General features: G+C 42.9%; 1 long non-coding RNA gene across 1 annotated transcript; it reads right to left on the bottom strand.

The window, feature by feature from the left end:
• Nucleotides 1-4,258: 4,258 nt before the first annotated feature.
• On the bottom strand, nucleotides 4,259-48,924 carry LOC308477008. The gene is made up of 3 exons (XR_013986338.1): nucleotides 48,865-48,924; nucleotides 18,760-18,795; nucleotides 4,259-4,325 (listed from the first exon to the last, which is right to left on the bottom strand). It is a non-coding gene; the product is annotated as an uncharacterized lncRNA (long non-coding RNA).
• Between the last annotated feature and the right edge of the window lie 12,024 nt (nucleotides 48,925-60,948).

The following is a 60,948-nucleotide window of genomic DNA, read 5'->3' as shown; positions in this document are numbered from 1 at the left end:
AATTGATGATAATAATAAAAAAAAATTTTAAAATCTCTGTGCACTCTTACTGGAATTGCCGTCTTTCACTGTTTTGTTTCCTGTGTGTTTTAATGGAGCAAACATTAAGCTGGTGAAGTTCTTTCTGGCCTGGAGATGCAGTATCTCTGATTAACTTCTAAGGGTATAAGAATTGGTCCAAGGTGAGGGGGAAATGGCAATCTTATCCCCTGTGTACATTTCCCTATAGCTGGGAATAGACTTCTTATGACATTTGAGGAGGAAAGGGGCGTCAACTCAGCTCAAATAGCATAGCACTATTGTTCAAGGTGATAAATCACTGCAGCTAAAAGCCAACAATCAATCTGTGCTTGTGACTTTTGCAAACCTGAGACAGCAAAGGCTTACTAGCAGAACAGACTGATGCCAAGGAGATAACACTTGACACACCTGACCCATGTAAACAAAACTTATTGTAAAAACACATTAATAGGGCTTCTCACTCACTTGCCAGCCACCCTTTCCCTGCCCTTCATTCATTGTCACAGCCCTGATGTAGAAATAAGGGTGTGTCCTTAAATGCCATGTTATCAGCTGGGAGTCAGATTCTTGGAAAAGAGAACTGGGATTGTGTGGCAGAGTCTAAAACCAGTTGCTGCATCATGGGAGATGAAGTAGATAAGTGGCAGATAGTATCATGTAGGACAATTCAGGTGTGGCTGAAGAAGAAAAGGACCTCCTTAGTAGCAATGCTCATGATCTTTCTGTTTCGTGGTTATGAATCAGTGATATCACTAGGACTTTCAATTTTAGACAAAAGTTGTGCATGTGATGTGCCTGAGACAAATACTCACTAAGCCACCAACTATTCACTTGGCTGTTGTTTTCGCAAGTATCTTCTCCAAGTAACATTTTCCTCTTCGTCCTTCCTGTCCCCAGCCACATTTCCCCACACTGCTAGTTTTCTAGAAAAAGAGGTGCCAGAACTCACCAGGAGCAGCTCCCTTGTTCTCTTAGAATGGCAATGGTGCCCACCTGAGAGGTGCCAAAACCCAACTGAGAGGTGCCAGAACTGAGTTCCGGCTGAAAAAAAGCCCTGCTGCTACTTAATCTTATTGGCCATGGCAAATTGTGACTTAATTATGAGCATCTGTGATGGCACCACATGGCATAGTAGCATCAGTAACCCTGAGAACAGTGAGGGCTACCCAGCATAGAGAACATCCTGTTTTGCAGAATGAAAGAGAAGAGTAGGCATGTATTGAGGAGGCTGTTCCCATGCCATGTACTTATATAGAGTACGCATAAGGCATGATGGGATAGCTTTTATAGCCTTCTCAGTGGTGGTGCCTCAACTATGAAGTGCTCTCCCTAAGGAGATTCATCTGGCATCTGCTTTGGGGTTATTTCAGCACCAGGTCCTTTTGCCTTCCCAGGCTTTTAAATCTGTTCTGCTTTATCTCTGCTCATTGATTTTCTGTTGCTTTCTTTCGGTTTTATTTCTAATAACTTTTCCTTGTTTAGATTTAATTTGCTTTTATTATTGCAATTTTGATTATTTTTTTAATCCACTTTGGGAATGCATTGAATGACAGAATATACCTCTCTAAAATGAATGAATAAATTGATATTCATTTAGGCTGCAGATACCTCAGAGTTAAAGCTTTTGCAAACTGATCACTGCTTTAAGAGCTAAACCCACGATACCACTGCTTGTGGTTTGGCCAGTTCTATGTCCTTTCCCATTCATAAGTAGCTGGTGGTGACTCTCAGAGGCACAATTGCCATGTGTAGTAAATTACGTATGAAGATTGCCCAATGCACCTCTCCTGTGATATAGTTTACATTAAATTGTTAATCACGAACACAGTCCTTCTCAGCATGTAATTGAATACTGAGCCAAGAGAGAAGCATTTAAATGAAACCTCCCACAAAGCTTCAGATATCTTGGGGAGTTCAAAAGAAAAGAAGTTGTGCTATTAAAACAGAAGTTTGCAATTAAAAAAGCCAAACACCTGTTCCAAGTTACAGCTGACATTAATTTGTTCTCCAGAATTATTATCGGCAAACCTGGACATCAAATGTTGTGATGATGTTCTTAAATACTTGCCAAATAGTCATTGAATAACACACACACACACATCAATGTTATTTGATTCCAACATTTCCAGTTTTGACAATTTATAGTTGACATGCAATGGCATTCTTTGTTTGACTGTAATAGCAGACATGCAGTAGAATGCAGCATTTGAATGCTTTTGAGATTTAATATTTGATGCCTCCTAGACATTCAACACTTAACTCTAGTTTGTTTGTTTGTTTGTTTGTTTGTTTGTTTGAAAAAACTCATTAGTTAAAGAATCTGTAACAATCCATTATCTACCTTTAATTGATGGGTAGCCCTAAATAAAAAGTTCTAGAAATGCACACACACCCTCAAAGGAGGGGAGATGTAACTATCAGGATTTTTTTCCTTTTCTTTCAATTAATGTGCATGTTGCGGAGGGGATTGGAAAGACACGGTTAATTGTTTGTTCTCATGATTTTTCCAATCCTTCCTTTCCCTTTTATTAATTCTGTCTGAATTTTACATGGCTCTCCAGAGACTGGCACTCGGGCTTCACCCTGCCTTCTCAATCAGCCTCTTCTTTTTGCCCAGGGAGTGCTGCCTGATATGCATCTCTACAGGATCAGTGAGCTGAGTTTTAAAACCATGAAGCCAGTCCTCTGGTTCATTGCACAGCACATGTTTCCCAGCACCACTGCCCTGCTTCTACTTTTGCTTTTTAATTATTTAAGGCCATTGAACAACTTTGCTTGTTTCCTTTTGAGAGGCCTGTTTAGTATGCCATTCTTAATCTGCTTTGTTTCAGTCACATGGATTTCTTGTTTTACTGCATTGAAGGCACCAGCTGCATTCATAACCATGCTGAATACTCTATGTTCTTATTGGGTGGGGGGGTCACAATATGCCAAGAATTCAAGACACCTCTCTAAACTGAATTTAATATCCTAGCTTCCTTTGGTCCACTAGTTCAGCTCCCCCCCCCCCTTTTGGTTTAGCTTCATGACCTCCATCCCTACATTACCTAGAATGCATTGCAATAGCCTTGCATTGCTTACAACCAAAACTACTTTTAATATCAAGCTGCTCCCCTTAGGCTTAATGTGTGATCCAGGTTCTGTGAGTGATTGTCAAGAGCGAGCCAGCAGTAAATCACACTGTGCAAGTTGGAGTCAACTCTTTATTAGCAAAAACAAAATCAACACAGGAGTGTCAGGCCTAATGAGCACAGCAACTCATCTCTGATAGGTCTTGCCCCCATGAAGCAGTTGCTGAGACTGAATGTCCCCACCTCCCCACAGCTGTCTGAATTCCCACTTCTCCAGGGGTTCCCCACCCCTCCAGGCAATTGGAGACTGTGTCTGTGTATCACCAATCTCTCCTCCACCCTTTTCATGCCTCTACTGGTTCTGGGAGACAAGTGAGGAGAGGAGCTTGTAACAGTAGGAGGGGGAGACACCTGTGACTCTTCACCAGCCGGACTCATCTTGGTCTCTCTTCTCCCACCCTCCTGCTTCAGCTTCTGCCTCTGATTCTGGACTTCTCTCTGCCACAGGCTCCCCCAGCTCACTAAGCCCTTACCTCCTCAGCTTCTGACACCTCTTCATTCCAGTCTTTTCCCTCTGACCACTCATTGTTGTCCCACCACCACTCCCCAGGCTCTGAGCCTTCTTCTCTTGGTGGTTCCCCAGCTGGTTCTTCCCACTATTCCTCTGCATCCATGACAGCGATGTATCCATGATAGCCCATCTATTTTGTGGTCTGAGTCAAAAAGGGGTGGGCAGGCTTTAGATGTAAACACAACACTATTCCGATGCTTCTCTCCCCTTCTCTCTCTCTCTCTCTCTCTCTCTCTCTCTGTATGTGTCTCCTCCTCCCAGCCCCCAGTCATGTGTAGAATCACTTACGTTATCAACCTAAGAAATGTTTATGTTTGAAGTATAGCCCAGCTGGTACCTCACACTCTCTTGGTACCAACACTTTCAAAAAGTCTTGCTGCATCTTTCAGATGCCAGTTCCTGCATCCAGATATTCCACCCTTGTTCCATGATGCCACCTGGATCAGGTAACTTCTATCTTCCTTGCTCCTGCTGCTGGGCAGTGACAATGTTATTTTCCATCAACTGTTTCTCAGCCAACTAGAGTTAATGCATGGGGTGGGTGGTATCTTTTTATGCCATCATACCATCCAAGCTGCAAGGTGCTGAACGTTATGATGCTATAGACCACCCATTTTCAGCTTCACAGAAACGCCAACACTATGATAATTGTTTCAGGTCAGCTGCAGGTAGGAGAAGGAAGGCAAAATATCTGTATCAGACTTGCGCAGGACTTTTTAAAGCAGCACCCAAAATAGAAATGCAGACATTGTCAGCAGCCTGAAAGAGCACGCTGTCCTCATTCACTGAAGTTGTGGGTGTTCCATTCTGTTGTCGCAGATGCTCCTGCTACACACAATACAAATGAGATGTGGAAGAATAACAAAGCCTCATAATGAAAGAAGAAAAGAACCCCATCCTCTCACAGCCATGGCAAACAAAAACACAAAATGGCTAGGAGAGCCTGCGAGTCATCAATACCCACCCATCTGCTACCTTTTTCTTTTTTTAGAGAGAAGCCATGAATATGTAGTTTTAGAGAATAGTAAAGGTGCAACAAAACTGAACATTTAAGCTACAGTCCTACTCCCACTTACCTAGGAGGAAGCCCCGTTGTATTCAATACCAGTTGCTAGGAATCACAGTTGAGAGTGCTGTTACACTCAGGTTCCACTTTGGGGCTTCCCGTAGGCATCTGGTTGGCCACTGTGAAAACAGGATGCTGAACTGGATAAGATGATGGCCTGGTCCAAAGGACTCTTCTTATGCTCTTAATAGGACTTTTTTCTGAATAGTTGTGGTTAGCAAGGCTGGCACTTCCATGAGGTGAGGTGAAGCAATTTGCCTCAGGCAGCAGATTCCCTTCCCTACCGTTGCACCACTGGTAGTTCCACCCTGGCTTTGCCTGTGCAACCACACTGCAGAGCCCTTGCCCTCACTGCTCACACTGCACCCTTGCTGTTGCATTGTGGGGATAGTGTGAGCGCAGACACAGACAAGGTGGCAGCATGGGCAAAATAGCAGGGAAGGGAGGGGCTTATAACTAGGGGGTGGAGTCTGGGGGATTTTGCCTACAGTGGCAAAACATCCTGGGTCACCCTTGGTGGTTAGGCTGCACTGTTAGGCTGCAATCCTGTACTCACTTCCTTGGGGGTAAGCCCCACTGGATGCCATGTATAGGACTAACCACACCTGGCCCTGCTTAAATTCTGCTTTCACATAATGCCTGAATCATAGTTCCATCTCTGTGGTATATGCAGTGACTCATTTGAATAAATGCATTCTGGCAGCAGTGATTAGAATTCTGAAAAGCCAGCATAAATATTTTGCAAACATGTTGCTTTAAAATATTTATTTATAGGCCATCATACCTTCTGGCAGAAAAAAATTTAAACAGGTTTATTTTTAAATCTGCCAGACCAAGAATCAAAAAGTATTTGATATATACAAGTTCATTGCGTGGTGGCTGGGGGGGGGGGTGTCCCCCACCCCAAAATCTTACTATTACAATGCTTGCCAGCTATATCATATTACAGTGGTACCTCTGGTTATGAACTTAATTTGTTCCAGAGGTCCATTCGTAATCTGAAACTGTTCTTAACCTGAGGTACCACTTTAGCTGGTTGGGACGCGGGTGGCGCTGTGGGTAAAACCTCAGTGCCTAGGACTTGCCGATCGTATGGCCTGTGGTTCGAATCCCCACGGTGGGGTGAGCTCCCGTCGTTCGGTCCCAGCTCCTGCCCACCTAGCAGTTCGAAAGCACTCTTAAGTGCAAGTAGATAAATAGGGACCGCTTTATAGCGGGAAGGTAAACGGCGTTTCCGTGTGCTGCGCTGGTGCTGGCTCGCCAGCTGCAGCTTCGTCACGCTGGCCACGTGACCCGGAAGTGTTTTCGGACGGCGCCGGTTCACGGCCTCTAGAGCGAGATGAGCACGCAACCCCAGAGTCGGACACGACTGGCCCATACGGGCAGGAGTACCTTTACCTTTACCACTTTAGCTAATGGGGCCTCCTGCTGCCGCCAAGCCGCCACCGCGCGATTTCTGTTCTCATCCTGAGGTAAAGTTCTTAACCCGAGGTTAGCGGAGTCTGTAACCCAAAGTGTTTGTACCGCTGTATATCTTTGATAAAAATAGAATAAGTGTGAACAATGGGTGCAAATGGAGAATGTAGACATAGAGGGCACCCCATTAAGTGTTCTTCCTCTTTGGAAGCACAAGTTCCATTCCAGCATTGGTTGGAGAACACATTTTCCCTAGGAATGTTTAGAATTTAGATTAAGTGGGTGGTGCACTTAGCATCAGAGATGTCCTTTATACCACTGCAGTACAGCCTGCTATTCAGAAATAAGTCCTATAAAATAGCCACATGGAGATCTTGCCAATAATATTCTTTGATGGACTGTTTGAAAGTTGGTAAACCCTTGGGTATAGATGACATTGAGATATGTTTAGATACTGAACAACTTCCATGGTTTTTAGGATGCTAGTTGAGATCCCTTCTATTTGGAACACAGTAAAAAAAAAAGGCTGCTACTAGACAGCTGACTTTGTTGGAGGAAATAATCAAGGGACAATAACACATACAATGGGCTCAGTTTCTCTGCTACACAAAGTTTTAATCAATATCGCATTTGGCTCCATCCAGAGAGACACTGGTGGGAATTCAATCGCAACACTCCCCTCGCAGAAGAGGAATGGAAGGGGATATGGCCCCAGACACATTGTAGATCACAGTCAGCCCAGAGAAAATAGCTCTCATTGAAAGTGGTCCATGGCTGAACATGATGACAGCTTTCAATTATACAGCCATGCAGTTCACCCATATGCTGGAGGGGCTGCCAGTGGTAGGCACCTAAAGGGACATGTGGTGGAACAGTGCTAAAGTCTCAGAATTCTGGACTAAGGTGTTTAGCACTGTGCTAACACTGCTATGGAGAGTAGGAATCTCTCTCCCAAACCTTTCTCTCTGACAAAATAGGCACACAATTTAGGAATTTCTGGCTTAATTAACTGGCAGTTGAAGAACACTAAAAGAAGATAAGGTTTCCCTTAAATTATAGCCACGTTACCTCTAATTGACTGAGTTTATGGTTAAACAAATCCTGTGGCAGTCTGTCAAGGGGGAGCATTAATCTTGGAGCCCCTGAGGCAGATCTCCTCCTGCATTAACAATATTTCCGTGGCTTCCCACTCTGAATGGTAGCTGAGCAAGGTAGCTTAATTTTATTGGTTTATGGAAATGCAGGATTTCTTAAGAACATTGCTGAGCACACTTGAGAGAGTTATTCCCTCTGTGGGATTCAGCCTTATATTAACCCACAGTCTGAAATTGACTTTCAGGAATTGTAACATTAATTTTGCCCTGCTTCATTATTCTTAGAGTGAGTGGCTGGGAAAACTGTTTTTTTCCTTTAGTGCCTTCATAAATGTCTTTCCACAATGTTAGCAAAGAATCATGTCGGTCTCTTAATATGCATACCACACTGTCACTGCTTACTGAGGTATTCCTTCTTGTGATATCCAGCTCCGTAAATTCATAGTTAATTCCTGAAAGCCTGGACTTCCTTGCAGCAATAATGCCATTAAGTATATGTTCTTTGTTAATCATCCAGAAATCCTCCTTGTATTTTGTATGCATAAATGGAGCATTACGATATAAACCCCAGCAGCATTTGAAATGCTAAAGTAGCCTTAACTTCAGTAAAGCATTTCAAATGTTATACATGCTGTAAATAAAGAGCTTGGTGCTCTATTATGGGTGGGGAAAACAATAATTAGATCCTGCTCCATTGGTATAGGAATGGCACCAGATCCAGAGGTGAAAAATGAGCAATTTAAATAGTAGCAAAAATAAATGTGTTATTGTTGCCAGCATTGCATGGTGGTGGGACCCAAATATTTAGTTTGACTTTTTCATCTTCAGTACAGTGGTACCTCAGGTTACAGATGCTTCAGGTTACAGACGCTTCAGGTTACAGACTCCACTAACCCAGATATAGTACCTCAGGTTAAGAACTTTGCTTCAGGATGAGAAATTGTGGGGTGGCAGCGGGAGGCCCCATTAGCTAAAGTGGTACCTCAGGTTAAGAACAGTTTCAGATTAAGAACGGACCTCCAGAACGAATTAAGTTCTTAACCCGAGGTACCACTGTATATTTAATCATGTTTTATTAGAGAATACTCCTCAGGCATGGTTTCAGCATATAGCAGCTTTCTTGTTTTGGGGAAGTTTGGGAAGATTTAATACACGTGCTGCTTTCCAGCTAATAATCATTCACTATAAGCAATCTTCTATATGTCTGTGGTGACTCCTTTCATGGAATGCTCTCCCCAGGGAGGCTCGCCAGGCACCTTAGTTACATATCTTTAGGTATCAGGCAAAAGCCAGTGTGGTGTAGTGGTTAAGAGCGGTAGTCTCGTAATCTGGGAAACCGGGTTCGCGTCTCCGCTCCTCCACATGCAGCTGCTGGGTGACCTTGGGCCAGTCATACTTCTTTGAAGTCTCTCAGCCCTTCCTCCCCCACAACAAACACTCTCCACTCACCTCACAGAGTGTTTGTTGTGGGGGAGGAAGGGAAAGGAGATTGTTAGCCACTTTGAGACTCCTTAAAGGGAGTGAAAGGCGGGATATCAAATCCAAACTCTTCTTCTTCTCTTCTTCTTCTATACCCAGGCCTTGGACTGATCAATTAATCTATGGCCTTTCAAATTTGTTTGTGGTGTTATTTGTTTCTGTTATGCATTTTGTGTTCTTTTTTGCGTGAGCTGCCCTATAGTCTTTCGATGAAAGGCAGTATTTAATAATAATAATAATAATAATAATAATAATAATAATGGCTAAGGCTCAGTGGAAGAGCACATTTGGCATGTAGAAAGTCCCAAGGTTATATCCTGGCATTGCCAGATAGGGCTTAGAAACCTTGGGGAGCTGCAACTGAGCTGTGTCTCTTTAAGTCTAATCTTTTTACACACGAGTTGGCAGTTTATAAATACCCAAATAAATAAATATATAAGCAAGCGAAAGAAGTCTGGGTCTGGTCTGTGCCAGCACGGGTGACCTGGGAACCACAACTGTGGGAAATATATGTAATAATGTAAATAGATTTCTGTATTCATTTCATCCTCTGTTACTGATTTTAATCTATTTTAGATTACATGTTTGTTTTATTTGCATGCCTTCATTTAAATGGTTCTAGATCTTAATTTTGTAAACTGTCCAGAGAATTTCCAGAGGGTAGAAATATGGCATGCAAACAAAACAACAACAACAAAAAAGCTATTAGAGATTTTAGCAGAGTTATTGACCAGACCCGGAGAAGGGCTTCTTTCATATGATGGTAGACACTCCACATAAATATATTTATTTATTTACTCAGTTACTGACTAAATCTAAAGAACCCTTCATCACAGCTCATCTCGTGGCAGGGTAAAATACTATTACAAAGCCCCACAAAACCATGATTAATGTTATAACAATCGCACAGCAGATATCCATTACCCACGAGAGCCAGTAAAAAATAACCGTAATTAAAACCACAAATCCTTAAAAGCTTCAAAGTGGGCTACATACTTTCAGCAATACCAGGTTAAGAAGGCTTGAGCAAACAAAGGAAGTTTTTGCTTGGTGCCAAAATGAAACAACAGTTTGTGCCAAACTTTCTGTACTTGTAAGAGGAGGGTGCTCACATAAGCAAGGTACATGCCACAAAGGTGGGGATGACCTGGGCTGGTGCAGGGTTTAAAGAGCAAATTGGCAGTTGGGCCTGAGAGCAAAAAGTGGGAGCCAGGAGAAATGGAGCAATGCCAGAGCGATGTTCTGTTTGGACCCAATTGGTTGGGAGGTGAGTGTCAGCATTCTGCAGCAGCTGAAACACTGGGTGTCTTTAGGAGCATCTCCATGCAAGGTGTATTGCAGTAGCCAAAGCAATGTTTTATCACATCATGGAAGCATGGCATTAACCTGAAGAGTTTCTGAGATGAACTGCAAAGGAAAGCAACCCTGAAGCCCCGAGTCCTCATCAAAATAATTCAGGTTCATAGCCTTGCAACGGGTTCTCAATCACCTATGGTATGGATTAAAACACAAAGAAAGATTTCACAGCACATAGTTGTCTTGAGGCTCCTTGTGCTGGTCTCATGGGTTATCCATGAGGTGAGGTCTGAGTCCAGTCTGAGGTTGAGGGTGCAGTATGGAGGCAGCCCGTCAAAGCTGAAGCAGGGTCCAAGGCAGGGAGTCGGGTGAGGTCAGGAGCTCCGGCAGGACATGGTGCAGGCAGGAACTGGCTATCAACAATGTTGCTCCCGCAACTTGGGACTGGGGCTGGCTGGCTTTTATCTGCCCCGAAGCATAGGGCAGCCCCAGTCCACAGGTGACTCGCCTCTCCTGGCCTGGAGGCGAGCACTCCTTCTGCAGGAACTTAGTTCCCTCCGCCTCTCTGCCCTGAGCCTCTGCAGCTCAGGAGAGGCTGGAGGGTTACCGGACCCAGAGGCAACCTCAGCTTCCCCTGACGGGGCTGAGAGTGGAGCACCTGCAGGCAATGGGTCCATCACCTCAGGAGCCAGAGCAGACTCAGCTGGTGCCTGTACCTGAGGATCCAGCACAGGTGAGGACCCTTCAGGCTCAAGCCCCAGCCCCGGCTCAGCTGGTTCTGGAGGCGGGGAATCCTGTGCAGGCTGAGATTCCTCAGGTTCAGCCTCCGAGTCCGAATCCCAGACCATCACACTCCTGCCAGTCTTGGTAACCCCCATTTGGATCCAGAAGATCATTTGCAGAGGTAGCCAATGTAGTGCTTTCTAGGGGCTGTTGGAGTGCAGCTCCCAACATCCCCAGCAGCCACCATGCTATCTGGGGCTGATGGGGGGGGGGGTTGGCCACATTTGGAGGAACACACATTGGCTTCCATTGCAGTAAGGGGATCTGTCACGATGACAACAGAAGCTGGGAATCACTTGCTGATCTTAGGTTTGCAAGTCCCACATCACTGACTTGGTGTCACTCCTGAAGCTTTTATCGAGATAACGAGAGTGATTCAATGCCTTTTCTGAAGATGAAGAAAACTAAGCCCTTCGGCATCTAATTTCTTTTATACTGGCTTAAGCCTCTCTTCCTATTGAACTATCAATCTGTCTCTTCAATCCAAAATACAGGAAGCATTTGACATCTCAGTAGGACTGCAAAGTTCCTGGGTGGAATTGAGCATAGATGGCAGGGTGGGGGATGAAGTCCTTTGAAATAGATGTGGACATGCCATGCAATGACAATCACTTTTTGGCAACAATGAGAAAAATAACAGGAATTCACACTCAGTGTACAAGGGGAAAGATCTCTATACAAATCTAACAATATATTCTCAGTGCCAAATAAAATAACATTGCTGCCAGTTTTTCTTCTTTTAATAGCACGATCAACCCTAGTTCAAATTAAACCATAGACATACTATTCTAAGTTCTGCTGTGATAACAGTATAGCTGGCAAATGCCGAGGCAATTCTTGCTGCTTTCACCTTCTAATTTTTGTTTCTTTTGAAGACTAATCATCTTTCCACTTTAAGATAAAAGCACTTTTTTTTTTAGTTTAAAAGCTAACGAACTTAATAAAACAAATATAGTTATACAATACAAACATCTGAAAAGAATCACAACAAATACGAAGAGCCATCCTTCTGAAGGAGCAGAAGGTGAGCAGGCAAAAAATAAGGCCTGATTTGGTGCAAATGTTTTCCAATAACAGGAAGCAAGGGAGGCCTTACCACCTCTTGATCTGAAGAACAGTAGAGCAGATAATGAGAAGGAAATGGAGCAGTAATTAGTAATTCATTCAGACTGCACAAGCTACTCCAGCATGTAACAGAACAGAAAATGAGCTGTTGCAAACCTATCAAAATGCTGTTTCCCAACATTCCATGGCACTCTGTGACCAAAAAAGGGAACCCAGGTCTTTGCAGGTAAGAGGAGGCTTGATTTTGAGTGATGGGGGTCACCAGGGAATGATGTCTAATGATGTCACAGAATTCCAATGAAAACAAAAGCAGAAGTTGCCAATCCCGTGTCTGAAACAAATCAATCCAGCTGTTTCCCACCACCGCTAATCTATGAATGATATGTAACTGATTACTCCAAAGGCCAATTAAAAATGCATTTCCTTTTTACTGAAATGGATGGTCTTTGCATTGAAATGAATGGTGGTGTGGAAATAATTATGCCATTAATCATGTTAAATTCATAATCTATGCAACCTAGGTAAATAATTATGTAAATGATGTTAGATAGCGAACAGCAAGATGAATAATGTTGTATTTGGTGGAAACCAAACTACAGTAGAATGGGAACAGCACTGATTGTTGTGAAGACAGGCTAGAAAGGAAATTGCTGCCTTTTTATATCCCTGTCAGGCATAGATTAAGTTTTCCCTCAGATGGTTTTCCCCCATATTTACTCCTTTAGCGAGTGTGGTGTAGTGGTTAAGAGCGGTAGACTCGTAATCTGGTGAACCGGGTTCGCGTCTCCGCTCCTCCACATGCAGCTGCTGGGTGACCTTGGGCTAGTCACACTTCTCTGAAGTCTCTCAGCCTCACTCACCTCACAGAGTGTTTGTTGTGGGGGAGGAAGGGAAAGGAGAATGTTAGCCGCTTTGAGACTCCTTCGGGTAGTGATAAAGCGGGATATCAAATCCAAACTCTTCTTCTTCTTCTATGGGACACTGTTGCAGTAAAGGTAAAACGTGCCCTGAGGACTTCCGGGTTAGCGCCTCTGGACTTCCGGGTTAGCGCCTCCGGCAATGGCGGAATTCCTCTGACCGGGAGGAATCCGCTCCGTGGAAATCAGGGTCTGGCCGCCACGTCAAAGGCAGAGACCCACTAAAAACCACAGGCGGGAGAAGCTTGTGGACGTGGGATTCGGCTGGCACCTTTTGCGCCTCCCCTACTCGCGGGGAAACCCGGTTTCGGGGATCCGGAGCGACGTGGGGTAAGTGGCGCGGTGCTTCGAATCAATTGCTTCTTTCACGGAGTGAAGCCGCATTGCTGTTGCAGGAGAGCGCTGACTTTTTCCTGTGGACAATTTGATCTTAAAACAACTACCCGTGAGTAGAACGGAAAATTGGATTTTTAAACGTCTTAATTTGGCACCGAAATGGGGAAGTTTCAAACAGGAAGTCTGCCTTCCCCTTTTGTAAATAGATTGAAGCAAAGAGGCTGCAAGCTAAAGCCTTGGAAAGTCTCTCATAAAGGATTAAACTTCCATCATCAAACCCCCCTTGGAAGCAGGAGAAGAGGGGAAATTTAAGATCGCGTAAGCCTGCAGAAGGGAGTGAAGAAAGTCAAATTACCACCGCTCTGAACCTGGAAACGGGCTGCTAGTAAGATTGAAGTTTTGGATATGCTCATTGACTGTGAATAGATCGTCTGCTGACAGTAAGTTAAAGAAGAGAAATACATTGTTTCCATTGTCTCCTTCTGCGTTTAAAAAGGAGTAAAAGTAACTGAAAATTGAAACTAACTTTATTGTTTGAAATTGTTTCCCCCTAGAGGAAGCCTTTGAAATTGTTACAAGAGCTGAGCTGGGGGAATTTCCACCTGCAAGATAAAACTGTGAGAATCTGGGATTGACCTTGAACTGTTAAGAATGTTGACAGAAGAAGCCTTAGTGGTTGCATTTTGTAAGATTAATGATTCACTGGAACAGCTTCATAAGAAGACGGATGTGAGGACTATAAAAATTGATAACTTGGAACAAAAAGTGACTAATTTGGCACAAAAAGTCAATATTAATACAGAAATTATTCAGGAATCAATACAGGGATCTATTTTGACATGGCAAATTGAGGAGAAGGCGGGGGAGAAAGTTTTTGCTGTGGAACCTAAAGTGGCACAAGTGGAGAGGGAGAGAGCCCCAGCCTTACAGTTGCAATTTGAAGATTATAAGTTGATGCCTTTCAAGACTGAATTTAGAGAAAGTCAGACTTTTAGGATTGGAGCCCCGCTTGGACTGGAGAAAGAAAGTTGGATAGATCCCCTCATGCAGGGGTTTATTGACCTTTGGGACCTGGACTTGGGTCAGGAGGAGACTGGAGTTGTGGGGACTGCCAGACTTGGAGGAACTTTGAAACATGACTGGAAATACCTTTGAATTTCAGTTCTAACTATGGAGATTTGGCTGACTTGTCAAGAAGGAATAAAAACATTGCTAGATGGGAATTTCCCGGAGATCTACTTTTCAGCATCAAAGGAAGGAAAATAAGAACAAGATCAGGAGAAGACAAAGTAAAGTCCATGTATAAACATGAAGAAGACTTGCAGAAGGGACCTGGAAAAGAGTTAAGAGCCTCGGACAGAAGATCACCAGGTTGATGGGCTATATGGAATTGACGGAAATGACTGGCAGAACTGATACCAGGGAGAAGAGACGGTGGAAGAATATTGGAAAAAGTTTTAAAGCTCTATATGGAAATAATGTAAAATTAATGAGTGTTAGAAAAATGTTGGAAGGGAATTATATGGCTTTAGCAGAAATATTTTAAGGAATTAAGTATAAATAAATATTATAGTATTAATGGAAAATAAGGTTAAAATATGTTAAGATAATTACATGACAGAAAATAGAGAAAGATGGAAAGGATTTGCTGAAACAATTAACAGAAATGGAATACAAAAAGGGAGGTGAGAGGAGGTCGATGAAACAAGGGAATGAAAGAGAGGATACTGAGATGGTATGATGTGTGTTTTTTGAATTGTTTTTGCTTTTGTTTTGTTTATTGTGTTAATGTTAATGTTGTGTTCTGTATTGTTTATATATTGTATTGTATTGTTTTCTCTTTTGCTTTTCTTCTTCTTTTCTTTTTTCTTTTCTTTTCTTCTTTTTGTAAGGTTTAAAAGCAATAAATATTATTTTAAAAAAAAACAAAAACGTGCCCTGAAACTGATTGGTCTACCTTGCGCTATCCAAGGGTAAGCTGTAGGTGACAGTGGGGAGATCTGGTCCTCGCAACATGCATCACCGCCTCCACTCTTATCTCTGGCAATGGAGAGCATCTTGCTGGCATATCCTTTGCAAGCCATCTTTTACATCTTTCACTGATAGCAGTGTTTTAACCTCCGTTGTCGTTGCTTAATACAACATAGGTCCTGACTGATCCGCCCTACAATCAATTGATCAATTATGAAATCTATATGTAGAGGCTCTCTTTGTAACAAAATGCCTTTGCAGAGCTACAGATGGGCAATTTAAGAACGGCTTACGTGCATTTATAAACTCATAAACTTTGTGCCAAGAAGTTAGAGCAGAACAGGATGTTACCCAACCCACAGAAATGGAGTGGATCCTTAAAGCAGCAGGCCCCTAATCTGCCCTTGTACTAATAAACCATCCGACATGACATCATCACATGGTGTGTTTCCAGACTACCCTCCCTCCACGCCATTGGCTGCTGCAAGATGGGGTGGGGGAACACATGGTAGGACAATATCATGGGGAACAGGAGAGGGAACAAGATCATGAGATGCTCTTTTCAATGGCAACTTGTAGTGGGCGATAAACCTTCTTTTCTAGAAATGTGATGCTTTGATAGAATCTCAGCACTTAGGTATGCAAAAAGCACATACCGCATCAATGGACTTTTATCAGGTGATAAGGAAAAGCAAGATAAAGGGGGTAACCATGGAGCACAAGCAAGACAAACAGTACTGTTTGGACATAAGGCACCAAAAAAAATGCAGAGAAAAAGCGCAGCCTTGAAAAGGGATTTGCTGCTAAGGTACATGAAAGCCTGCATGTCTTCATGCAATTATTGAGGGCAGGAAGTTAAGCATCTCCCAGGGCACAAACTCAGAAAAGCATTTCTCCCAGGATTTCTGTGCAAAGACATAAACCATTTCTCCCCTGTGTTGATTGTTTTGTTGGTGTGCTAAAATCTGCAAGAACCTCCCTTCCCTTGTGGTGTTGTGTCCTCAGACATGTGTGTGACCCCTTTTAAAGTAGTAACCTCTTAATGTTGAATGAGTAGACCACATCTATCTCCCTATTAATATGTAGAGTGGGTTTGTGAGACAGACAGACAGAGACAGACGGAGGGAGGGGAGAGAGAGACGGAGAGAGAGAGAGATAGGTTGGGTTGCATAAGAAACCAGAACAAATCTGAGAGGGAGCAAGTGCTTGGATCTCCCAAGACTGTCCTCCATATTCTGTTGGACTAAAAAATCCAATTATGGTATATAAACGGTATGGGCTATTAATAATTATTATAATCCCTTACCATTGCCGATACCGATGTGAGTTAGAGTTTGGAAGGCACTACATTGGCTACATCTCTTAAGGACTTGTATACAGTACATAAACTTAGCAGAAGTGCATGCTGTGTTATCAGAGCAGTGTTAGATATGATTGATGTACAACTGATAAGCAAGTGCCACTGCTGTCCCACCAGCAGTGATAACTGAAGGCATTCATTGGGTTCATGGATTAACAATGTAGTATAGCCCATTGATAATCATCTGAATTTTTCTCTTTCTCTAGCTCTCTCCCCCTAGTATATATGAACCCTTCTAGTTATAGGCAGTGCCGGATTTACATATAAGCTAAACAAGCTATAGCCTAGGGCCCTACTCTCTTGGGCCCCTCAAAAAAAATTAAAGGGAAAAAAACTGGATGTACATTTCCAAAATATAAGATAAAAAACAAATAAAATAAAACCTACATACAGCAACAGTGTTTTGTGTTGTGTATGGCCCTATTAGGTCCATAAATTACCATATAGTATATATTCAACACAAAAAACAGTGACAATTTGTTGTTGACAAAGGACAGCTGGACATATAAAGGGCCTCATCAAACCTAAATCTGGCCCTGGTTATAGGTACAATCCCCTACACATGCAGTGGTAGTTATGATAACTGAGCAGGGGAAGTTGGAGAAAAGGGTTATTTCTGAACTCTGTCTTCAGGAGAGTTTGCCACTTCATGTCTGAGACTGAAGATGTAGGTCCTACATCCGAATTCAAACAAGTGCTGCCTTTTGGTTGCAAAGGAGGAACCCTATTTTCCTTTAGCCATGAATGTACCTGAAATATACTTGGAGTCGAGTGTGAATTTCATGCTCTTTATTCAACTCGTAGTAGCAATGAATGAAACTTTCCCCAAAACGTCTAGCTATATATACATTATTTACACAATGGACCCTGTGTGATTGGCTAATTCCAGGATGCTCCTGCAGGCCAATCAGGTTGCTGATTCACTTCCACCTGGAGCTGGATTGGGTGGCTCATGCGGACCAATCAAACTGCTGCATTCTGGATCCTATTGTTCTAGGATTCAGCTCCGTACGTAACAGCATCCATGCCCAATGTCCTATATGAAACCAGGTCCAGGAAAGATGCATTTGGTTAGCTCAAAAATGACCTGGTGGTCATTTTTCAGCCCATAGGCCAGAAATATCCCACCACTGATATAGAATAACCCTGGCGATGAGTCTGCTCAGAAGAGCAGAGAAAGTAGCCCAAATATAAAGAGGCTAGAGACCCTGCCACACGCTGAAGAAACAAACAGATGTTGAATACTAGTGAAAACTCCTTCATACATGTTACCTCGAGCTCTTTGGAGGAAAGATGGGATATAAATGTTGGTTGGTTGGCATCCATCTGTCTCAAGAGACAATGGAGCATGGCTTCGGGGGTGAAGTAGCAGCACCCAAGTGGCCTCCCTGGGGCACAAGCCTGGGGAGTGTGTGTGGAGGTCCTGGGCTGACCAGATGAGATAAAATAAATAGGTTAGGAGTCTATGTGATATCATGGAAATTCTGCATTCTGAGTGCAGGGGACCAGTCTGTGTAATTGATTTCTCTTGCTATATTTAGATATATATTTTTGCCTCTTTCACAGACAGCCCTCTCACAGTGACTGCTTTATTTTTGGTTGGCAAATGCATTGCGTTGACTGGAAGCGCTTGTTATAGAGGACTACTACATGGCGCTCTGTTGTGGGGAGACATTAGCAGCGTTAGAAAGAGGATAATTAAGGGTTGTATTTAAAGAGAAGGCTATTGAGCACCACCTCCTTGCGGTGTTTCAGGACAAGGGAGGAGGAGGCTCCCTAGGACTGATATAGCTAGTCACCTTATGCACGTGGAGAAAGGTGGAAAGATGTATCTCAGCGAAACACGTCGACAAGAGAATGAAATATTACGACAACCAATAGAACTATGTACATTGCTTTATGTCATAATCCAAGAGGGATGTGTGGAATCAAGTTTCTGTTATTAATTTTTGTTTGTTGCTTAGTTTCTTAATGAGGGTTTACTTTTCCAAACAAAACAACAACAACATAAAATAAAAAATACAGCTCCCACTGCCAAAAAGGTATAGCTTTATAATTGTTCTTCTAAGGAATTTTCCCACCTTGTACAAAAGTTTTTTTTTTTAAAAAAAATATCTCTCCAACCATTTCCAACGTTACCTCATCAGCATATCATACTGCATACAACATTTAAACTCACTAAACAGCTGTTCCCTCTTCCCTGGATGCTCCTGTAATTGTAGGTCAGTGAGGAAGAAAAAGGATGTAGATGACCGTCGCAGTCCCTTGCAACGCTGCAGTTCTATAATTCTACAGTAATTCTCAGCTCCTCACCAGACTACAGCTCCCAGAATTCTTTGAATGTAGCTGCTGCAGTTAAAATGACATAAACCACAAAGTTTGACATAAACAAGGTTTTATGGCCCTAGATTCTTCATCTATGCTTTTTTATTATTATTTCTGTAAGTTTGCCAGCTTCAACCGCTGTACAGTTCCTCCCCCTTCCAAGAAGGAAGATACACACATACAATTAATGTAATTGATCTGGTCGGAAGGCAAGAGATTCAGTATGGTTTAAAGTCCCACTCCTCACCCCCTGTATATAGTCAAGATTAAACTGTAAACAGCCACAAAACCTGACAGCATTTATTGTAGCTACTTTTTATGTCCTGGCATTTGTTATTCTAGTATAATGAATTGTTATAATTCATTGTCAGGAACTGAGTATTATCATAATACTGTTTAATAGACGACATAATTTGGAACATTGCATTTATATCTGCTGTGGATCCATATTGGATACTGTAATTGCTGAAAAGAGGTACATGAATCTCATCTGACTTGACATATCTCTCAATAACTATGATGTTGGGTTGTATTCAACTATAAGCCATAGTAGGCCCATTGATTTTAGTGGGTCTTCTAGTGTGGCTTAGATGGATACAACCAAATGACATCAGCACAAGGTGAAAAGTCCGCCTCCCACCATGACCAAAGCAAAGGAATTTGTGCTTTTGGCAGTTATTGCATACCTAGTATATAAGGCTATTTGTTTATAACAACAGACTGATGCAGAACAAATGCATATGTGCAAAAAGCAGGTGCTCCTGAAGAATAACCACATGTAATATGAAACCACATAGAAACCCCAGATATACCCTCGCCCTTAAAAAAGAGAGAGAGAGAGAAAAGAAAAATGAATCCATTTACCAGGCCCTCCAAGTGTCCCTATTTTCCAGGGACAGGCCCTGATTTACAGTTTCTGATTCCCAGTTTCTGATTTGATCCCAGAATATCCTGGTTTTCCTTAGGATGTCCCTATTTTCATCAGAGAAATGTTGGAGGGATGGAGTTATGCAACCCCCGAGCCAAGGAGATAAGTAACTATACAACCTTTAAAACACATCTGAAGGCAGCCCTGTATAGGGAAGTTTTTAAATGTTTTATTATGTCATTATATATGTTGGAAGCCACCCAGAGTAGCTGGGATTATTATTATTATTATTATTATTATTATTATTTTATTATTGAGTAGGACCTCCCTATTTCCATTGGAGAAATGTTGGACTGTATGCTTTTTCTCAGTGGAGATATGAGAATAGTACCAAGTTTAGGACAGCCCTGTATACTAATTTCTATCATTTGTAGATAAAGCATGTGTTTCAAAACAAGGTTGCTGTGATTAAATAAATAAATAAATAAATAAATAATAAATAAATTAACTGCAGAAGTTTATGCTACTGTATCCTCCCCACCCCCCAGCTCCAGAAATGCTGCGTTACAATTTCAAAGAGGATTTCACATTGTTGACATAATCTATTACCTCTTGGGTTTCATTGATCAAGGGAGATGTAGGGTTGGGTTATCCATTATGCTAAATCCACTGTTGAGAGTAGGCTATAGACCTGTTTCAGCAAGGCCATGGGTCTGTAGGGAAGAGACTCACCTTCAGCAGGAGCAATCCATCATAGGATGGGACAATACAAAGCACACTGCCCTAAATAAATACAGGATTCTCAATGTGGTGGATAAATCAATACATTAAGCTCTTGGGAGTCTCAAAGTCCCGAGAATAGGGCTGGTGGTAGCACAGCCACAGTGTTATGAGTACTGGAACCCCAATCATTTTACAGCGTGAAACATTCAGGTAGGGGAGGCTCAGGTTGGCATTTTCCTCTTAGATTCAGCCACCCACAAAGAGCATCATTTAGCTGAAGAATAAACTTCAAAGAAAAAAGAGCTATGATGCTGCTCCAACACAGTTAACTGCCTGCTTCACTACTTCAGAAGGAGAAAGGCTGCTTTCATGTTTTATTTCCTACTTGAAACCACCAAACTGGGAACAAGTCCCAATTTAGCTTTGTAAAGTGAAAATAAAACTTCAGAGGACCATTTGCCTCCGAAACACTGCCTAACTCAGTGGGGGGGCTAGAAGGAAGCCTACAATGAGGAGAGAAACATACCCAGCAGAGACTTCAAGCTCCTTTTGTTGCTAAATTCTACAGTGCGCGTTTATAGGTGGTTAGATTCACTTCCTTTTTTTATTGACGAAGCAATGCATTATTTCAATCTGAAGCAAGAGAATGGTCAAAGAATATAGGCTAAAATTTCAAAGGTTTAGCGCTTTAATCCTAAAGTTAATCAGAAGACCTCAAAGAACTTCCATGGGGAGAGAATGCCATGGATTTCAGTGGGGCTAACGTAGAATATAGGTGGTTTGTTGACATTCTAGTCACTTGACCTGGTGTGGGCAGAAGGCAGAACAGGTTCTATAGGGAGATCTCTGGCTGATTTGCATTCAGCGGGCAACTGTTTCTAATTTAATCATTTAAAAAACAGCAAGAGAAACGCCCCCCTTTCCCAATTAAATTAGGCAGCTGGAATGAGGGAAACATGAGAGAGGGATCATATGTTTGTGAAAGGACTGTGAGATCAATAATGGTACTGAAAACAAAATCCTGGGCGAACATATGCTCAGAGGCAACCTGCTATTTAATTCTGTGCCCACCCCCTAGGGGCATACTATTGCATTTGGTGGATCCTAGGTTCTAGTAAAGTAGATCCCACAAGCCTGAGAGAGGGCAGCAAGAACTAGTAACATATTCTTATCCCTGAAACATGGATAGGAGATTGACAATGTTATGTCTGTACCAAGCCTTTACAGCTGCATACTTGGTGGGAAGGAGTCTACTAAACAGGATTGGCTTTGGAGTAAACATGCTTAGGGTTGTATCCAATGTAGTGCCATGTAAATGTTCCATCAACGAAAGGGGTACTACTTGTACAATGGGAATTTGGGGAGGGGGAGGAGAGGAGAGGGGAAAGCCCCATTGCGCAAGCAGAAATCCTTGTGCTGATGGGACGTGTTTGTTGAATACCATCCTTAGGATCAGGCTGCATACAACCACATATAGTGGTACCTCGGGTTAAGTACTTAATTGGTTCCGGAGGTCCGTTCTTAACCTGAAACTGTTCTTAACCTGAAGCACCACTTTAGCTAATGGGGCCTCCAGCTGCCACCATGCCACCAGAGCATGATTTCTGTCCTCATCCTGAAGCAAAGTTCTTAACCCGAGGTACTATTTCTGGGTTAATGGAGTCTGTAACCTGAAGCATCTGTAACCTGAAGCATATGTAACTCGAGGTACCACTGTATTAATAAATTCTCCGGGCATCAAAATGGTCTCTTTTGAGGCTTCAACTTTGCTTTTACATAGTTACACACACACACACACACACACACACACACACACAGAGAGAGAGAGAGAATTTAGCTACTGAATAATTTTGTCTAGTTTTTGAGAAGGTAAAATTGGTCTGAAAGGAGTAGTCAAAGAGGAAATAGGTTATTTTGAAATATTAAAAGACTATGAATGGCAAAACAGGTTTAAAAACCAGTGCCAATGTAGTTTTGTTAAATCTGAAAAGGAGTAGCCCTGGTATTGTGGATTGATTCTTGTTCAGTGGCGAGCCTAATTATTAGGCGGAGGAAACCTCTTATATCAAATTATTCTTTCTTTTGTAACTTACTCTTCAACATTCCTCTTGGTAAATATTCCCTCCCCTCATGTTACATATGTAATGTATTTATTTATTTATTTATTTATGGCTAGCTTTACTGCACCAGAAACATGTTTGCAACTTATTTCCAGTTGGTTGCTTTTCAAGAAACAGCATTCTGAACAGGTATTCCTTCTTCCCACTAACCCTAGAAGCTTGTTGTATGCTAGCATCTTGTGGGGGACAAAACTGCTGCATCCAGCGTAAGCCCTCTGTCCACCGTGTAGCTATTAATGCAGGGGATTCAGGGATGGGGAAAGTAGTGGGAAAGAGTACCAATAATATTCCTAGTGCATGAACAGCCTTTTCACCACTGAGGGAGCTGCTTGCATTTTGGTTCCTTTCCAGGAGGGAAATTAAGTAATGAACTTGTTATAAGTGACAGTCACTTGGAAAGAGATGAGGCAGCAACAGCGCTCTCTCTCTCTCTCTCTCTCTCTCTCTCTCTCTCTCTCTCTCTCTCTCTCTCCCTCTCGTGTGTGTGTGTGTGTGTGTGTGTGTGTGTGTAGGGGCAAGACAATTCTTTGAGAAAAATGCTTCTCATCAGCAGTAGTCTAGTGGAGGGGGGCATTTGGAGGAGTTCATCTCTGGGACTTTTTTTCCAGAGCAGAAGCTACAATGTCATCGGCTGGAGCACCAAATTAATGGGCAGATCATCCTGGCAAGTGAAAGAGGTGATAATGAGGCTTTCAAGTTTTGCTACGGTTTGTGACATATATGCACACAGGAAGTCAAGAATGCAGCCATCTTACTCTGCTATGACTGTCATCTGATCCTGATATATTGAGCATAACCAGTGCTTTTTCCTGGTGATACACAATACCAGCACCTTTCCTCTCCTCACCCCAAATCTTGTGATGCCAGCAACAAGGCAAGGCTTCGGAGGCCTCCACGGTGCAGGTGCCTCAGTGTTGCACGTGTTCACTGCCTTCCCATCCTTTAGTCAGTGGGCGGGGAAGGAGGGGGAAAGAAGGAGCCTGGGGCACAGGGAGAGGTGGATGCGACCTTCACGAGCCTGCGTGTGTGTGGCCTGGTAGCAGTGCAGGCACAGTGTGGCCAGGCAAATGTGAGAGGACAGGACAGGGTGGGTGCCTGTCTGCCTGGCTTGCTGGGCAGCAGACATTTTGAGTGGTCCCACGATGCGCATCCTGTGAAAAGGGCGGCAGATCATCATGAACCTGGTGTGTACAGGCACATTTTTTCCTAGAAAAAAGACACTTGGTATAATGCTATGTGCTGGTGTGTGTGTGTGTGTGAGAGAGAGAGAGAGAGAGAGAGAGACAGACAGACAGACAGACAGACAGACAGATGGGCGCCTGAGCTCCTTCAGTATCTTCCCTGTGTAGGGAAATGCCTGGAACGCAGTCTGTGTTGTTAACCACCAGGGACCAGAAGCGGTTGTCATACTTATCATTTTCCCTTTTACAATTGTACTATTATCATAATCATACCTTTAACTGTAAGTTGCTTTAGCTGAAAGGTGAATAAGATATTTTAAATGTAATAAATAAATAGAAACACTTCTTTTAAAAATTAAATGCGCCCATTTTCAAATTGCCGAACTATTTGCTAGAAACCAGCATCCGCACCAAAGCAATAAGTTTACAGTCGTATGAAATAAGCACAGCCTTGGAATAGAAAAGGAAAAAGAATGTGACACATTAAATTAAATGCCTCACTGACGATTCAGGTGTGGGGTTTTTTGGTTTGTTTTTTTAGCAAAGCAACAATATTTTCATCATCATCTTACAGCCCTGATATCATTTTATTTCCTCCTTGAGGGCACTTTATGATCACTTACTTAGCTACTGTGTACAAAAGAATTCAATGTATGCAGGTTTCGGTTGCATGCATTTTCACATTTATTCCAGGAAATAGATACATCTTTGCTGGCCAGGAGGGGGGCAGTGGTGATGGAAGAAACACCTCTCTTCATCCAAGGAAAAATAAACCGCTTAAATACTCATTTTAACATTCATGTCAGCAATCAAAAGGGGGAACGGCATGAAGCAGAGCACCTGGAGAATTGTGTGGAAAACAGAAGCATTCAGTAGGAGCAAAGCTCTTGTGTTTATTTTATTGATCATTTATTGCTTGATTTAAAAAAGATGCATAAACCACTCACCTTATAAGAGAGCCGTGTACACAAACTAAAAAATAAGTATAAAATCTACACCAAGAAAAAAAACAGTTAAAATAGGAGTACACTAGAAGTCAATCAATAGGCGGTAGTTTTAAAATGCCAATCAGAAAGCCTTGGGTGAATACAAAGGTCTTAAGCATGCACCTGAAAGAATAGGTGGTTGGAGCATGCTTTATCTCAAATGGTAATAAATTCTACATTAAAGGGCAGAATTATCAAATGCATTGTGTCCTTTGAATTTCTATTAGACCATAATATATGTACATTTGGTGGATTTTTAAGTCTTAGTATATATTTACTAATAAGAGGTGTTTTGGTCAATGCTTGAACGACCATTTACATTTTGTCAAGTCTTCATTGGTGCATTTATGATGAAATGTTACATTTTGTTTTGTACATTTTTCAGATGCCATGAGCTGCTTTGAGCAGGGTGTCCCATGGAAAAGTGGCATCCGAAAAACCTGGTAATGCTAATGGTAATGGGATCATTTTTTCAGATCCTTGAAGCTTTACTCTAAATCAGGCACCCCCAAACTCAGCCTTCCAGATGTTTTGGGACTACAGTTCCCATCATCCCTGACCACTGATCCTGTTAGCTAGGGATGATGGTAGTCCCAAAACATCTGGAGGACCGAGTTTAGGGATGCCTGCTCTAAATAATCATTGTGTGTGTGATCAGGGTCAGGACCATGGCATGCAAGGAGTGGATGCTTAACCCTTTCTTCCTATGACACACTCCTGGTAAAAAAAATCCCCCCTCTTCAGAGCTGCTATTTGGTTCTGGGGGGAAGTTGTGATGGCAAGAATGAGAGCAGCCCTTCTGAGCCAAATAGTAGCTTTAGGGAGGGCTTTGTTGTTATTGTTGAGACCATATTGTGGGAGGGAAAGACTTTAAAGTGAATCTCTTCACAAGTGTGCTATGATGGTCCTGATCCTGCTTCTCTAATTAGGGTAAGTCAAAAGCTACACATACAACGCAACATCAAGTAATGTGCTTAGTAATGCCCTTTTGCAAGCAACTATGCACCTCTCCCAGAAATTACCAAATTCCCAGATTTTTGTGTGTTTGTGTGAGAGAGCGCTAGACAGATAAAGAAGTGATGGGGTGGTACAGAGAAAGAAGGAGCTATTTAATCCTGCAGTGCCAGGAACTCTGCCCACTTTTGGCTCTAGACCCATCAATCCTTGCTCAACTAGGGATGTGAAAAGGTATTGTTTTCTGTTCTGCTCTGTTTTTCTCGCATGCAGCGCTGTCTCCATTCTGCTACAGTACACCTTCCGCCAAACGCTACATTGCTTGCCTTATCATCCACTGTGGTGAAATCGCATAACCTATGTAACTTACATAATTATGTTGTCATTATTGCACTCCGTTCATTTCTAAGCAATGCCGATGTGTGGGGGGGGGGGCACAGGTAAACACAATCAATTACATATCATTTGCAGACTAAAAGCAACAGAAGCAGCCAATATTGATTGCATCCGCTGGATTGATTTCCGTTCTGGGCATGGGATGGATAAGCAAGCATGGACAATTTCCATTCCTGTTTCCGTTTTCATCAGGATTCCCCCCCCCCCCCATGGTCCACCCACCATCAGTGGTGCCCCCCATGACTTTCCCCATGGCTCAACAGCCCTTCCTAGGAAAAAGATTCCCTGACCCCTTCTTTTTGCAGAACAAGTTGCCCACCAGAATGATGCCCATTACACAAGCGTCCCAACGTACACACCCAGACATTCTCCTGATTAATCCCACTGTTGAACTCTTTGCTCTCTTAACTATCACCCTTTATACTTTCAGTGGCTATATTGTATTAGTCTGGAGGCTTTGGGTGTTAATGAATCAGCTGGTAATCGTACCCCAAAGGAAGGATGAGAAAGCACCAGCTCATTCAAACAGGGTTCAGTGCAGTTTACGTAGTGAATGGCTTTCTGCCAGCCAGCATAATACAGCAGCACTGCAGTTATTAACCTAGAAATCTTTCCTTCAGAGTCTAAAATATCACCCAATCAGGGGCCGCAGGGGAATGCCATGCGGTGTTATAAATGGCAAAGCTGCTTTCCAACTTAAAGGATAGTGTGGAAGCATTGCTTTAGCTTTGATATTTACCAATGTGGAAGGGAACATGTTTCTGAACACGTAGCTGGCCCTTAAGCAAGCAATTTCTCTCACTCCCCCTCCCCCCCCAGATTAGATGCTGCTTAGCTTGTGCTAGTGTAGTTAGAGAAAATCCTGGCATTCTTTGCATTTTGCTTCCAAATGATGTGAGTCTCCCCACCCCACCCGGCTCTCAGTTTTAGATATAATACGATGCTTTTAAAGATTAGCAAGTAAGCGTGGGGTTTCCTTTTCCTGCCACAGATCATAATCTGTCGAGTAAATGTGCACAAATGAATTGCTGGCTTTGGAAGCAGTAGCTGGTCTCTTTAAAGAACTGGTAGTTTGTAAGTAGGCCATGGAAGGGGAAGAATATATTTTTGGATAGATTTTTCTTTTTTTAAAAAAATGATCATATAGCATTTTCAGATTGAGACAGACAAGCACAGTGCCAAAAGGTGCCGTGTATCAGAGCAACACTCACTTAGCTTCAGCACTACCAAATTGTCTGTCGTTCCCAGACTATTCATTGGGTTCTCTCATAGTCTATGCTAGATGTGTCTCTCCCTTCCCATTCATTCCTCTGTGGCCTTCCCTACCACCAACATTCAGATTGTAAATTCCTCAAAGAAGGGGGTCCAGGTTTGCCATCAGAGGTCCATTCCTTCTTGGAGGTTTTTAAGCAGAGGTTAGATGGCCACCCGTCATGTATGATCTAACTGAAATTCATTGCATTGCAGGGGGTTGGACTAGATGACCCTCAGGGTCCCTTCCAACATTACGATTCTGTGATTCTGAGAGGGAGGTTGCTCTAAGGTAGGGATGGAGGAATCTGTCAGTTTCAGTTACCCTGATTTTCTCATTTTTCCCCATCTTAAGTTTCGTTCTCCGCATTTCCACTTCAGTTTGCATTTTAAAAAAAAGAGTGTCCTCGTGAAAAATCCAGCAGTGTTTTAGTGCAAATTTCACCATGAGGTCCCTTCTAACTCTACAATGCAGGAACCTTTTGCCTAATGTGGGGTTTGAACCCAGAAACCTGAGATTTAAGAGTCTCATGCTTTACATACACACACACACACACATACACACCACAATTTTTGCTTAATATACACATTTTTTACAATGCAAATTTTCCCTAATATGGTACATTTCTGTATGTTATTTTCACTAATATATGCATTTTTATTCACACTTCATCCATGTGGGGTAAAGCAGGCCTCTGAAGAGAGTAGGATTGAACTCTCCTCTTGTCAGCTGGTGAGCAGAGAGTTCAGTCCTGCAGGGTGCGGCTTTGCCAGTGCATTCCCTGTAGGGAATACTGATTCTCCCTCCCCCCCCAATCCCACGGGGCAGCTTTGATAGGTTGGCAAGACTGCCCACCTATCAGCCACATAGAGCCATCATGATGCAGGGCCTAGAAAGTAGACAACAGCAAACACAGTGGAACTTACCTCTGAATAAATGTGAGCATTGGTTCATGCTACATGGTGCATGCATTTATCACGCACCACGAGGAAGTGCTTTTGAAAATGTTCCCTTGTCTTTCCCACTGAAATCCTCCCCAATATTATATTACTATATCTGGACCGACACAGGTCAACATTTGAAAAATAAGGAGCTATGGAATTTGGATGCTTGAAGTAAGGAACATCTATTACACTCCACAGAAGTGAGACACTGAGAAATAAAGTGCATCCACTTTATCTTATATAAAGGACAACCAGTTGCAAGATGCCATTCTGTGAAATAAGTCCTTTCTCATAACTTTAGGTCGATAAATATCAAGCTAGATGGGAGAGTGCCACCTACTGACTCGCTTGCTCATCTTCCTTTCAAAATCTTGAGTTGCCAGTTCTGACATTGCTGTCCTTATTCTGAATGCTGCTTACTTCTGAGTAGGTATGCATAGGGTTGTACTGTAAGGGAAGGGTAAACGGTGCACCAGGAGATCAAAGATGGATCCCAGTTTCCATACTTCCCCTGCCACAGGTGGAAAAGAAGTGGATATTAGCGGCAGGTAAAGGTAAAGGGACCCCTGACAGTTAAGTCCAGTCGCGAACGACTCTGGGGTTGCGGTGCTCATCTCACTTTACAGGCCGAGGGAGCTAGCGTTTTGTCTGCAGACAGTTTTTCCGGGTCATGTGGCCAGCACGACTAAGCTGCTTCTGTCGAACCAGAGCAGTGCACGGAAACACCATTTACCTTCCCGCTGGAGCGGTACCTATTTATCTACTTGCACTTTGACGTGCTTTTGAACTGCTAGGTTGGCAGGAGCAGGGAGCGAGCAACGGGAGATCGCCTCATTGCGGGGATTCGAACTGCCGACCTTCTGATTGGCAAGCCCTAGGTTCTGTTGTTTAACCCACAGCAACCCCCTTGTCTCATCATTAGCAGCAGGAGGGGATCATAAAAACAACCTGCAGCGGGAATAATAATAATAATAATAATAATAATAATAATAATAATGCAAAGCACTCCCAAAGTGTCATTGCTGTGATCAGATCTGCAGCCTCCGAAGCCTCAATTTCCCTTTAAAACAAAACACCAGCACTGAAAGATCACAGTCCTCCCAGGGCACATGTAGCTTAGCTCTGAATTAAGTAATGTTTGCTCATTATTTTAGTAGCTGTGCTCTAGTGCCTTAAACACTGGCCTGGCAGACAGAAATCAAACAGGCAAAGCTGTTTGTCGGCACTGTGATTAATGAATCGGGAAAAGTTTCAGTCACTATTTTTTTTCTTCCAAGACAGACGGGTTGATATTAGAAGCACAGAAGCAGTGGCAGTGATAGCTGTCAGCCCTGAATATATCATTTTTAAAGAAGCTCAGCAGACACACTGTAGTCCTCTGCATTGTCCTGGTCTCTCCTCTCTGCCCCAACCCCATCACACATTTTTTTTTAAAAAAAACTTTTGTTGAAAAAGAATACATTGTCTTGTAAAAAGAATCTAAATGGCCACAAAAACATTTCCTATGGCCTGGATGCCTCTGGTAGTATATGATACTTAAGCAAAAAGAAAAAGTACTGAATAATTTATTTGGTGAAATTGAATTGTCATATATGCAGATATTATAGTAATATTAATGCCTGCCTTTAATGTACTGTTGTCATTTTATGTTCTAGGAGCTCTAGGCAAATTTTGCATTTTAAATCCATCCTCACAACTCATTTATCAACAGGGAGGGTTCCTAAAGATATGAGTTTTCTGTGCCCTCAATCTGCACTGAGATTCCCTTGCTGGACCAGGAGACATGCACACAGACTAGATGTGTTTGCATATCTGCATGCAGTTCACATTCAGAAAGGAAACATTGCAGCCCTCATTTGTGGCCCCTCATTTGCACTACAAATGGCTGTGCTCGTTTCCATCTATATACCCATCTCCTGCCTTGGACTACATGTATGGCGTGGTGGTTCTCTAATGGGCTCCCTCTGGCTTCTCTAGCAGTGACAGTCAGCTTCCAAGGTGGCAGTGGCAGTCAGCTAGGCTCAGGAGTGGCCATAATTTCAAATATTGCCTCTAATGCATAATTATAATTATAATTAATTATAATTATAATTTATTATTTATACCCCGCCCATCTGGCTGGGTTTCCCCAGCCATTCTGGGCAGCTTCCAACAAAATATTAAAATATAATAGTCTATTAAACATTAAAAGCTTCCCTAAACAGGGGTGCCTTCAGCTTTGATATCTGGTGGGAGGGCGTTCCTCAGGGCGGGTGACACTACCGAGAAGGCCCTCTGCACTGGACCTCAGTGTCCAGGCAGAACGATGGGGGTGGAGACGCATACCCTCCATCATACTGGGGACCAAAATCGGGACAATCCTTTGTTAGTCCTGAGCTCTCACACCTATGTGTGAGAACACAAGACCAAAAATGAGTAGCTTTCATGCGCCCTGGGATAACCTGGCTGACTTGCACCAGACCAAAAAACAGGACATTCCGGGGTCCAATCAGAAGCTGAGATTGGCTTTTGTAATTCCAGGATGTCTCGCTTAACATAGGGTGGTTGAGTGGTATGCTGATGTAGCATTTCCCCCAGGGGATTGTGGGAAATCTAAGCAGTTGCTTCCTGACCACTTTTTTAAAAAGGGGGTTATGACAGGCATCAGCAGTGTGTCTTTCTGGAGTACTGTGCTAAAGCCCTGGCTGTTGCTCAAGGACGCTGCATGCTGACACCAGGTTTGGTTGTTGTGTGCTGTGATACTTGTATGGGAACCTAAACTGCACTCCCCAGGCTACAGAATCCTGAGCAGTTTCCCTGAAATGCACACACAAACATCCAAGTGACTACGCCAAGAGCACTTGCAGTAAAAGGGTTGCCAGGTTGCCAGTTAAAAATTCCTGGCACTAGCCAGTGTCATTTAATCTTTGCAAAGATTAATATATTTCTGGCTGGTGCTTTGTGTCTTCCGCAAGCAACGCTCTCCTTATTGCTTTCAATGTAGCTTGGAGTTTCTTGCATGTTTTCTTTTGCTACTAAGGTCAATTTCCACTGTAACTGATGTGCGTGTTTACTTAGCTCCCTTGGGTGACTTGAACAGCAAATAGAGCCAGCAAAATGCTGTAGTTTCAGATGCTGCCATACAGGTTCCTGCAAAGAACACTGTAGATTAGAGTGGGGTGGGGGAATCATTTTGTAAGGTGCTGAATAAGGAGAAAGTCACAGCATCAGCCATAGCCTTCGTTTCCGCTACTGTTCTTATCCTGTTTCTTGAATTGATTCCTTGAGGGGCTGAAGCCCAATCAACAAGACTTAATCTGAGCCTATTAGTGTTCAGACACTTATTGTTTCCATGCATTACCTGCATTAAGGATTCTCTGGGGCTTGGCACGTTTTTAGTGGTTGGAAAAATGTGAAATAATAAAGGATCGCCTGCATTTGAGTACATGCAGAATGTTTGCCTCCTCAATACTGTGTCACCACACACACACACACTTGCAGATTCAGCAGCAGGGCTGGTTCAAGACATTTTGCTGCCCAAGGCAGAACATCAAATTGTGCCGCTCCCATCCCTGCTAGTCAATGTGGAATGAGGGTCCAGTTTGAAGAGCAAAATGGGCACATGAATGAAGAGTCCAATTCTCTTCTTACCACCTAACTTCCTTCAGCTCCTCCCCCAAAGACTTTTCTCTCAGATGGGCACATGGTATCAGAACATGGTTGAAGGGAAATCAGCCTTGCGGGATGGAATGAGGAGCTAAGCTGGGGGGCGGGTATGTGAGAGAGAGTTCTGGATTCCTCACCTTCCTGTTCTTTTTCACTCTCAAACCTCAGTGCCACACCTGCATTCTGTGTGATTGCCCCAATCAGAGTTTTAATTAATTAAGCATCTACCCAGTCTTGGTTCCTGTCCTGTTCAATATATACAAAAGTGGTATTGTTGCCCCCCCCTTTTTATTGCCAAATTATGCCTCCAAGCCGGGCACAAAAAAGTGCTACTGCTTCCTCGTGTTCCAAACAATGCTGTAATTCTATCCCAGGTGAGGTAGACCAGGTTGAGAGACCGTGACTGGCTCAAGGGCACCCAGTGACCTTCATGGCTAAACAGGGATTCGAACCCGTGTCTCCGAGGGACTACTAGCCCAACACTCTAACCACTGCACTGCACTGCACTGGCTCTTACATACTGATTGGCTGCCACATCTAGTGTGGTCCCAGGAGCAGGTTTGCAAATCAGCTTATTTGAGGAAGCATCCTTCATTCCACGCCATCCACAAATATTTATGTGCAAGGAAAAGGAAATAACCATCCTTGTCTTTGTTAAGTTCTTTGAAAATATCTTTCGCTAGAGCAGCCCTAATGAATTATTTATCCGTTTTTGGTGTGTGTTCACAGCAGTTTTAATTTGAAGAGATCAGCAGTTTTATTCAAGTTATTTATTCAAGATGTTAAATGTAAATACGACATCTTTGCATCCGGTGCGAACCATTTGCATTAGAGTTCTAAATAGCAGTTAATAAATTTCAAGGATTTTGCTTGGGGGGTGGGGAACGCGTACATTTCCCTTTTTAGAAAAAGAGAGAGAGAGAAAGAACACGCTGAGATGATGAGTTAAATAAATCAAGGTTGCCACCATGTTTATGAATAGAGGCGCTGTGAACTGCTGCATTACAGGCAGAAATCAGCAGGTGAAGTGTTTCCCCTTTAAAATAGCCTTGCTCAAGCACTGTTCCCAAACAGGATACATCCCACACCATGCACAAGGTCACACACGTCAACCTGACCCCCAAAGTCTCTGCATGCACTGTCCCTGCCAGTCACAACCCCAAACTTTCCATATTGAGCAGGAGTGTGCAAAAGAGGGCTATACTTGTGTTTGGCTGTCACAGGAGCCAGCCAGTAATCACACAGTTCAAAGTTGGAGTTAACTCTTTATTAGTAAAAAACACAATCACTACAGATTAGACTGAGTGTCAGGCCTAATGAGCACAACAGCTCATACCTGGTAGGTCTTGCTCCATGAATCTGTTGCTGGGACTGAAAGTCCCTGCCTCCCCACAGCCGTCTACATCCTCAGGGCTTTTTCCAAGCAATTGGAGACTACACCTGCGAACAGCCAACCTCTTCTCTGCCCTTTTCATGCCTCTTCTGTTTCTGGAAGACAGGGAGGGGAGAGGGGAGCTTATTACAGCAGGCGGGGGAGACTCGTGACTCTTCACCAGCCTGACCCATCTCTGCCTCTTGGCTCCCCCTGCTCCCACTCGCCTGCTTCAGCTTCTGCCTCTGATTCCGGACTTCTCTCTGCCACAGGCTCTCCCAGCTCACTAAGCCCTGTTCCCTCTTCAGCTTCCGACTCCTCCTCTTCCCATTCTTCTTCCTCCTGACCACTGAATGTTGTCTTACCACCAATCCCCGGGCTCTGAGTCTTCTTCCCTCAGTGGTTCCCAAAGCTGGTTCCTCCTACCCTTCCACTGTGTCCATCCAGGCCATGACAGATGTGGTGGCGAGTTAAAACAAAAAGCGAAACACAATTAGCAAGCAATTATGATAATGTTTGGCTCCCCAAGTCCTGAAAAGCTGTGCATTTGTGCAGAGTTCTTTGTGCCTTGGACTTGAACCAGGTTCCTCATCCCCCACACCCCCATTTCTTTTCTGGACAGTAGGTAGCCTGCCATCGTTAAGCCCATCAAAAACCTGCCTTTCCTCTGTGACATTTAGACTTTTATTGGGAGAAATGTTCAAAAGGAGACCGTCAACCCTTTCAAGATAAAAAGAAAGGCCAGATTAAAAATGGACAAAGCACTGCCACGAACCAGCTGAGAGAATTGGTGTGTGAGCATCTTTATTCCCCCGCTTTTCATCATTCTCCAGAATGAGATGAACTGATGATGGGCATGTGAAAGTACACGGCTACTATAAGGATCCAAACCCATGATTCTGACAGCCGTTTCAAATATGAGCACTTTCCCTAGAGGAAAAAGTGCAGTGCCAGTGTATATGTGACAAAGGCATGGATTTCCCCATATGAACCACCTCTCCCCATATGAACCAACCAGGACCCCGTGATCATCACCTATTAACAGATGTGAAGCAAACAGCAATGGCTTTTTGGTGGTGGCTCCTCAGCCTTGGAGGAATAGCCTTCCCATAAAGGTTTGCCGGGCACCTTCTCTATTGTCTTCCCCACCACCACCAGATGAGAACCTTTTCAATTGTGTTTTGAGTTCCAGTTATAAATTCAGCCTTACCTTCCCCCATGACAGAGCATTTTATGTGCCTTCTCACATACAACACCTCACCTGCAGCATGAAGAGATATAGGGCAGAAAAAGTTTTAGCAGTTCTGTTGTATGTACAAAATGGCATGGTGCTACCTCTGCATTGCCTAACACTTCCTTGCTGCAAATAAGCTTTGGCCCCCTCCTCTGCTTGCTATTTTGCCTGAAGCTGCTGCCCCCCCCCAAAAAATACTCCAGTTCTATGTTTGTGAAAGCCATATAAATTACCACCTGGGTACTCACCCAGGCCCAATTGTAGCTCCAAATTTTGTGTGTGTGCATGCATGTGTGTGTGCATTTTCCAATGAACTCCAGCAGCCTTATCGGTACTGCCAATTCACACCTCTGTATAGGTGTCAGGTTCTCCTGAGTATAAAAGCTATATTTGCCACAGTCCCGTGGGTAAGGCATATTCATAGAGCAGCATTTTAATGGAAAATCTTCCTATTATCTTTGGCGCAATAGAATGGGGGGAAGCGGGAGGAATACATCACAATTGCTAACTTCCCCCAGAGAATTCAGACCAATATTTACATTGATTTTGTATTTCATTTGACACAAAATATTTTCACCCCCGGGGAAATCATGGCCATTTGTGGCTTCTCCATAGACTGTCTTCTAAGGACTAATTTGTTCCATACAGTTGCTTGGCAGTGGACATGAAAGAGCAACACAATAAGCAAAAGCACTCAGTGTAAACTCTGGAAATGGGTTTTAGAAAAACTAGAATCCTTATGGAGTCCCTGGAGTTTGAAAGTTGCTCTGCTTTTTAATGGATCATAGGTAGACAAACAACAGCTATTAAATCTGATGGCCCCATTTATTTTGGCGAGTGGCTGATTTTCTAAACATCCATAAAAGCCCTCTGTGAGAGAATACAAGCTGGGCTGAGTTTTACACTTGCTCAACGCCTGCTATATTTCCCCCAGTTTAAGAAGAATGCCCATTGATTTAACACCTTTGTAAAGATGAGCCTGTGAAATGGTCAGGAAAATGGTTATTTCAGCCGGAAGGGGGGGGGGGGACCCATCTAAATATCATGCAGGATAATATGTGGAAACCTGTCTGAATTTTTGTTAGGTGTACATGCTTCCTTGCAAATGCACCTCTTGCGTACATGCATCCCCCAAAAATTGTTTGTTTATTTTATTAAAGTTCTGGACCACCCTTCATCTGAGAATCACAGGGCAGTGTACAATATAAAAACACCAAAATGCATACCATAATAACAAACAAAAACAATGCACACATCCCCCCCCCCCAGTTTAAAAGGCCATAGATTGTTTAATTAGCCAAAGGCTTAGGAGAAAAGGAATGTTTTTGCCTGGCACCTAAAGATATGTAACAAAGGTGCCAGGGGAGCCTCCCTGGGGAGCGCATTCCACAAACTGGGGAGCCACCACAGAAAAGGCCTGCTCTCATGTTACCGCCCTACGGACCTCTCACAGAGGAGGCACACAAAGAAGGGCCTCAGGTGATGATTGCAGGGGCCAGGCTGGTTCATATGGGGAGAGGCGGTTCAGATGGGGAAATCCATGCCTTTGGAATTGTCACATGCAATGCCCTACACACTGGCACTGCACTTTTTCCTCCATGGAATCCTAAAATAGGGTTTGAATCCTAAAATAGATTAACAAGGCGGTTCGCTGAAGGGAAGTTTTCCCTACTTTCCTAGTCCCTGCAGATACCTGCAGCCCTTGAAAAACATCTTATAGAACAGTCGGGTAGCCTCCTGCACAATGTGGGATGGGGTGCAGAGATGGGAAACTCGCCTTTTTTAACTTCCTTAAGTTAACTTCTCAGGATCCAAGTCAAATTTTGTGGCAGGAATTGGATTGGACTCAATGAGCTTTTAATGCATACTGCTCAACCGTCCTGATTTGAGTAGGACATTAGAGGAAGCCATCCTGGCTTCTGATTGGATCCTGGAATGCCCCCCCTTTTATTTTTTTGCCCAGCGCTCCGGTGCAAGTCAGCTGGCTCATTCCAATGTGCCAGACCAAAACACACTTGCTTTTTTTGTGGTCTTGGTCTTATGCTCTCATGTGAATCAGCTGGCTTCCTCAAGAGCTCAGGACCATAAAAATTACCACCCCAGTTTTGATCAGTGGGATGTTGTAGAGTACATTAATGGCTTCTGACTGACTGGTTTCATCATTGTGCCACAGGGCAGGATCCGAACCAACCAATTCAAATTACAAGAAGCGGGATTTAGATTGAACCACAGTGTATAGATTGCAATCCAACGTTTAACAATCTATTTAGGAAAATCATAAAGGCACAGCAGCACAATTCACCATGCCACTGTTGTGGATAATAAGTTGGAGAACATTTTCCACATATTCACTTGTCAGTGTCACACAACAAACCTATGAGGTGGGTTAGTATATTCAGTTTCACCATTGCAAAATACTTTAAAATAATTTCGGTCATCTTGATGCTGCAGACAGACAATAGCCCTGGAGGCAGATGGCTACTTGACAGGCAGTTAGCTGGCTCATTAATTTGTGAATGGAAACGATCAGGAAACATGGAGATAACATCAGCAATAGTTAGATAGATACTGTCCATATATGTCTATATGTGAGAAACCATTAAACTATTGATAGGCTAGACAGCAGCAGCAAGGTTAAATTACGCCATGTTACATAGAAACTTCTTCCTCACCCCAGTTATGAGCCGATTTTCCCTGGATGGGGGCATCCTTCCCAAATTCAGTTGAAGTCAGACAGGTCTCTGCTGCCTGTTGAGCTTCTGGCACCTACTCAATAGCTTTTTAAAAATTCATCAGGTATTGCAATTGAATTCTGATTTTATGCCTTTAGCCAAATTTCATCTTCATTGCCTTTAGTTCCTTGTACACTGCTTAGAAACTATTGCAATTAAGTGGCATGTAAATTGTAGAAAACCAGTCAACCAATAAGGCAGGCATGTACCCATTCGAAACCCACTAAATCGAAGGCAGCATGTGTCGCGGCCTGCTGAGTGAATTGATAATCCCTTATTCCTGCAATTCCAGGAAGTACACACAGGAAGTTTATCAAGTTCTTGTGTGTGGCAATACATAGCCATTGGCTGATATTAGTCTTGGTGGGTCGTGTTGTGCAGGAAGGGAGGAGAGTGCTGGAGGAGACTCTTGAGAGTCTCATGTACTGCAAGAAGATCAAACCTATCCATTCTTAAGAAAATCAGCCCTGAGTGCTCACTGGAAGGACAGATCTTGAAGCTGAGGCTCCAATACTTTGGCCACATCATGAGAAGAGCAGACTCCCTGGAAAAGACCTTGATGTTGGGAAAGATTGAGGGCACAAGGAGAAGGGGATGACAGAGGACGAGATGGTCGGACAGTGTTCTTGAAGCTACGAACATGAGTTTGACCAAGCTGCGGGAGGCAGTGGAAGACAGGAGTGCCTGGCGTGCTCTGGTCCATGGGGTCACGAAGAGTCGGACACGACTAAACAACTAAACAACAACGACAACAAAGCCAAGATAACTCATCTGCACACCCACAAACCCACAGATAGAGTGGGACCCAACTAGGTAGTAGTAGTTAGTCTATATATGTTCGTGCTACGCCATGCAATGAAGATAGTTCCAGGTGTATTGATGGCTGACCTTCCTCTAGATTCGGTCTGAAAGGACTTAGATGCTGGATATGAAACAAAGTAAAAAAATTCCTCCCATTAGCACCTTAGAGACCAACTAAGTTTGTTCTTGGTATGTGCTTTCGTGTGCATGCACACTTCTTCAGATATCTGGTCTCTAAGGTGCTACTAGAAGGAATTTTTTTTACTTTGTTTCGACTATGGCAGACCAACACGTCTACCTACCTGTAGCTGGATATGAATGAGAGCAAACTACATATTAAATTAAATGCATGGTTTGCACTTGCATCTTTAATTTCAAACAAACTAACAAACAATGGATTGAGAGGGGGCAATCCAGTCAGAACTGTGCTGGGAGTGGATGGGAGATTAGCCTTTTTCCTTATACCATACTCTAGATGAAATCCCCCTCCTCCCGAGAGCTGCTATTTGCCCAGGTGGGGAGCTCTTATTGGTGTCACTAGTTGCATTTCTCCCTGTGCAAATAGCAGCTTGAGGGCAGAGGATTTCCATCAGGACTTGGCCTGACGAGGAGAGGATTAAGCCCAAAAGTAGAGGATCAATGGCAGCTGTCGGAAAACCACAAGAACTAAAAGGACAGTTGCACAAATAGAGATGATTCCCAATGCATTTTGGAAAAAACTCTTGACAAGAGAAATTGTTTTTTAAATAATAATAATAATAATAATAATAATAATAATAATAATAATGCTTCTGTTTAGGTGAGCTGTAGTAGAAAACTCATCCCAAGCAGTTTAAAAAATAAAGGAGCTTGAAACATTTCCTTTGATAGTTTCCTGAAATGCATTAGGACCCTTGTCTTTTAGAAAAGGATTATTAACCTTTTCTCCACCCCAAACACACCTCAATCTGGACCACCCCCTCAGCCCTCCTCCTTTAAAAAAAAAATGTAAACACAAGCCATGCACTTAACATAAAGTGCTATTGGATCTAAGTATTGAGTTGAATGGTTTATTCCCAGGTAAGTGGGTATAGGATTGCAGTCCAATACATCAAAACAGAGGTGTTATCTGCCTCTGTCTGAAAACCACTTAGGTTCTTTGTTTCCAAACTAGGAAAAATATGAAATTGCAAACCTCTAATTAAAACCCTAATGTATTAATAGTTACTGTCGTATTTAATCTGAGCAAGCGTTTCTTCTCCCCTGCAAACAAAATTGGCATGAAATAGATTGCTCTGATCTCTATTGAAATCACAGAGAGGGGGAAAAATGAGTTTGATTTCCTTTGCAGTGCTCTTTCACATGAGCTTATGAACCCTGTAAGTAACCAAGAGGTACAACACTCTGCAAATATGTGCTTCCTTTTATGAGGTCTACATTTGCATCTGCTAAATTCCAAATGACCTCGCTGGCAGAAAAATTACAACCTTGCAGCAAGGAAATGATAATGCAGGCTACAATGCAGACACTATTTCCCCCTTTTGTCAATGAAAGCAAACAGACACAGCTGAATAGTACATGGTTTTGCAGATCCCACTGCAACTTGAATCCAATATCACATTGACTGTGCTCAGGTCTGATGCCACCATACACACTCCATGATCTACATGTAGGGTCTGTACTATTCTTAAGCGGGTTGCACACCTTCCTCTTAACTAGGCACCACAGCAGATGCCAGGTGAACAGCAGAATGGTTGCTTTATTGGACAAATGATAAGCACAATCAGCTCCAAGGACAGCTTACACAGAACTGAACTGATAGAGGGCTGTAGCACACTCAACACGAATCCCACTCACCGAGTCATAAGAGGAGCAGTGGCTGCACTCAATCTCCTTCTACTACTACTACTACTAATAATAAATTTTTATTTATATCCCGCCCTCCCCAGCCAAAGCAGGGCTCAGAGCGGCTAACAACAATAAAATGATACAACATTCTAAAATCATTTCATTATAAAATTAATTCACATCAGATTAATGGCAATCATTGGGCTAGAGTTCTGTGAGGATTGCCAAAGGAGGGGGTCAGGCTGTGCCCTGGCCAAAGGCCTGGTGGAACAGCTCTGTCTTGCAGGCCCTGCGGAAAGATGTCAAGTCCCGCAGGGCCCTAGTCTCTTGGGACAGAGCATTCCACCAGATCGGAGCCACAGCCGAAAAAGCCCTGGCTCTGGTTGAGGCCAGCCTAACCTCTCTGTGGCCCGGGACCTCCAAGATGTTTTGTTTTGTTTTGTTTTGTTTTGTTTTGTTTTGTTTTGTTTTGTTTTGTTTTGTTTTGTTTTGTTTTGAAGACCGTAAGTTCCTCTGTGGGACATACCAGGAGAGGCGGTATTGATATGTCCCACAGAGGACATGTCCCACAGGGTATTCCTTTACATACCCTGTAGCAGAGGGTATGTGTGTCTCTGAGGGAAGACTGTGAGCTCAAGACTCACCCCCACACCTGCCATGGGCTGGTTGGAGACAGAGGAACCAGCTGGGGAACCACCAGGAGAAGAAAGCTCAGAGCCCGGGATGTGGTGGTGGGACAACAATGAGTGGAAAGCCCTGGAGAAGAGGGGACTTAGAGAGCTGTGGGGAGGTGGGGACTTTCAGTCTCAGCAACTGATCCATGGGGCAAGACCTACCAGGGATGAGTTGCTGTGCCCATTAGGCCTGACACTCAGCCAAGTCTACGGAGACCATGTTTTTGCTAATAAAGCATTAACTCCAACGTTGGATGGTGTGATTTAATGCCAGCCCGCTCTTTGACAACACTCTACTGTGCACATGTGTCAGGAACCAGGATAGGGGATGTATATTTGAATCTGGGTTGGGGTGTCCCACGCCAGGGCCTCTGCCTGATACTTGAATGCAAGGCTTGAGAGAGAAACCAAAGTGCAAGCAGGCAGATGTTAGAGCAGAAAGAGCAGATCAGCCATTCTACTGGTTTTCCAGGCTTAGCCAAGCTGCTTGCCAATCACAAGGATTGATGCTGCACATCCCGCTTGCCTTCCAGGCCTGATGAGCGCAGCTCCAAATGCCTCACTAGGTGATCTTTTAGCCTTGGCCCATAAGGTTGCTCATTCAAACCTCAGAGAACCCCAATACTACTCCAAGCCATGGTGTGAACCTGCTGTGGGATGTATCTGCCTTTCAGTGTGCAAATACACTTCACAGTACATATAGAAGGAAAGCAAAAATAGAAGTGATGAGAATCCCCAAGAGTTATGCTTTCCTTCCATCTGCACCTTGTTTATTCCTGGCAGCTATTGTTTATTTATTTTTATTTTTTTCCCTCCTCCCCTCTCAGCCAGTCCTTTAATGATATGGGTCTTTGTTTCCTTTGGGCTGTAATCAGACGTTTTCTGTAAACATCTGTTCCTGCTTTAAATGGTTTTAAGAGCATCTCATATACAGGCTATTAAGGGATATTACGAAAAGGGTTCGTTTTTTCTCCAAATGTAAGCAAAGAATACCTTCAACATTATCTCAGGACTGGAAGGCAGGGCTAGTAAAATGAAAATGAAATCTGACAAGGGCGAACATATATACAAGGCCCACAATTACAAAATAGGGCCAAGGCCGTAGTATTTCCAAAATAGATTAAGTGGTTATAGTCTGACACTAATGGCCTCATCATACTGGCTCTCCATATAATGTGTATGGCTAGTGGTCGTAGTCCCCCATTGGCTCCACTATTTTGCACTTGACTCTGAGCAGTGGACCTTGAGGTTGTAGTAAAAGACAAAGTAGGCGTCACGTCCATAGTCTGCCAACTTCTGTATGAAAGGAGCTTTGGCCAGTTAGGGGTACCAGCCACCCATCATATCTGTGTTAGGTGATGCAGACGCTGCAGCTCCACACTTAATGGAATAGCTTGAAGTCTGATCTGTACCTTGTTTCCAGAAGATCAGGCAACACTCTCTCTCCTAGAATATGCTCTTTGTATCAAAGGCGAGCATCCAGAGATAATTACAGGTAAAGGTGTTTCCAGAGATATTTAAGTGCCAAAGCATATTTTGTCACAGTGAGGAAATGTAGGCAGAGAAAGAGGAGAGTGGTAATGCTTTGAGGTTTACTTGCTTGTTTGTTTGTGGGGAGGGAGGTAAATAAAAGTAAGGATTTTTTTTTTAAAAAAAAGTTGAAACATTTTACAGGTGACTTAATGATCCCATTCAATAGGATTCATGACTGACTTATTAGAAATTAGCTGATTATGTTAATCAATCAATTAAATCTGAATAAATTTGCATATTACCGTAACCTCAGTATTGATGTTCCCCCCTCCCACATTCTCTATTGCAGTAGCCCAGCAGGTAGCCTCAACACATATGCTGCTATCACACGGCCCCATGCCATGAGTCAAAATTTGCCCTTAGTGATTAGAATTGGTCTCTGCTTATTAATCAGCTCAAGCATAAGCTGGTTAACAATTAAAGCTCATAGCTCTATTCAGAAGTTCAGGAAGGGTGTATTCAACATGTTCCTATGATGTTTATGAACAGGACAACCCCATTTGCCTGAAAGCAAAACATAATATATTATTTCCTCAGTGGATGTTTACAGGTTGTTGTAAAGTACTTGAGGGATTTTTAAAGAATAATCACATTTAACTATTGAAGAAGAATGAGCACCATTGTTATAAAGGTGAATTTGCAACAGGGAGTGGCTTCGGAACGTGGCATTCTTAGGCAGCTGCCAGGGCCCCAGCAGATGTATGGCTGATTCCTGTTCTGAACCCCACTTATGTTCCCCCCCGCCTCCTCTTTGTTTTTCTGTATTTAAAAACTTGCTGCTGTTTTAGCTATTCATAGAATCATAGAGTTGGAAGAGACCACAAGGGTCATCGAGTCCAACCCCCTGCCAAGCAGGAAACACCATCAGAGCACTCCTGACATATGGTTGTCAAGCCTCTGCTTAAAGACCTCCAAAGAAGGAGACTCCACCACACTCCTTGGCAGCAAATTCCACTGTTGAACAGCTCTTACTGTCAGGAAGTTCTTCCTAATGTTTAGGTGGAATCTTCTTTCTTGTAGTTTGGATCCATTGCTCCGTGTCCGCTTCTCTGGAGCAGCAGAAAACAACCTTTCTCCCTCCTCTATGTGACATCCTTTTATATATTTGAACATGGCTATCATATCACCCCTTAACCTCCTCTTCTCCAGGCTAAACATGCCCAGCTCCCTTAGCCGTTCCTCATAAGGCATCGTTTCCAGGCCTTTGACCATTTTGGTTGCCCTCCTCTGGACACGTTCCAGTTTGTCAGTGTCCTTCTTGAACTGTGGTGCCCAGAACTGGACACAGTACTCCAGGTGAGGTCTGACCAGAGCAGAATACAGTGGCACTATTACTTCCCTTGATCTAGATGCTATACTCCTATTGATGAGGCCCAGAATTGCATTGGCTTTTTTAGTTGCCGCGTCACACTGTTGGCTCATGTCAAGTTTGTGGTCAACCAAGACTCCTAGATCCTTTTCACATGTACTGCTCTCAAGCCAGGTGTCACCCATCTTGTATTTGTGCCTCTCATTTTTTTTGCCCAAGTGCATTATTGAGATGGAGGGGGGTTTGCTATTCTATGTGCAGGTATGTTGTTTTAAAAAATAATTATAATAATTTGGGAGCAGTATTAAGTGCTTTTTGCTAAGGTGAAAAAGGCAGGGTAATTTTTAAAAAATGCTTTAAAAGTGCTTTCCACTTTCTGACACTGTTTTGATCTTTCTCAGGCAGAGAACTACTCGTTGCTAAGCCCTTCATAAACTTCATAACAAGCATGCAAATATTTCTTTGGCTTCTTGGCTGTGCATAGGATGCTCTCCCCAGAGAGGCTCACCTGGCGCCTTCATTACACGTCTTTAGGTGCCGGGCAAAAGCATTCCTCTTTTCTCAGGCCTTTGGCTGTTAAATAATCTATGGACTGTAAGTTTGGGGAGAAGTCTGTTATCACAATGATTATTTTATTATTAGGCTGTCTGTCAGTATGCTTTTTTACTATATTTTTGTTATATTTCTTAATCATTGAAAATGTAATGTGTTTTTAATGCTGCCCTCGGATCTTTTGATAAAGGGCAACATATAAATTGAACAAATAAATAGATAGCTCCCAACATGAAAAAGGATCCTAGGTTAGTGTTCTCCAGAAGGTGCCAACTTTTCAATGTGCAGGGAGGTTGTCAAATATTCAAACACATGATTTCCTGCATATAGCCTGATATCATATGATCCAGGAGCAGCTGTTACCTCACCATTCTCCTGCCTATGCACAGGGGCAGACTTTGGTCTTTAACATTTCAGTGGTGCCCTGTGCGAGACCACAATTTGGCAACACCCCCCCACCTCTCGCCCGCTGTTCTGCTAAATTCACTACATCATAGTTGTGGTGCCCTGCAGCGCCCCCTAGGCTCGGCACCCACTGTGTGGGAACCGGTTTGTGCTTCCCTAAATCTGCCCCTGGTGTGTGGACTGGCTGTGATTCAAAGGGCAAGGCGTCATGTTTTCCATTTGACACATCTGTGACTTGTTTCTTACCAGTTTAAATACAGAGTGATATATATTGCAAGAAACCACCTTATTATTACCACTGTCTGCCAGAAACAAAGGAAGGAGACAGTGATGCCCTTTGAAATCTTAACCCAAAAGCTATTCATAGGAAAGAGGAGTCTAATTGGAAATTAGTTTTTGCCCCCTCCCTGCTGGCCCTTTTAAGTGTGTAGTGACAGAAGAAACTGGCTGCAGAATGCAGGTGAAACAATGATGTCATTCATTCATTTTCATAACACCACACTGCCAAAAATAACTGCCTGAACTCTGAAGAACACCACGGCCTTCCTGCTGGGACAAAAATAACAGAACAGGGGCCATCTGTACTGTTGCTCTTTGCAGGGTGGGTGGGAATGCAATCTCTCCCAACCCACAACCCCATTTTGCTTTACGGAACAATGAATTTGTCTTTCTCAACAACAGCAAAAATCACTCTTTGGAGTTTTAGATTTCACTGCAAAAGTGAACTAACTCTTTGCAAATCATCAAATGGTGTACTTAACTGCATTTTGCTTCCAAAAAAACATTTAAGAGCACAATGCATATGCATAGCTTGTTCTTTATTCACGGGGATTTGAAGCACTTCCAAGGAAGGGTGGGAAATATGTGGGAGGAAACCACCGATGTGGTGAACGTTATTTCTGATGAGCTCCTATGTTCTGAATGTTCCTTTATGTAGGGTGATTTTCCAGGTGTGCCCTGGAGATTGCAGTGCCCCCTTGCCCAATGCAGAGTGGCTGCTCTTTAAAGCGCAATATCATATCCCAACACAGAATCATAGAGTTATAGAGTTATAAGGGATCAGGGGAATCGTCTGGTCCAACCCCCTGCAATGCAGGAATCTTTTGCCCAACGTGGGGCTCGAACCTATAAGCCTGAGATTAAGAGTTTCATGTTCTACCAACTGAGCTATCCTCTGTCATAATACCTGCAGTTCTTCTTTTTCTGGTATGATGCAATCACATCTTATATGAGAGTTCAGTTCCAAGGGTTCCAAGTCCACCACCAACGCCCCTCAGAGCCCACCCTACCACCTCTCCTTCCCATAGCAGATGCAATGATTGCAGCAGTAGCATTATGGAAGAAAGGGGAGACTCACTTCCCTTTGTCCCCCGCCTCCACCAGCAGGGGAAGGGCAGCTGCTGATTTGCTGAGGAACTGTCCCAGTCTGTCCTGTCTCTTCCTTTTCAAGTCTCTCACTGCACCTACTCACTCTTGGTCCTGCTTACCAACCCTGTCAGCTCACTCTGCCCCCTCGCCTACCTGCCCGCACTGCCAACCTGCCTACTTCTCTGCCTGCCTACTTGCCTGGGCCAGCCACTTGCTCTTTTGTCATCACAAACTGCAGCATGATGACAGCCTTGCAATTTTATTATATGCAAAGAAATTGCTTTGCAACAATGTGTTTATTAGGAGAAATTTGCACTCAAACACTGAAGAGTTTTCATGAGGACTTTTTATAATAATAATTAAAAAATCACAATCTGATGTGGAGAAGTGGAGAACCAAACATAACACTGGGAAAATGAGAAACCAAAATCGATACATTGTATAGTATAATGGCCATATACAGTGGTCCTTCGGGTTAAGAACTTAATTCGTTCTGGAGGTGTTTTTAACCTGAAACTGTTCTTAACCTGAGGTACCACTTTAGCTAATGGGGCCTCCTGCTGCTGCCGCGCGATTTCTGTTCTCATCCTGAAGCAAAGTTCTTAACCCAAGGTACTATTTCTGGGTTAGCGGAGTCTGTAACCTGAAGCGTCTGTAACCCGAGGTACCACTGTACTACCTCCATGCCCCAGGTGCTGGGGAACCACAGCAGGAGAAGGCTATTTATTATAAGCAGACTTCCCACGGGCTTCTAGTTGTCCAAGATGTTGTATTTGATAGACCTTTGCTATGATCTTTTTTCTTTGTTATTTGTCAAAAACCCTAACTTTTGGTTCATTAAGCCAGTGTGTTCCATTCTGGGTAGATTCTGACTAAGCGTATCTCAACACACAACTATGACAAAAGTGTATGGTTAACTCTCTTGGGGAAATGGGTGGGCAAAGATTGGAGGCTTTTACAGTTATTACCCAGTACCCCAGTACTCTCTCTCTCTCTCTCTCTCTCTCTCATCCTGCTGATCTATGTAGGTGGCAGTAGGTGGCAGCAGCTATTAATTCTTTGAGATATTTTAGGGTATATTTAGTACCAGCAGTTATCCTGGAGCCATTAGTCAGACATCCACTTTGGCCTACCTGCTAATCCTCTGGGGTAAAGAGAAGGGTAAAGACTCTTTAAAAGGCTTCATAGACTTCAGACTTTCTATGCACAAACAGGCCCTGGATCTTCTTTCCCCCTTTCACCAGGATCTTTGCTCCGTTGCCTGGACTTTGCTTGCTTCGCTTAAGCATCCAGTTCTCCATCTAACCATTACCCTCTCCTGTTCTTGACAATGTGCCAAAGTGGTACTGGGAGGCAATTAGTTTGTTACTGAAACAAAAGTGCTGCCCTCTTTTAAAAAAAAGTTCTGTTTTAATCTGTCACCAGGTTTTGGGTTATCTGAATCACTTCTTTCTGTGCTTCGTAGCTTGGAATTCAGCTGACTATTACTGAAATTACCTTAGCAAACGGAACATCCAGAATTGCACTGACAACCCCATATAGCTAAATCATTTACTAAGCATCTGACTTTTATAACTTCCTTCAGTAGGGACAAAACAAATCAAAGGCAAAGGGGGAACACAGGAGTTGTGCTCAACCCAGATAGGCTATTGTATGCCCCTACTATCTTTGACTCTTATTTTTGACTTTCTCCTACACATTAAAAATAATAATAACTGAAAATCCTAGGTTTGGGTTCAGCAGCAGAAAGCCTAACCCTGGGGGAATTATTTGCCAGCAGTAGATCAGAACCTAGATTGGACATAGGGAGAAAGTGCAGAGATTTCAGAGTGAAGTGTGGGCTGTTTGAAGGCCCATTTGCAAACAAGCCCATGCTGCTCTTTAAACCCCTAAAACCTGAAGGCTCAAAGAGCAGCATAGGAGATCTTGCAAAAGGGCTTCGAAATAGCCTCACACTGTACTGGGAGGGAGGAACACTTCCCCCTCCTAGAGCAAGCTGTGCTCCCACTGCTCAGCAGCTGATGGGGCATAGGGGAGTGCTTTGCACTAGTAAAGGAGCAATTGGGAGCTCACGTTGAGCTCCCAGTTGTTCATTTGAGGCCCTGCCCTTACCTGCTGCACACCTGATGTCTTGTTTGGTGTCAGGTGTAGGGCAGGCGGCTGTGGCTTGCCCTATACTCCAAGCCCAAATGGGGAGGCCTGCTAGGCTACGTTTGGCCCATGGGTTGGAAGTTCTCCACCCCTGTCCAGGGTCCTTTCCCCACAGTGGCTAACCAGATACCACGGGGAAACCCACAAATAGGGCACGGGGCATCAGCCCTCTCCTGCTGCAGTTATCGTGATTTGTAGATCGTGAAGACAGCAGACGACTTGCAGCCATCACAACCAGAGTTTGCCACTGGGTTGTAATTGTTTATTATGTATTGTAAGTATTTTTATACTGCCCTTCCATCATATTCCCAGAGAGGCCAGAAAAAGAACAAAACAATTATGTAAATACCCGTATATTTATATATGCTGCAAAATTATAAGTCATCCAGACAATTTCTAAAGAGCCTGGGAAACTGGTCTCACTGCTTGGCATGGTCAGAGCCTCTTGGCCAGAGCTTATAAGATGTTTAAAAATATGTAAAGCTTCAGAACTAGCTTAAATTGCTTAAAGCTATTATTACAGTAATTGAAACATCATTCCATTCTGGGAGCAACATCAAACATTTCCTTTTATCAGGCTGCCTATAGATATTAAGGCTAAACCAAGCTAGTGTTGTCTCTGGGGTAAGATACGGTAGAAGTCTATTGGCTTCAACCAAGTACAAGCATTTGCGGGATTTTTTTCCTACCCCTTTTGATACAGGTCAATGATCCCATTAATGTCACCTGATAAGAAAGTCAGGACCTTTATAAATTAAAGATCACATGTCCTGGGAAAACTAGTTCTTGTTTTAATTTTAAACAGGCTGTTGGTGGGTTGTTGTGGGGGGGGGGTATTAGGGGATAGAGTTTACTCTTCATTTCAAAACAGCTCACAGTATATTGTTAGTTTAGTTCCTGACTTTATTTGAGAAAAGATCAAAGATTCCTGAAAATTGATGTGTAGAATGCATTTAATCATTTCATTGCAATGTGCTGAATAAGTTAATAGTTGAGAAGACTCTGTCAAGCATGATACTAAGTAACACAATTGGGCGAGAGTCAACAAAGTCCTTTATCCACATACCTGGGAGTGAATTCAGTGGGACTTCCTTCCAAGCTGGCAGGTATAGGGTGACAATGTAAGTCTTCTTGATTTCAAAAGGAGTTGCAAACATGCGCTTAGATCTCTCCCGCTATCCTTAATGGGACAGTGTATAGGGAAGTTTTTAATGTTTGGTGTTTTACTGTGTTTGATGTTTTAATTTGTTGGAAGCCACCCAGACTGTCTGCGGCAACCAAGTCAGATGAGTGACATATAAACAGTCTGGTGACTTATGTTTCAGTGTATCTGAAGAAGTGTGAATTCACACGAATGCTTATATCAAGAACAAGTAGTTGGTCTCTAAGGTGCTACTGGACAATTTTTTTTAATTTTTATATATCTTTCAACTGCATCAGACCAACATGGCTACCTACCTGAATATAAATCATTAGTGTAACTTTGACTTAATTGCATCCATATCCTGGACTGAAAAGCATGAATCTCAAATTGCGTCTTTCCCTTTATGGTCTTATAATGATTTTACATAAACATGCGTTATCATAATATTTAATATATATTACAGTGAATTTCAAAAATTCAGTGAATGTGAACACACCTTGGCGAACTACATAAATGTCCTGAAACATAAATGTTCCCACTTGGGATCCGAGTGAATGGTGAGAATTGCAGTCAGCAGACTGCCATAGCTATCTGCACATGAAACACACCCCATCCATGAAGCATCATTTACAGAATACGTGAGGGACAGTGGATCATACCTGGTGCTTACAGTCTCGATGCTTACAGTTTCAGCATGGTATTTAACAATAATATCTTATGTCCTTTAGAGAAGAAATTGTGAATTGTAGAATTTTAAATACCCGTCATCATCCTTGGCTTCGCTTAATTTTGTTCATAACACTCTTTCATTTTCTTCTAGTTGTGAGGGTGGGGGATGGGAAGGGGCCTCACAAGTGGGGTAGCCTAGGGCCTCTCTTCATCTAAATCCGGCCCTGCTCAAGAGTAGATCCATTGAAGTAATGTCCATTGTTTCGAGAGGGTCTGCTCTGAGTATGACCAGTGATGAATATCACCCATGAACTGCATATGTAGCATCTGAAAAGAGAGGGCTTTTATATAGTAATACAAATCTTCCCAGGAATTTATTTTTAAATATGTTCAAAACAGTTATACAATATTTTGAATTAAATCCAGGATTGGATTTGTTACGGGGCAATGAAAACTTTGATCAAAGTTCACATGTTACAAGGGGAGACATGCAGAGAAAACTAATGCACTATCAAGTAAGCCCTCTCAAATGATACATTTGAAACAAACATTTAAACTAATTGGATGCTATAAAACAGGGGTTGGCAAGGTTTATCTTGCCTGGGCTGGATCAGACCCGTGGAGATCCCTCCGTGGGCTAGATTGCGAGCACGCCTGCAATTTCCGGCATCTGCGTGTGTGCGCCTGTGATTTCCGGTGCCACAGAAGCGAGTCCCTGTGCCGCACTGTGCCGGTTTAGTGCAGCTTGCAAGTGGGCGGCTCGGTTCAGGGGTGGCTCGTGGGCTGGTCAAATGACCTCCGCCGGCCGCTTCCAGCCCATGGGCAATAGGTTGGTGTCCCCTTCTGTAAAATATGTAAAAAGCTGAATATTAAGGGGAATGAACTGGAAGCTATGGGGACCAAAAGGATTGCTAAATTCGGTTTATCTTTGAAGTGAAAATTCTATGAGTATGGACATAAAAATTCAAGTTAGTAGTAAATGCTTTAAAACATAAATAAATAAAATATACTAAGCATAAGATGAATGGCACTATAACAAAAAAAACTTGAAAATCATTTTTAAAATGCTTGTTGATCGTTATTATCAATCTAAAAATCCAACAGAGAGGGAAACACAGGAATATCTCAGTGCCTTAGCTATTTCTAACTGATGAACAAAGAGTTTCTTAATCAGGAATCCCTGGAGATGAAATCAAGCAGGCAATCACTAAGCTGACTGGCAATAAAATATCAGGCCTATGTGGCTTCAGTGAGATATATATATATCTAAGTTATTTCCTCATTTACTGGGAAAGTGGACTAATCCATGCAATATGCTGCTGGTTTCACATCACAGTACTTCCAGTTGTATCTAAGATACTCAGAGTAGACCCATTGAAGTTAATAGCTAATTATTAACTTAAGACCCTCTGAAGCTTGGTTGGAAATCATAGAAATTGGGATCATATCACCCAATTTCTCTTCTCAGTCAAGATCAAAAGTTATCTATATCCATTTTGATTCCCAGGCTAAATCAAATTGTTCCATCCACTGTATACACAGATCATGTAGGCTTCACCCCAGGTTGCTCATTTTCTTCATGTTATTTATCATCATCGGGAAAAACAAACAATCAAACCTTAACACTGGTCACAGTAGATTCCCAGAAAGCAGTTGATTGTTTGGAATGGCAGTTTTTGCATAAATTATTGGGTTTTCTCAAATGGGAAGTAAGGTTTGTAGGGGAATATCTCAGCTATGGCAGTCTTCAAAGGCAATGAGGCTGAACAAATTCCTTGGACGCAACTTCATGGGACAAGGCAGAGCTGCTTCCCCTGCTGCTCTACCCCTTCTCTCTAGAGCAGGATTAGGCAAACTCAGCCCTCCAGCTGTTCTGAGACTACAATTCCCATCATCCCTGACCACTGGTCCTGCTAGCTAGGGATCATGGGAGTTGTAGGCCAAAAACATCTGGAGGGCCGAGTTTGCCTATGCCTGCTCTAGAGCCTTTGTCTATGGTGCTAAGAAATAACATGAAAACCAGTGGTTTCATGGTGGAGGGCAATGAGCACCTTTTAAAACTGCATGCAGACAATAATGCACCTATAATGCAAGATCTCATAGGGGAATTATCAGAGGAGGAGGAGGAGGAGAAGTTGTTATATAGTTATGGAGCTTCAGTGGGGATCCACATAAACTATGAGAAGTCAGAATCTAGGTATATTAATATAAAACCAGATGTGCAAAATAAGCTGCATGCCATGAGGCATAGTAAAGTAAAGGTAAAGGGACACCTGACCATTAGGTCCAGTCGCGGACGACTTTGGGGTTGCGGTGCTCCTCTCACTTTATTGGCTGAGGGAGCTGGTGTACAGCTTCTGGGTCATGTGGCCAGCATGACTAAGCCGCTTCTGGCGAACCAGAGCAGTTCACGGAAACACCGCTTACCTTCCCGCCGGAGCAGTACCTATTTATCTACTTGCACTTTGACGTACTTTCAGACTGCTAGGTTGGCAGGAGCTGGGACTGAGCAATGGGAGCTTACCCCGTCATGGAGATTCGAATTGCCGACCTTCTGAGTGGCAAGCCCTAGGCTCTGTGGTTTAACCCACAGCACCACCCGCATCCACATAGTAATTTGTCCCAAATTATTCAGATATAGAGGCATATATGTTTCTAGAAACATTTTTTAAAAAACAAAAAACCTTGTATCAACTTAACTACACCCCAGTGCTCACACACCACATCAAATACAGTTCATAAAGGTGTAGGGTCTCTGAATCTTTCTTTGCAATATGGCAATATGTCAGCATCGCCCTTGAGCCAGTGCCACTAAGTGGACTCATCCACTTCAACCCTGACTGGGCTAGGCAAGCTGGGTAGCACTTCCAGAGACCACCTTCTGCACAGGAACAGGTCAAAGTGCTGTGGACTCACAGCTTAGTGTTGTGAGCACCGGATTCACTCCCACAAGAAGACAGTCGTCGCACAGCAGAGTATAGCAGAGTATAGCAGAGCATAAACAACTCGGAGAGCAGCTCTGTAGAATATCTTCTTTTATTCTATCTACAACTATAATACACAACTATGTACAGAGCTAAATGAGGTCTAAACATAAATGAATGCTGCACTGCACTGAGTGTCTGCAGCTGCTCTTAGCAGCAACCTTATCTATACACACAATCTCTAACACTCAGTCTCTCTCCCTCTGACACACTGACTGACTTACTGATGTTAGGCTGGAGCGGAATAAGTAGAGAGCAGAACACCGCCCCTCCTCTCTGGAAAATCACCAGACTCATCAGCAGATTCTTGGAAATGGGAGGGGTGAAATCTCCTCAGCTTTATTATATTTACAAACATTGTAGACTATGGACATCTTCCACCATATTCTTACTTTTGGCTCTTGAAATTTCCATGACGTTGAGATTTTACCACATTATTTGTATATAAATGTCTAGGTTAGGTAGCCTAACCAATTACAGTGGTACCTCAGGTTACAAACACCTCGGGTTACAGACTCCGCTAACCCGAAAGTAGTACCTCGGGTTAAGAACTTTACCTCAGGATGAGAACAGAAATCGTGTGGCTGCAGCGGAAGGCCCCATTAGCTAAAGTGGTACCTCAGGTTAAGAACGGTTTCAGGTTAAGAACGGATCTCCGGAACGAATTAAGTTCTTAACCACAGGTACCACTGTAGCTGGGCTTGCAATGATATTGCTACAAAGGCCATTACACGTATTTATGTTGACAGTGCTATATTTGTATATTTGTATTCCTTATTGGGCTTTCAATAAAAAGGTTTTTCTTCAAAAAAATACTCTTGATGGAAGCTGTGTGTGTAAATTACTAAGCACTGATGAGACAGCTGATCTTTCTGTGTGACATTATAGTGACAAACAGTGAAAAGGACGTCTGTGCCTCCCCAATCCTGAGACTTGTGTGTGCTTCCAAATGTTTAAAGACCTTTTGCTTTTTGGAGGTGCTTGTTATTCAAATTAATGAAAATGGGCTCAACTTACAAGAATAAAAAGGCTTTTAAATGCTGATTAAAAATTAAATCAGCTGTCCGTTATCCCCAGGGGGTCTTGTTTTAAGAGCTGTAATTCAGCTGAAAGTCAAACAAGTAATCTTTTCAATGCAGATAATTCTCATGCTGGAAAGAATTTATTGAAATTGTTTCTCATTCCTGAAATGATCAAACTTCAAATGAAGAGGTGGTAGGGAAAGCAGATTTCTTCTTCTGAAACTGTGTTGAAGGCCACAACTTAATTGTTACCAATTTGCAAAGGCTTTTCTACTATTTTGTCTGCTCTTGAATAGAAACAGATGAAATGTTTCATAAATGGGAGAATGAATATTCCTGGCTTATTATTATTTACTGCTGTGAAAAGACCGTGTAATTGACTATATTTTAGGAGCAAGAAATAGATACACACATATATTTCTTGCAAATTCAATTCATAGCCAGGGAGTACAAGAAAGGAGACAGAAAATGTGACAGCCACAAGAAAACATTTGCCCCGAGATGAATGTGTTGCAATAATCTCTTGACTGTTTATATGGTCATAGTCAAGTGCATATGTCTTGTGACTCAGTAATAATGGTGCTTTTGGAACTGGACACAAGACCCCAGGAAACATTTGTCAATTTCTGTTTGTCAGTGTTAAAGGCACATTCATCCTTAAATGGGAGGCATTATACTCAGCTTCAAACAAGCATCTGCCCTAGCCAATGATTGCACCTCCTTTTCAAACTCTGAAATCCTTGTACATCTTATGATGAAGAATATCATTACCTTTTAGTGTGAGATTCATTCCTCTAAGACAGGTTTAAGGTATACACTTTCTATCCCAGAGCAAAGACAGATTGCAACATGATTTGATGTGTCAGCTTGCGTAGCAGCTGTGCTTTTTCTTCAGGGGGTACTCACTGGTATCCAGTACGACACCTCTTTTTGTTGTTAAAAAACATGGCACTTACCGTAAAAACTTCATGTTGAGTACCAACACCTATTTTCCTAGGGAAAAAAGTACTGCCTAGCAGTAGGCGAACAGCACCACCGTAATAGCTAAATGGGACAAAGCCACTTTCAACCAATCAGATTAAAATGGCAACCCATCTGGGCTGCTTTTCTGATCCTCAAAGGGCAGCTTTTGTTCTATGTGCTAAGTAGAGGTGAACCACTGCCACACTTATTTTATGATCCCGACAAGGAAATACTTTTAAAGCCTCTTGTTTCCTCCAAACAGAATCAGACATTTTTACAAATCATACACTAGATTAGATATGATGGTGGCAAAAACCCTTTTCCGTGTGGACCTGCCCCAGCTGCATGGAATGAGGAGAGTGAAGAGTGCACACTGTAATCAAGCAATTTCTGGTATTTGACACATGTGACATAGCTACATCACAGTGTCTCCAAAAACCTTTACATATCACTTGGGAAGACAGGAGAACAAATGTCAGTGTACTGGAAGAAACAAAGATCGCCAGTGTCGAAGCAATGATTCTTCAACATCAACTTTGTTGGCCTGGTCATGTTGTTCGGATGCCTGATTATTGTCTTCCAAAGCAACTACTCTGTTCCCAACTTAAAAATGGAAAGTGAAACACCGTTGGACAACAAAAGAGTTTTAAAGACACTCTAAAAAAATGTAGTATTAAACACCAATAATTGGGAAACACTGGCTTGCAAGTGCTACAACTGGAGAATAGCTTCTACTAAAGGTGTCATGGATTTTAAAGAAGCATGAATTCAGGACGAAAGGGAGAAATGAGTTAAAAACAAGGCACGTTTGGCAAATCCTCATTGTGATCAACTCCCGCCCGGAAACCTATGTCCCCACTGTGGAAGGATGTGCGGATCCAGAATGGGCCTCCACAGTCTTTTACGGACATACCGCTAAAACTGCATCCATGGAAGACTATCTTACTTGTCTACAAGTGATCGCCAAGAGAGAGAGAAGAGACATCACAACTGGATTGTTGCATGTGACATCTATGGCCTAGAGTGTGGTGAGCAGGGTCAGCCTACTGAGAGTTGGTGACATGCTGAAATAACTCCTGTGACTTCCAGTTCATTTCCAGACACAGTTTAAAGTGCTGGTGGTGTCCCAATGTGGACATTTCTCAAAATGCACCTATGTACTCTTGACTCTAGCAATTAAGTACCCAAAGAGCAGCCCTGCATCAGCCTGAGAGGACACTCGGTCTTGGGATGCAGGCAGACATAATATTAGAGATGTCATGAGCAGGATAGCCAAGTAGCACTTTTTGCAGCTGGCATTTGCTGCAAAGTTGTAGAATCATTCCCACCCCCAACCCACCTCTAGCTGTATGCTGGAAAAAATACATTTCTATCACTCCTGGAATCCTTTCCAGGCATTTGATTTATGCAGCCTCAGTGCATGTAAGTAGAAGACAACAACATTGTGCTGACAGTCTTTGCCCTCTCAACCCTCAGGAATTCATGTCACTTTCTGAAACAAACCTATGCATTTCCAAATGTATACGCATAGGCAGCTCTCCATGCAATCAGGAACCCTTCACCACTGTAAAAATGCCCCACTACTTTGCAGATCTTACACTCTGGACTTAGAGAGCGGTTTTGCAGTTCCCTGCCCTCCCCCAGCTTTTCACATCAGCATGGCTTTATTAGTGTCAAATTCTTTTCTGTTTGTGTGCACATCAGGTGGGGGCAAGGAGGTCAGTGGAGCAGATATTATTTTACCCTGCGCAATAGTATTCACATTTTGGCTAGAGATGAGTTAGGAAAGGCTGAAGGACTCCGATCAGTGTGAAGCCAGTTTGAGAAACAATGTTCAGGATACATGTGCATTTTTTATAACGTCATGTGAACATGGATTAAATACCCCACACCAGAAGAGCAGGGAGAACATGGTAAACGAGAGTGTGAACACAGCTCTGTCTTAGAATAATAAAATCATAGACTTGTAGAAATGGAAGGGTCCTTGAGGGTCACCTAGTCCAACCCCCTCCAATGCAGGAGTCTTTTGCCCAGTGTGGGTCTCAGGACCCTGAGATTAAGAGTCTCATGCTGTACCAATTGAGCCACCCCAGCTGGCCCTTAGTAATTCTTTAGGAAAAGGAATCACCTACTGTCGGTTCCTAAACTGAGAGTTTCTGTCCCTGCGCTTTTTTAACTCTCTGGTTAGGAGGAGATAATTTTTATGAGGCATGTCAAACTGTTAGTTTCCCAGAAACGTTTCAGTGTTCCACCTAACAACAATATTCCAGCTGGGATCATTATTGTCAAAAGAAGCAGATTATGTTTATGATAAATTTAGACTGCTGAAAAGGACATAGCTACAGGAGTGGCATTTTGAATGGATTTCCTTCAAACTGGCACAAGGCACAGTTTTGCACAATATTACTCACCATCTAGGCAGACAGTTTTTTTTCAAAAAAATATCAGAACATTTTGTTGTTTTTGTTGTTGTATGCACTTGCTGAAATGTTTTTCCACAGTCTGGGGGCACTGTTGTGCTTGCAATTTAAGAAAAGCTCTACTGTAGTTTGAAAGGAAGAGATTAAAGAGCAAAATAAGAGAAGAAAAATATGTTATCTGTAAGCAGGTGCAATCTTGCTACAAAGACACCAATGCACAGCTACAGCTGTATTCAGAGAACACTCTGAAGTAGAGAATGTGTTCCATGATAGATTGAGCTTCCTTGGAAGCTTGTTGCAATGACAAGATCAGAAATGCAGGACAAATGTCCTTGAAAAGCAGATTCTCTGTCCACTACTAATTTTCCCTTGCTATGCTCAACTGCAGAATGGTGCATTTTCAGGCACGTACTCAGTTCTCTAACTGTGATTTGGGTTGCTTAAGAGATTCATTATTTGCAGATACTAATGCAAACTGGCCCAATGCACTTCCAGGACCAAAGTGTGAATCAGAAGGCAGTTGACCTCCAGGCTTTGCACTGTTTTGCAATGCCTCAACTTCAAAAAGTAGCAAAATGCCTGTGTTAGGACCAAATGCATTTAGAAATGCATATTTTCTAAGGCAATAGTTGCAGATTTAGGTTCAGAGACAGAATGGCATCAGATGCCTTAAACCTGTTATATGCAAGTTTTTGACCTTCAAGGAATGGCACCTGTGCCAGTGAACATTTGAGTGCCTGCTATGGAATCTCTGCACCTTACAAAGGATTCTGGGCCATTCTCTAAGGGATTCACTTTGTGGACTCGTGCAAATGTGCATTTGTTAGGTAGTCATCTCCTCCTGCTCGCTTCCTTTTCCAACATCCTTCTTTCTGCATCAGTCTTCCTCTCCAACAGACTTCCTCTCCACAGAACCACAAAATCTCCACCTTGCCTGCCTCAATTTCCCTCTCCAAGTGGGAAGGTAACCAAACCATAACTAGACCTGAAGCCGGATTGAAATGGATCTACATAATGAATCTAGATCAGGGCTTGTCAACCTGGTTCCTACTGCCCACTAGTGGGCGTTTCAGAATTCTAGGTGGGCGGTAGGGGGTTCTACGACATAAGCTGAATCCTCCTTCCATCGAACACTGGTGGGCGGTAAGGAAATTTTACCACCAAGAAAGATGCATTAGTGGGCGGTGGGTATAAAAAGGTTGACTACCCCTGATCTAGATAATCTGCCTCATCCAGTAACACCTGGAGCTGAGATTACAACCAGGTGATCAAGTGCATTATGTAACATCATGCCATTTTATACTTTAAAAAATGATTATATAAATTAAGAATTAAGCAGGACTTACTGTGATTTCTTTCTAAGGATGCCCTTTCAGATAGCAAGCTCTGAAAACCCTTCCTAGAATGAGATTAGTTTGACACAAACAAAATGCAGCTAACTCAGAATACTCTCCTGATGTAAAAATGTAAAGGGTTTTCGCATTGGATGTGTCAGAGAAATGAATGATCCATTAGGAAAAAAGAAAGAGGAAACTATTAATTCTATGCAGACATTCAGCATACTGCACTGATTTCTGCCTGGCCAGCCAGTTTGCCCAGATTCTTTCATGTAATCCTCAGGTAATTTACTCTGCAGGCTTCCTACTCAAGACAGTCAGCTCAACCCAGCAGGGATGATGTGCATGCAGAAGTCGGCTTGTAAGCACACATTCCCTGCTGAATTGCACAATGCATGGGGGTGGGGGGTTGGAATGGGCTGTGCACTCCACTCCCTGTGATGCCTCTTTGAACCCATTGCATTAGGAATTGAATGTGGTTAGAGCTTCCAACTTCGGTGGCTTCAGTCCCTGCCCAGGACAGACCATTCTAGCCCTCTTTCCTCTCCATCCTTCACAGGAAAGGGAAAAGGTTGGATTCAGGGCTCCCCATCTCTTCCCAACAAGTGATCAATGCTGTCAGAACCGAGAATGCCAGCTATTTATTGGGTGGCTAGGCACGTGTACGATACACCGTATTTTTCCGTCTATAAGACGCCCCCATGTATAAGACGCCCCCTATTTTGGGGGACTCCGAATTAAGAAAATGGGGAGAGAACTATCTGGGTATAAGATGCCCCCAAATTTTGGACATTATTTTTTAAGGAAAAAACCTAGTCTTATACACGGAAAAATACGGTATATGCATGAGCAGAAGCAGCCAACTGCTTCATGTCCTTTGGTATAGATCAGGACCAGTAGAACGGCTTTCAAGGAAATGTAATATCAGCTTTGCTTATGTGTGGGCAATGAGCAGGTCCCTTTGAATTCAGTGGAGCATGTGCCTCAGCAGTTAGACAGATGGTTGCTGATGGAGCCCTGAGCATGCAGGGGCTTCTACTTCTCTTGTATTAGAAAGGAGATGTTCCACACATTCGTGGGATTTCCCATTGCATGCATGAACTGTTGACCTTGAGACGCAGTAAGCCTCTACACATGGAATTCTAGACATACAGTCAGAGTCACTATGACTCAGGGCAATGTCAGATGCTGAGGGAATTCACAGGACGGTCTTCACCCACAGCATAATTCTGGTCTGCAACTCATGTACAGACCAACAAATAAGTTTCTGTGCCATGGAGGTGTCCCAACACACAGTCTTACCTTACTCCTTGAGCATATCAGGCAGATGCTCCTCCTTTTAAACAAATTCATCTGAAATAGAATTTATTATTTTGTGCATATAGCCTTGTATCCTGCTGTACCCTTCTGTGAGTGGAAAGAGTCATTCCATTCACAGAGGTGTCTATGAACTAAGGGCAGCCAATTTCCCCTCCACTGGATCTAAAGCCCTTCTATAAACAACATGATTCAACTCACTTTCGTCCATTTTCTTACCATTAACCAAACCAGTATTTTAGGAACATTTCCATAACAGAGTTAGGTGAGGTGCATTAGTGATGTCAAGGGTGCTAGCCATTGGACCCTAGGTAAATGGGGTTGGAACTGCATCCTTAGTCTGAAAAACCAAACAAAATGGGCACTTAGCGATCAAATTTCTCCCTAATGTTTGAATAAGCATATGTGTGTATGAAATTAAACTCTTTGAAAACAGTATCAGGCATATCGGTATATTCAAGCATTCTGGCAAAAGCTAGATTGGACCGCAGTATAGTCCAAGTATTAACTGCTACTATTATTTTTTAAACTGTTTTGGTCTCACTAGATAGCCATCTGCAAAAAGACTCACAGACTCAGAGGTTTGTTGTGAGTATGAATGACACGAAGAAGGAAGCATTACCAACAGAGCTTTAGGGATATGCTGGGCCATAAAATTAAATTTTAAAGCCTATCATGGAGAGATGAATATCTATTAACGTAGTACAGAGAAAGCATTTTCCAGGGCACATGTATAAAACGCTTCTGTAGTCAGGCCCCGTGAGAATGACTATCAGAAGGCAGAATGGAAGTTTATTTTATGCGGCTACATGTAAAATGTCATAAAGAGAGACTCTAATTTCACATTCTTTTCTTCACTCATTGCTTTATAGGCCTTCAGCCCTCCAGGGAGTGTGACAAATCCACATAATGTCTCCGAGTGCTGAAATTTGCATTTGCAACTTCAATATAGCTGAGAGATATGTATTGAAAAAAAGGAAAAAAGAAAGAAACCCACTATAGCCAGAGAGCTACATGTTAACTACACATTTAAGACGACTCAAAGCATACATTATTCTTTCCAAAGTGAATTTTAACTTAGTTTCCAGAAAGTGACTCCAGAGGACCCATTTTCTACCCAGCACATCTGCAAGTGGGAAAAAGTGGCCTGAATAACATCCTCTGTGCCTTTTGTCCCATCCTTTCGGCTCCACATTTCACCACAACCGGTATGGCTTGTGCCAGAGGCCAGCAGGGTCAGGCAAATGCCAAGGTCTAAGAATACTAAGGCAAAGGGCCAACACTGCCAACTTGG

The sequence above is a fragment of the Podarcis pityusensis genome (genome assembly GCF_964106645.2).
Source record: "Podarcis pityusensis genome assembly, chromosome: 5".
NCBI classification, from domain to species: Eukaryota; Metazoa; Chordata; class Lepidosauria; order Squamata; family Lacertidae; genus Podarcis; species Podarcis pityusensis.
The sequence above is the reverse complement of the archived record's forward strand: the minus strand, read 5'-3'. Positions and strand labels throughout refer to the sequence as shown.